At 38.6% G+C, this 69,216-nt stretch overlaps 9 protein-coding genes across 12 annotated transcripts in view; 4 read left to right on the forward strand and 5 right to left on the reverse strand.

The window, feature by feature from the left end:
* Positions 1–2,755, reverse strand: part of trim35-13 (tripartite motif containing 35-13) — a 9,867-nt gene extending 7,112 nt beyond the window's left edge. Inside the window, exon 1 of one of the 2 annotated variants that reach the window (XM_056252398.1) lies at positions 2,467–2,755. In XM_056252398.1, the coding sequence (XP_056108373.1) occupies positions 2,467–2,676 (210 nt within the window). In that variant the 5' untranslated portion in view covers positions 2,677–2,755. Of the gene's footprint in view, positions 1–317; positions 1,132–2,466 lie in introns of those variants that run through there. The other variant, XM_056252391.1, reaches the window with a different exon arrangement.
* Positions 2,756–9,133: 6,378 nt separating this feature from the next.
* LOC130086227 (zinc finger protein 235) lies at positions 9,134–11,709 on the forward strand. Its single transcript, XM_056252442.1, has 4 exons — positions 9,134–9,452; positions 9,530–9,657; positions 10,290–10,368; positions 10,836–11,709. Exons 1-4 carry the CDS (start codon positions 9,185–9,187, stop codon positions 11,705–11,707), a joined length of 1,347 nt encoding a protein of 448 aa, XP_056108417.1. The 5' UTR covers positions 9,134–9,184; the 3' UTR covers positions 11,708–11,709.
* Positions 11,710–13,065: 1,356 nt separating this feature from the next.
* On the reverse strand, positions 13,066–16,093 carry si:dkey-210j14.3 (zinc finger protein 235). The gene is made up of 4 exons (XM_056252530.1): positions 15,638–16,093; positions 14,044–14,177; positions 13,847–13,958; positions 13,066–13,761 (listed from the first exon to the last, which is right to left on the reverse strand). The coding sequence occupies exons 1-4, from the start codon at positions 15,897–15,899 to the stop codon at positions 13,220–13,222; spliced, it is 1,050 nt and encodes a 349-aa protein (XP_056108505.1). The 5' UTR covers positions 15,900–16,093; the 3' UTR covers positions 13,066–13,219.
* Positions 16,094–16,571: 478 nt separating this feature from the next.
* Positions 16,572–27,946, reverse strand: zgc:113210 (uncharacterized protein LOC541387 homolog). 2 transcript variants are annotated; one of them, XM_056252233.1, is made up of 9 exons: positions 27,522–27,946; positions 27,223–27,356; positions 27,015–27,129; positions 25,517–25,711; positions 18,883–19,901; positions 18,713–18,782; positions 18,462–18,636; positions 17,210–17,372; positions 16,572–17,066 (listed from the first exon to the last, which is right to left on the reverse strand). In XM_056252233.1, the coding sequence occupies exons 1-8, from the start codon at positions 27,769–27,771 to the stop codon at positions 17,210–17,212; spliced, it is 2,121 nt and encodes a 706-aa protein (XP_056108208.1). In that variant the 5' UTR covers positions 27,772–27,946; the 3' UTR covers positions 16,572–17,066. The 2 variants fall into 2 exon arrangements, with proteins under 2 accessions (XP_056108208.1, XP_056108216.1); XM_056252241.1 differs by having other exon boundaries at positions 17,204–17,372.
* A 798-nt stretch (positions 27,947–28,744) lies between these two features.
* LOC130086259 (histone-lysine N-methyltransferase PRDM9-like) lies at positions 28,745–32,009 on the reverse strand. 2 transcript variants are annotated; one of them, XM_056252518.1, is made up of 4 exons: positions 31,697–32,009; positions 29,817–29,950; positions 29,618–29,726; positions 28,745–29,523 (listed from the first exon to the last, which is right to left on the reverse strand). In XM_056252518.1, exons 1-4 carry the CDS (start codon positions 31,956–31,958, stop codon positions 28,958–28,960), a joined length of 1,071 nt encoding a protein of 356 aa, XP_056108493.1. In that variant the 5' UTR covers positions 31,959–32,009; the 3' UTR covers positions 28,745–28,957. The 2 variants fall into 2 exon arrangements, with proteins under 2 accessions (XP_056108493.1, XP_056108483.1); XM_056252508.1 differs by having other exon boundaries at positions 29,609–29,726.
* Positions 32,010–32,527: 518 nt separating this feature from the next.
* LOC130085025 (zinc finger and SCAN domain-containing protein 2) lies at positions 32,528–36,027 on the reverse strand. Its single transcript, XM_056250584.1, has 4 exons — positions 35,737–36,027; positions 33,859–33,952; positions 33,655–33,745; positions 32,528–33,153 (listed from the first exon to the last, which is right to left on the reverse strand). Exons 1-4 carry the CDS (start codon positions 35,958–35,960, stop codon positions 32,528–32,530), a joined length of 1,035 nt encoding a protein of 344 aa, XP_056106559.1. The 5' UTR covers positions 35,961–36,027.
* A 712-nt stretch (positions 36,028–36,739) lies between these two features.
* Positions 36,740–39,876, forward strand: pgls (6-phosphogluconolactonase). The gene is made up of 6 exons (XM_056252568.1): positions 36,740–36,847; positions 37,072–37,338; positions 38,606–38,713; positions 38,812–38,913; positions 39,152–39,292; positions 39,383–39,876. Exons 2-6 carry the CDS (start codon positions 37,072–37,074, stop codon positions 39,527–39,529), a joined length of 765 nt encoding a protein of 254 aa, XP_056108543.1. The 5' UTR covers positions 36,740–36,847; the 3' UTR covers positions 39,530–39,876.
* Positions 39,877–41,699: 1,823 nt separating this feature from the next.
* colgalt1a (collagen beta(1-O)galactosyltransferase 1a) lies at positions 41,700–54,289 on the forward strand. Its single transcript, XM_056252294.1, has 12 exons — positions 41,700–42,071; positions 44,886–44,996; positions 45,076–45,193; positions 46,133–46,267; positions 47,575–47,779; positions 48,423–48,542; positions 50,845–50,921; positions 51,024–51,130; positions 51,217–51,349; positions 51,790–51,917; positions 52,002–52,208; positions 53,844–54,289. The coding sequence occupies exons 1-12, from the start codon at positions 41,851–41,853 to the stop codon at positions 54,109–54,111; spliced, it is 1,830 nt and encodes a 609-aa protein (XP_056108269.1). The 5' UTR covers positions 41,700–41,850; the 3' UTR covers positions 54,112–54,289.
* A 3,650-nt stretch (positions 54,290–57,939) lies between these two features.
* gmip (GEM interacting protein) overlaps positions 57,940–69,216 on the forward strand; it is a 24,227-nt gene continuing 12,950 nt past the window's right edge. The window contains exons 1-9 of the mRNA XM_056252207.1: positions 57,940–58,220; positions 60,893–60,986; positions 61,298–61,391; positions 61,516–61,579; positions 64,990–65,115; positions 66,362–66,426; positions 68,209–68,316; positions 68,421–68,501; positions 68,587–68,748. Of these exons, the coding sequence (XP_056108182.1) occupies positions 58,172–58,220; positions 60,893–60,986; positions 61,298–61,391; positions 61,516–61,579; positions 64,990–65,115; positions 66,362–66,426; positions 68,209–68,316; positions 68,421–68,501; positions 68,587–68,748 (843 nt within the window). The 5' untranslated portion in view covers positions 57,940–58,171. The remainder of the gene's footprint in view (positions 58,221–60,892; positions 60,987–61,297; positions 61,392–61,515; positions 61,580–64,989; positions 65,116–66,361; positions 66,427–68,208; positions 68,317–68,420; positions 68,502–68,586; positions 68,749–69,216) is intronic.

The following is a 69,216-nucleotide window of genomic DNA, read 5'->3' on the forward strand; positions in this document are numbered from 1 at the left end:
TTTCATCAACTCTAAACTGAGCACATGGGCATCTGGTTTCAGCCCTACCAGAAGGCCTCATCCCTAGCATGAACTTACCACTATTAATAGTCTGTTAATGAACCCAGCCAAGAATCCATAAATAACTATTTCTGAGGTCCTAAAGAGAAAGGACGGTTGTCCAAATGGTTATAATATTCTCATAAAATATTTTTGGTTTCCCCTCTTGTCCTTGAACTGACAGTGCAATCATTGAAGATCTACATTGGAATCAACATTGCCTGTAAACAAATGTCAAACATAGATGCAGACGACCATGAATCTGTATTTAGACATACCTTACAGTCGTGTGAAGCTTCATTTAAGGGATATAACCTGTGACCATGGTGGTTGGCTGACGACTTGCATTTGCAACAAGTGGGTTCCAGATCCTCCAAACAAAAAAGCGTCAAGGTCTCTCCATGCTCCTTGCATGCAAGAGGGTTGTTTTTGCAGCGCTCCAGAAAGCCCTCACAGGTCTTCTCAAGCATGGTGTTGACTATGAGCTCCCCCATAGAGGATGGCTGACAGCAAAGCGGGCATTCGCAAGATCCTCCTCCATTCCACAGGTTCTCAAGGCAAAGTTTGCAAAAGCGATGTCTGCAAAACAGCACTACGGGCTTTTGCAGGATATTTCCACAGATGGGGCACGACAGGTCATCTGCAAGATAGGATTGCATGGTGGCCATTGCTCCTTTGAGCCCTTCATTGCCCAGTTGGGTCACAAGAGGGTACTATACCTCCCCTCCCACATAAGATTGCCCTTGGGAGATATGTCTTCTGATTGGCTCCAGTATTCACTCAGAGTTTACATCACCGAGTGAGATCTTGGCTGGTACATGATATCTTCTGATGAATGCCTGAACATCACATTATGTAACATCAAGCTCCTGGAGAGCGATTTGACCCTGGCACTGACGCAAGAGGAAATATGTTAAGATTTTCTCATTCCATTCGAGAAGATGTGTGCCTCCTCTTAAAAATACAATTAAAAGGCAGGACAAATAAACAGAAAACTGTCCAGAAGCTTGGACTATGGAAGCGACCTTAGAAAAACATTAATTCAGTCCTGTGAAAAAGTTTATGCCCCCATCTGATTGTCAGTATTTTTGCATATTTCACACGTAATGTCTTCAGATCTTTAACCAAGACCTTTCCACGAGCCTTGGACAATAACACATGGACAACAACACAATGAGATGAATCTTTCATGCATTCATTAAAGAAAGCACTATTCGTTCAACACTATTCTAAGTTAATGCTGCTAATGGAGGTAACCAATATCTGGTTGCATCCACATTAGCAGCAATATCTGCAACCAAATGTTTCCTGTAGTTATTTATATGGAGGAATTTTGGCCCACTCCTCCTTGCAGAATTGCTTCAGCTCAGTGTTCAAGCATGAACTGTGTGTTTCAGATCCTGCCACGGCATTTCATTAGGGTTTAGGTCTAGACTGTGACTAGACCATCTCAAAAATTTTAGGGATCATTTTCTTAAGGGGGTTATTATTTTGGAGCATGACCCCGCTGGGCTTTAGCGTTAGTTTACAGACAGATTATTCTCCTGGAAAATTCTCATAAGTCATAGTTTTTTTCAGTTCTTTCTGGGCACGATGTTTAGGTCCTGATGCCTCAAAAACTATCACACAACTACCGCCGTTTTTGACTGGCAATTTTTATAAAAAGCAGAGGCTTGAAGATCTTTAGAAAGTTTTTTGTGACTAAGAGATGAACTATTCCAAGCCGTATTCATTTGGATATGACTCTGATTGTGCTTTAGTGGAGCCTTCAAAGACTTATGGTGTGTTTACTGTACTGAAAACGGAAACTTCTTTTTTTTTTTGCTTTTTACACGTACAGACGACAAAATTATCCCTGTCCATGAGGATCCGCGAAAACGGCTAAAAATGCTATATTATTCATGCCAGGCCAGTATTTGGAAAAAAAACACTACATGCCTATAGACTGAACATGTAAAGCGCATGCGCATGACGTCACTGTTTTTAAAAAAAAATCACGTTTTTGTAATTTACACGGAGGCGATAACAATATCGTTTTCAAAAATGTCAGTGTTGTGTAAAAACAGCCCCTTAGAAATGGCTTTGTAACTTTTTCACCATCTATATACTCCTACAATCCATAATGAAATCTGACCATATACAATGTTAATGTGCACAAACTTCTTTTTCATAGAACTGTATTTACCACTAAAATATGTATAAAGACAGTCCCTTCAGACAATGTAATACGATTGCTGATGGTTGTTGACATACTGAGAGGGGTGGGCTGAAGGCGTCCTAAATTTGTTTAGCTAATTAAAAGATCAGGTTACACAAGATAATTCATTTTCATTACTGGTTATTTTCATGCATTGCTCTGCAGGGTATGCTTGAATATGATGCCGTTTTTATTACATCTCTATCATTGAGCTGTGCTGGATTTAATACCTTTATTCTTTGCTCCCTGCACTTTCTGAGACGTGATCCAGTGGCCTCTTGTCTGCAGAAGGGACACTGCGTCTCCCAAAACTGCTGACAGCAAATTTCACAGAAGCTGCGCCCGCATGAAATACAGCAGAGGACCACTGGAATGCTGAACACCTCCCCACACGCTGAACAACAAGGGTCTTCCTCTAAGAGCAGTGAATTAACCTCCATTTTCTCTCTAGATATGAGCTGAACTGGTTGTGTCTTGAGTCCTAACCGAGATAAAAATACCGCTGCTCAGTACGTGTCCCTCATTCTCCAGACACTTGACCTTTAGACTTGACATCTGTATGTGAACGATCGCGGTAACGCTTCCTTTTACAGTCCTGTTACCCATGTACTTACTATGTACTTATTATAGTAATTATAATTACTGGGTAATAACTAGGTACTAACCCTGAACCTACCCCTAAACCTACCCCTAACCCATGTACTTACCTTATATTAGCCAGTACTTTCTAGGTAAGTACACTGTAAGTACACGTAAGTACTGTACAGTAAAAGGAAGAGTTACCACGATCGCTATATTGAAAACACGTGACATGCAGAAGCTGTTTGTATATTGATATCTGATGTAAAGACAGCATTTGTTGTTGTTATTAATAATTTTGATTATGATGTGCTTTGGGAGCACATTTGTTGTAGTCCTCAGAGCAACATTTTGATGGACAATATATTAAACATCATCATGCTGAGTCATGAGCTCAATTTGTGTACCCGTTGTAGAGAAGATGAGCATATCTGTATGAATTCTGATAATGCAGAAGACAATCAATCTTGCCATGCTACTCGTATATTCATTGAAGAGCTGCAGATAAATAGAGGACAGCCAATTTGGCTTTTCACAGTTCTGGGAGACACACAAAACTCTCAAGAGTTTTGTGTGTCTCCCAGAACTGTGAAAAGCCAGATTTGTAAAAAACGCACCAACATGAGAGGCACTGGGACATTGAAAACCTCTTCCCATTTCCTTGCCATCTTTCTAGGTACTTGTGGAAAAAAAAAATGCTGTAGTACAATAGACCTTTTTTTGCCCTTTAAATTTTGTTGAAATTCTAATGTGAACACACCTTTAGGGCCAGGTTCACTAAGTAGTCCTTGGACCAAGACCCAAAATTTCACGTATTGGTACAATCTGGGTGGCCAAATTCTAGTTGCGATTTTTTACATCCTATGCACCCCTAGATAATGTTTTGACATGATAACCCTTGCCAACTGGCAGCTTAGTAGTGGTTATGACGACTTGAAGTGACTGACCCCTGTCAGCGGAAAAAATGGCAAAAGTACCTTCCATGGAAATAATCTGGTTCATCCAGTTGATAATTCATCAAGTGGTTCATTCGTCAAGAAATAAAGTAGGTTCCAAATTAGTGAAATAATGAGATTAAGGCAATAATTCCAAAATATATGGTTAAAAATGGCTAAATTTGGGAGTATTAGCATGTAAAACCGCAATACCACAATATCATGAAAGAGCATTGAGACGATGATTGATGAGCCTGTCAAAGATTAGAACAACCACAATGTTTAATGTATGGTGAAAACAACAGTCATTACAAAATCATCACAAAATTTCAATTAAAAGTACTAGTCATCATCGTCTTCGGTCTCCTCCTCACAAGGTTGATTAGTACAAGTTTGCAGCTTGCACGGGTTGGTGCACCTCAGGCTGTTGGCGAGGCACGTGCAATCATGTAGCTTGCAGGATAGTAGCTGCAGGACGGCATCAGGTGATGGGGCGCCTCGCATCCACTGGATTTTCAGCTGCCCGTCTTCATCTGTGTTCCACCCATGCTCCTCGGGACTTGGCACAGCCGGCATGGCTTGTAGAGACCGCCTCCAGTTAGCAGCCTGGTAGTTGGCTTGGATGGCATGCATGAGGAGCAAATCTTCGCATGGAGGAAGCTGTCTGGATTCACCCTCTCCACGCCTGACACAGAATAGTTGGTAGCGAAGAGCGTTGATCTCTGCAGTGCTGGTTGATGGCACATACATCTTACAGGTGGTTCCCTGCAGCTTCTCGAACAGCTCATCAGACACAGCCCATGACCGACCAAGCTCCAGGAAGGCTTCTCGGCAATCATCCTGTGATTTCATCTGTTTCAGGGCACCCACTTTGCCACGTCCCGCAAATGCACTAACAGTGTTGCAGCCAGTGAAGGCATGCAATGCCGAGCAGGGCATCTGCCGAACTGCTGCCGAGAGACTGGCACAGCTGGTCAATGTCAATGTACCTCATTCTGTTCTGGGTGCCGCTCTTCTGGAACAGTGGGCATGGGATGTCTCTGCTGAAGGCCACACCTAGAACCAGAACATCTGTGTCGTCAGCCATGATGATCACCGCTTTGTAGCCTGACTCTGCTGCTTGAAGAGCATACAAAAGCATGCTCGTATCCGCTTCCTCCTGTGATGATTTGAGCTCTGTTGCCTCTTCCCAGTGCTCTTTATCCAGCTTGAAGCAGTCTTCACCACATGTGAGGTACAGAGTCTTGTCTTGGAGCTTCTCTCTGTGTTTGGGCTCTTTCCATTCTTCAACCAAGTAGGCGATCAGGCTTGTCTTGTTGGTAGCACTGGAGAGTAGTCTCCTCCACTGCTTGATCTTGTGGCCTGACACAATGTTCTTGAAATTAATTTCTGTGTCTGTGCCTCTCAGCATCTTTGATTGACATGTCCTTGTACACATCAAAGACAACATCTATACGCTGGCTCTTCCCCCCTTCGTGCAGCACCTTGTCCAGAGCTGAGACAGCCAACTGCGCAAAGGTCTTGTCTTGGCCCTTCAGTTTCTGTAACAGGCTCATTCCGTCAATGACGGTTGTTGATGGCTCTGGGATTTCCTCAGCTGGGGAAACGCTCTTCTCCAACTCTCTGGCCAAAGCTGCCTTATTGGTCTTGCATAGAGACCCATCCCCATTAGCTAGGGCCCAAGGCAGATGTCCCAGAGGATGAGCCAAGACGTCACTCATGTGTAGTTGTCGGCTCTGTGCCACCAAGATCATGTGACCAAAGAGATTTCTGTCGGCCTTCAAGACTACCTGTTTGGCTTGCTCCTGGCTGTGTTGCTTCTTCTTGATCTCTGAGAATGTTTTCATCTTTTTCTTGGTCATCGTGTCGTAGAAAAGTTTCACTCTTGTTTTTTTTTTGGTAAGCCTCTTTTCCAATCTTCTTGGCCTCAAGTAGGTCATTTGCCACATCAGGTGGGGCTACAGTTGCAGTTGACAGACTTGACAAACTCTTCTTGTTCTGGACTGACTAGATTCAATTTCTGCCAGCAAGAGATCAACGATGGACTGGACATCTGCCTCATCTCTTCTGATCCTGGGCGGCTGTAGGTCTGGATGATTCAGCTGAGAATCACCCCGACCGACCATCTCCCTCAGCTTTCTTAGGAATGCGCTGCGGTACTCTGCTGTCAGGTAGTACTTCGAGACAGCTCCGGGCTTGAGCCTGAAGCCCTTTGTTCCTCCTACTGTCTGCGTGGACTTACGTGTTGCTGAACTGCATCCACTGGAAGAAACAACTGAACATAGCATCACAAAATATGTGAGTGTTGGTGAAGGCCTGTCGGTGTGCAAGTTTGTGCACAAAGCTAAAATACACACAATGTAACATGGATCCAATGTCCGCGACTGTTTGCCGAATGACTGTGAGCTGCCCGGTAGTTAATCTTTTAGATTGACATCGGAGCTGTGTGTTTATTTTGTGGTTGGAAAACGGCAATATAATAGCAATGAAGATTGTGACCAAGATAAACACAGATTTTGGAAATAAAATGGGGTTTCTGGGCATATGTGTTAATCTCTACCTTAAATTCAACGTTTCTTATTCAAATATATTATACAAAAATTAAGAACAAATCGTCCGAACATTTTATGACTTTCCAATAGTAGACAGTGTAGAGTTGAGAATACATGTGTTATTTTTCTTTTCTTTTATATTTTTTACATCTCAAAACAAAAAAATATAAGTGTGAATTCAAAGATATCGACTTTATTATGCCTATTAATATTTACAAAATATTTTAGTTTGCTTGGGATTAATATTAGATCACTGTTATTACGGTATTGGACGTTTGTGTATTTTTCAAAAATAATTCTAATACATAAAAGTTGGAAAATTACTAATTATAAAAAAGTATAAAAAGCTGGGCCTGTGAAAAGGTTATCATATTATAATTAACTTCGATTAACCCCATAAACAATTTAGTATAGGTAAGGTTTTGCCCACCCAGATGGTACCAATATCTGGTCTGGCCCATGGACTAAAGAGACCACAAACCCCTTTTTTGGCATTAAAAAACTACCTTATTGCATATGCAGCAAAAGTTTCCCTTTCAGACACAAAAGGGTATTTAAATAAGGGTACGTTTACACGACAATGATATACTAAAAACAGGAACATTTTTCCTTCGCATTTTTCGCGTCCAGACGACACCATTGTCAAAACGTTCCCCCCGTTCACACGGATCTGCGAAAACGAATACAAACGCTGCATTCTGCTGCCAGGCCAGTAGTTGGCGATGCCACTCTAAAGAAACACTACGAGCCATAGACTGAACACGTAATACTCATGCGCATAACATCACCGTTTTCATAAATTCACGTTTTTGTAGTTTACACGGAGAAGATTACTGTATTGTTTTTAAAAACTTGCACTTTTTAACCTGTTTTCAAAAGTTTGAAAAGTTCATTTACATGCCGTTGTCGTGAAAATGAATGACCAAAACGGAGAAAAAAAAAGTTTTACAGTTTTTAGTTTTCAGGCAATGATTTTGTAGGCATCATTTGAGAACAATTTTCTGATTTCAGACAGACTACTGAGGCAGTGTAATAGTTTAATGATCTACATCAAAATAGAGTGAGCTTTAGTGATAACTAAGCAAATATTGAATTACTACAATAGTTAGTTCTTGCTGAAGCTCAAACGTGCTGCGTGACACAAGAATAAACCTCATTGGTCAACGGAGGAACAAAAAGCTCTCAGATTTCATTAAAATATCTTCATTTGTGTTCCGAAGATGAACAGAAGTCGAGATGGAACGACACGAGGGTGAGTAAATGATGACAGAATTTTTATTTTTGGGTGAACTATAACTATAACCTTTAACGGTAGTTCTGAAGTGCATATATCGCGCCAACTCACTAGTACACATAATGACACGCGATATGTTTTGATAAATAAAACGTTATTAAATTATATTTCAACATAAACACTTCGTTAGACTGGTACTTAACACAATCTAGCCTACATTCTAAGTAATTTCCTTTAAAAAAATGAATGTTGCAGGTATTAGTAAAAATCTAATTATTTATGATAATGTACTTTAAATAACATTAAAAATACAGTAGTGACGTTGTTGACAATAAGCCTGTTGTCATGTGTAGTGAGCTAGGGTCCTTGCTATCTTTACCAGTGCCCGAATTTGCATATGTGATATAACGATATAACGATTCGGGAGCCAGGGAGCTGATTGACATTGATTAGCTTGTTCAAGTGTTTTTGATTAGGGTTGGAGCTAAACTCTGTAGGAAAGTGGCCCTCCAGGACCGAAGTTGCCCATCCCTGCTGTGGGGGCCTGGAGACTCATCAGAACCATCAAAACAAGGGCTGTGTCCGAAATCTCTCTCTATACCCTCCTCATTCAGGGCTGCCGGTTTTGAATAGCCTAAAGACTAAAATGCATTATTGAGCTGTTTTAACTGAAATCAACCTTGCATTAAAACATGTCAGTGCCATTGTTTTGTCTCAAGATGCACACCAGTAGGCTAAGGACTTTTTTTTATAAAAGCTATTTAAATATTAAATTGAACTAAGGCCTAATCCTGGCTTAATCTAAGCCATGTCTGCAGAATGTGCAGGGTTTTAAAATCCTTACATTACTGCATTATATTGACACCCAGTGGTCATAATGCTGCATTATTAATATGTTGTATCTTTTGTGATGATAAACTAAAAATGTGTCTCCTGCCATGTTTGTAGTTCTCGAGCGAAATGCTACAAATTCCTCCGTATTGCCAGAATTGTGGGCAATGTTAGCAGAAAAAAAAGCATCTGCATTTCCAAAAAGTGGAAATAGTCCATCATCAGGGTGTATTTCGAAAGCTCATGTCAGCATTCTATGATTTGGGACACATTAAGCTTATGTCGGAAACTGTTTAGGGCAGATCAGAGCTATATAGAGATAATGGCTCCTAGGCAGTATAAGACACTGGCGGAGCTAGGGGGTGGCCGTGGACACCCTTGGTCTAAGCTTGGCCACCCCTCTCACAACTGCTGTTTCTGTCTCTTTTTTTTATTGACAATTTTTTAAAACGCAGAACCGTCTCTTTAAGACCACAAAAAACGTGAGACTTTTCAGACGCGCAGTCCAGACTGGTTGCTGGCCCTTGCCTGGCCACCCCTATGAAAAAAATCCTGGCTCCGCCACGAAATGCAGGGAAAGTCTGTTAGGTGATTCTGGTGATTCCCTCTTTCCAACACAGGGAACTCCTCCACATAAACCGGAAGCTAACGATACTTTGAGGCAAGATAAAAGCCGAGGTCTCCATGCTTACACTTTATATCCGGGGGGTTTTCACAGTTGCACACATAATGAAATTGTTTTTTTCGGTGACTAACCTTACGTTTATTTAGCCAGTTTTTTCCTCGCATTGCTAACAAAAAAATCGCGACTATTAAAATGTCAAAATCTCTATCGTTTCGTTTGCAACTAAGCTCCATAATGGAGATAACGACTAAAACGGCAATAGAAGAAATATGCAAAATTGTAGACAGCGATTTTGCGTTTTTACGACAAGAACTGTCTCGGGTCATGAGTGAAAACACAGTACTTAAAGACGAAATGTTCTGTCTTGGGAGCGAAAGGCAAAGCGAAAGCACGCGCATCACAAAGGGAGCGCGCTCTGGCTCCAAAACATATCGCTCCATTTGTGTTCAAACAGAAGATGGTAAATATAACCTCTGCTTAAAACAGTTGTTTTGATGTGCACTACTATGATTATAATGCATATTTTACTCCTGATAGGACCAGAGCCCTCCATCAAAGGGATATTTGGAAAGGAGTGGTGTTCCAGTTTGTGGGATCGGAGGAAGGAGTCCAGAGAAGATGAGCTGGCGATCGATGTTGACCTGTACCCCGTTTCGCCTTATAAGGTTCGTTTAATTTAGGTTCCCAAAAATGAAACTTGTTTCAAAAGCCAACAGTTACGAGGCTGACATGCTCTTAAAGTTTGGAAAGAAAGGGAAGTTGTAAAATAAAGTTGAAAATGCAAGAACAAGACTGTTTTAAAGCGGTTTCTGTCACTTTCAAAAGGGTGCATTACACATGACACTGCATAATACATAATGTAATCAAAATGTTACTTTAACCATTTCTATGGTCCCATGAACTTGACATGGTACAATAGAGAATGAGCTCAATCCTATTGCACCATCTGCCCAATTTGAGTTTTGTTTCATAGTTGATATGGTGCGATGAATATAGAAATTACAATTCAATTTGTAAATACTGTACTATTTAATTTTTTATGGACCCATGAACTTGATTTCAATAGCTTTGTTTTGCACATTTTCAAGGTTGTGCTAAATATGACACTGGCATCTTGTACGCATTGCAATCCTCTATCAAAATGCTAATTCTGAATGATTTGAACTGTAAATGACAGAAACACAGACTTGGGCGATTTCTTTTTTTTTTTTGGTGGGCAAATAAAACGCAAATTAATCCTGCGTAAATAAAATGGAAAAACAAAATGTTGGTTTACATGATCTGCTTATTTTAACAGCACGAAGAAAAAGACCCCTCCAAACTGGTCTTAATCAAAGAGGAGAGTTTTGAAGTGGACGCTTATCCCAGTTGTACAGGTAATGTTCTAGATTTTTACAGATCTTTAATTAGGGGCCATTTACATGACAATGTTTTCAACAAAAACCTGAACTTTTTATGCGTTTTGGCAGTTCATTTACACGACAATGGTGTTTTTGGAGCCTGAAAACAGGATTGAAAGTGCAAGTTTTTGAAAATTTATACCATTATCATCTCCGTGTAAACTACAAAACTTCGAATTTGTGAAAACATAATAATCGCATGAGTTAATTTTGACAGCCCTAGTTTCTTTACAAAGTGACATCGCCAACTACTGGCCTGGCAGCATAATACAATGTTTTTAGCCGTTTTTCGCGGATCCGTGACTGTGTGAAAAATGCGAAGGAAAAACGTTTCTGTATTTTGTACATTGTTGTCGTGTAAACATATCGTCAGTCAGGTGTAATTATTTTGTTTTATGTTGCACAGAATGATTTGATTTGAACTATTTTCAATACTCCAACAGGGAAAACGCCCCATATTTCAAGAGGACAGCTGCCATCTTCTGCATATGAGCCCTCAGCAGCCTCCAAAAATTTCAATGACCACTTTGTGTCTGGTGAATTTTCTGGGATATCGGAAAAACAAAACACGTCCTCCGATTCGACTGCCAAACACTCTACAAGAACTGCTATTGATGACACTGTCGACCAATTAATAGCACCAATAGACGATCCATTGGATGTTGATGGTCACTGTTTCCTCAACAGGTTTTCAGTAGAGCACAATGACCAGTTTCCCTCCCAATCCAGGGAGGACGGAGAAGCACAGGAAATATGCATGGATGCCGCAACCACTACAGAACACTGCGAAAAGAGATTTAAGGTACAGAAACCGCCAAACAACTTCAGTTGCTTTGACGGCGGTAGGGTGTTTGTTCGCCAAAATGCTGCCAGAAACCGTCTCAGAAAACATCGGTTCGCAAAGCTGAAACAAAATGAAAAGTTTCGTTGTGAGGTCTGCGGGAGATGTTTTCATTCGAACACCAATCTCATGGTTCACTATGTAGTTCACACAGGGGAAAGGCCCTATAAATGCAGTTTTTGTGGAAAAGGGTTCTCCCAGAAGGGAAATTTACAAACCCATGAACGCATCCACAGAGGAGAAAGACCTTTTAGCTGCGTCACCTGCGGGAGGAGTTTCACCCAGAAAGTCTGCCTAAGTAATCACGAACGCATCCACAGAGGAGAAAGACCTTTTACTTGTGTAACCTGCGGAAAGGGTTTCACACAGAAAGTCACCCTACAACAACACCTCTCTGTCCATGACCAAACAGCTAAACCGGTGAGGAAGAACCCAAGGAAAAGTTACCGTGGTATAAAATATAGCTTTATGTAGCACTCTTTTCCTCAATTTGAGATCGCAGTAGCAGTGTGAAATCTAAGTTTGGGAAGAATATGAACTCTGGAAGTGTGAGGTTGCAGCGCCACCTTAACAAGATTGTCTGTATTGCTGTAGGTTGTAGAAGAAATATATAGTCAGGTATGGCTGTGTGGTAACGTTGTTGTGTTACTTGCCGGACAAAAGTTTGGAATAAATAAAGACTTTTTTCATCTTTTAAAGGGATAGTTCACTTTGAAATTAAGTTTTGATATGTTTTAGCTTACCTCAAGGGCATCCAAGATGTAGGTGTCTTTGTTTCCGCAGTATTTTCAATTTTGATATTTTTAGGTCAAACCGTTCTTGTCTGTCAGTCATATAATGCAGGTCTATGGTCACCACCTCAAAGAGCATGCACAGAGAAGTCCAAATTAAACATGATTTAATGACTCGTAAATGTAAGTACACATTGATGGCCTAAGACACGAAACGAGCAGTTTGTGTGAGAAAACGAACAGTATTTATATCGTTTTTACCTCTTGTAACGCACAGACCGAAGCGCCCGCGCCCTCAGATCACTTGGACGTGGCTGTGGTTACAAGAGGTAAAAACTATATAAATACTGTTCGTTTTCTCACACAAACTGCTCGTTTCGTGTCTTAGGCCATCAATGTGTACTTACATTTACGAGTCATTAAATCATGTTTAATTTGTGCATGCTCTTTGAGGTGGTGACCATAGACCTGCATTATATGACTGACAGACAAGAACGGTTTGACCTAAAAATATCAAAATTGAAACTACTGTGGACACAGACACCTACATCTCGGATGCCCTTGAGGTAAGCTAAAACATATCAAAAATTAATTTCACAGTGAACTATCCCTTTAAGTCTCTCATGCTTACCAAGGCTGCATTTATTTTATATTAGTGATAATGATATTTTTTTGATCAAATTATTTTTGATCAAATAAATTGCAGCCTTGGTGAGAAAAGAGACTAAAAACATTTTAAAAATCTGTATTATTCCAAACTTTTGACCGGTAGTGTATAGCCCAGATTAAAGATGACCAGAGGTAAGCATCCCTGTTTAGGACTTTAGGCTTCTTTAAAATATGATCATAATGTATGTCAGTTTAGGGGCTTTAGTGTATAGAAACCAGTAACAATACTTTATCTTTACTGATTGGAAACTGTGTGATGTCAGTAGTATGTACTATGTGCAATGCTTGTACAAGTTTGAGTTGATTGTTCAAGGCTAGATTGCACGTCTAATCAAACAACCATTACTATGTGTATTTCCATCCATGCTGGAGTACGAATAAAAAAGTATTTTGCATGATTTCACTCGTTTTAAGTCAAGTTTATTTGTTCATTTCTTTTTTTTTTAACAATACACACATCTAGATGCTTCTGTATAACACGATTCCAAACAATGTTAAAGGACCTACATTTTCGTGGACAAACATTGGACATATTTCCAATTCGTTAATGTTTCATATGGCAGATACAGATATCATTCAGTTTAGTCTAACCAAAGCACTGGTGTGTATTGAAACCCTGTTTGTACGCATAGCTTTTCCCACACTCTGAGCAGCTATACGGCTTTTCTCCGGTGTGGCTTCGGAGGTGAACGTTTAGAGAACTCTTTTGAGCGAAACTCTTTCCACACTCCATGCACGCGTACGGCCTCTCGCCAGAATGAGTGCGCTGGTGTATTCTGAGGTACGTTTTTTGAGCGAATCTTTTACCACAAACTGTACAGACAAAAGGTTTTTCTCCGGAGTGTGTTCGCATGTGTGCTTTCAGGTAGGTTAACTTGTTGAAGTTTCTTCGACAGAATACACACTCGAACCTTTTCTCTTCTGAAATATTTGTGTGGTTGTGTGTACTGTGGAAATTTTGCTCTGCTGTACAGTCCCCATGTGTCGAAATCGTTCCTTCAAGAGCTTGTTCTTCGGCTTGCGGCTGTTGCACGTTCGATTGGACTTGCTCATCTGAAGGTACGGTGTATGTAATAAAATCCTCAGAGCTCTGGGCAACACAGCTCTCATCACTGGTCATTGCTGGACCTGCAATTCAATAAACGACACATGAACATCTGAATATAATAAGAGTTAATAATAGCAGCTGTTCTCAAGTTCTTTCTCCACAAACCTCTCAAACCGCTCCTTTGGTCTGCCTCACGTTTACTTTTCCTAGAGCAATCGTCAAATGTCTCCTCCTTGATCATGATCATATCTGGTTCATCATCCAGCAAACTTACTGGCTAAAAGATGGAAATTAACAAGAGAAGTAGTTAAGTGTATTCTGACATTGCATCATGTACATCTAAGGCAGTACGTGAGACCAACCTCTTCTGTCATGGTTGAAGAGTCCAGGTGTGTGTCGTCCTCCTGCTCACCAACATTTGACTCCTGGTGTCTCCAGAGGTTCATGCACCATTCCTTACCGAAGACATTGTCAACTCCGGCGCGACGTCCAGACTCTGTAGGAAATGCATTGTTTTTCTGGTCAAGTCACATGTGTAAGCAGCCTCTGATTACCAAAGCAAGAAATCCACTGGTGCAATAAAATGCAAAGTCAATATCAACTTTGCTGAATGACACTACTCAATGACTAGACACTACAAATAAATAATAAAGTTAAAGACTTGAGGGTTTTTAGGGTAATTGTAGGGTTAATATGGGCGATATTCAAATTAATAATGGACAATATAAAAACAACCTGGAATTGTTGTGTCTTTTAAGCTGAAACAAATAGTATGAATAAAAAGCTAAGGAATGAGTAAATGGATTCAGCCTTGTAATGAAAAAAAACATTTTCAGCGAAACCGTTGAGTGAATAATTCCCTGACTCTGTTCGAAGTAGGTCATTTGTCGCCATCTACTGCCGTAACGATGTACCCAGAAGAAAGAGTGAGAATTAATCATTTTGGTGAATGGAGTCAAAAGATTCTGCTCACTGAAATCGGAGAATTGACTAAAGGCCCCGATATACTCGTGCCGAAGTTCTTTTTCGTTCTTCACTTAGAGGTAAATCGAATTTCGAAATACATGAGCAGCGGTATACTGTTAGCGAACATCCAACGTCACCCACACTGCTGAGGGCGGCGATTAGAAGAATATTTAAATGTGTGCTGCACACTTTTCTCTCAATAACAAAATAAACGCACAACAAAATAGAGAAACCAGAAAGTGTTTTAATAAAGAATATCTGCACATTTACACAACAACGATGTACTAAGTGTTTTTTTTCCTTTGCGTTTTTCGCGTACAGACAACAACGTTTTCAAAATGAGCCTAAACGACTGAAAATGCTGTATTATTCATGCAAGTAGTGGCATGTCACTTTGTAAAGAAAAACATTACGTTTTTGTAGTTTTGAAGACGATAACGGGAACGTTTACACACACCGTTTTCAACTATTTAACTGAAAACTGTTTAAGCGTTTATAAGCCATTCATTTACACTACAACGGCGTTTTGGGGGCGTGAAAACGCAAACTTTTGAAAACGGATTTCAAAGGGCAAGTTCTTAAAATAATACTATTATGGTCTCTGGGTAAACTACAAAAATGTGACTTTGTGAAACGGTGACGCCATGCGCATGCGTATCACGTGTTCAGTCTATCGGCGCATATTGATTCTTTAAAAAGTGACACGAATAATACAGCGTTTTTAATCGGTCTCGTGGATCCGTGTGATCGGGGATCGTTTTGATAACGCTGTCCTCTGTACGCGAACAAAGCAAAGGAAAAACTTCCTGTTTTTAGTACATTGTTGTCATTTAAACGTACCCTAAGGCTCATCTATTGTTCAAGGGCACAATCGCGGTATAGGGAACGCCCACTGCAGGCTTTGAATCAGCCTAGAAATCAGATGTACGTTATATGTCCATGTTTGGGATGCAAAATCACAGAGTCATGTATCGTGCATAAGTAAATCACCTCGAAGTCCCGGATGGCTGAATGGAGCTTCTGTCCCCTTCATCTTTCCAGCGGGTTTCCGAGCAGACTGAAGTTCGCTCTCCAGAAAATGACATTTCTTTTTCAGAGATTCATTTTCGTTTGTACATCGTGAAATCTCTAATCGCAGCAACAAAGAATTTTCCTCGAAAAGTTTGCCTATTTCAACAACAGCTGTTTTCGCCAACATTTCCATTATGGATGTTATCTGCGTCTGCAAATCGGCAGTATTCATGATTTCCATCGTTTACTGGACCATTTATCAGTGATGTTTATTATAAACACCCGTCCTTCGATCTGACAGCCACCGCTATAGCCTTTATGTAGAGCTACTTTTATTTCTCAGCAAGCAATGGCCCTGTATGATTCAATATTTCTGAGGATAGAATTATAGCATATCTAGCATCTTGCAGAACAGGGTCACGTGATGAATTACCGTATACCACCGTGTAGAGCGCGCACAACTGTAACCTTCTGGTTGGCCGCCTCCAAAACGGGTTTGCCAGTACTAGTAACGTTACCTTGACAATTGTTGCTATTCAATCCCTGTGCGGTTAGATTGCTGTAGGTGGAATTTTACCAAAGATGGTAAAATGTTGTTGCAGGCGCACTCTGAAGAAGCATTCACCCTTGATCCCACTATGAATTGTGAATGGTAGCCAGGGCGTTGCTGGGGTGTTCTGATTGCTTCCTGGTTCACGTCAAACGAGCCCACCCGACTCTCTTGTATTCTGGTTCCTAGATTTGATCTCAGTCAGTCACTTCTTTCTATCTATCCCAATTTCTCGTCTGTGTAAAGCAAATAATAAGCCCATAGCTTTTACAACATTTTATGGAACACAAATGTTTTATGGTGGATGTTTCACATTACTAGGAATACAGATTTAAAATTAGGCACTGTTTTACTGGGTCCATGTGCAGAACATCTTCCATAGGTTTATTTTTTTTCTCATCATCTTCCATAGTTTTATTTACAAACCGTCTCTGTAAATTTAATTGCACTTGGTCATCCAAAGGTACACTGTTAAGACTTTTCAGTTTTTACCATCAAGTTACTGTAATTAATGACAGTAATTATTGTTATGGTTTCAATAACATATTTACAGTAAACAATACACAGTAGAGCCAATGCTGTAATCTACTATTAAATAAAGTGAGAAAAGTACTATAACATTATAGTATCACAGCAATTATATTATTCCCTAGAAAAACACATCAGTTGATACGTTTTTTTGTTGCATGAAAGACTTGAATGAACGTAATAAAATATTTATAATACAAACATTCCAGCAACATTGAAATGTAATTGTACAAGTAACGAAGTAAAAAAGAAGTTAGAGTTTAAATTATCATACAAGAAGTAACTAGTTGTGGTAGTTGTAGTCAGTGCAGGGCCAGGATGAAGACAATGCTGAAAAGGATTTAAAAAAAATGTCAGTGTTAAAAAAAAACCTCATATCTACCCTTAATCACACTTGTAATAACATCGGACAAATCTGAATTCCATAAATATATTTTTTTCTTGATCAACTTTTAAAAACTGCTCACACTTACTTAATTTGTCTTTTTCCACTCAAATTCTGAAAGCCTCTGCATAAATGTAGCCACACGGGTATTGAAGCTTTGGGGTTTCCTTTGGACAGCTGAACCTGTCCTTCGACTTGTACCTGATTTTGAGGTACATTTAGTCCCCTCCGGATTAATCCTTACAAAGAACCTGAAGAAAAGCAGATACATCAATTTCACAAGGGCTACAACTATGTCAGTAACTGAAACACTGTTTAAAGGGTTTTAAGAGGTTTGTTATTTTACAAAAGTTGCAGGATACCCAAAACAGGGACCTTGTTTATCGAAAGCCCTATTCGGACGGGACTAGTTTTCCAGAGGGGCGTTTCACAGATGTAGTTTGCGATTTTAATCCCGTCCGAATCTGCCAAGTCTGTGTTTTTCTCACACAACCTAAGTAAAAATTACCTGTTTTTCGGCAAACTCAACGGTCCTCTGGGAAATCTAATCCCGTGCGAATGTCTGTGATTTCCGCATCGATATTGTATCATACTAACGCTTCCCATTGTGTGTTTTTTGACCAACGAGAACTACCATTTGTGCACCAATCTTACTTATGCTTTCATGTAATTTCAACATGTATGGTGTCCCAAGAAAACAAATCAAATTATAAAATTAATAAATAGAGCCAAATCTCGGAAACTGCGAAGACATTTTAATATCAGTGTCGGGTAAGATACTTGTCTAGATTTCTCTGCTCACTTATGTGGGTTTATTATAAAGAGCCACTTGTATGAAATATATTTGAATAAAGTTAATAATAAATCAAAGTTATACCAATAAGTAATTCATTAAAAACATATATGTAATGCATGCAAGCACAGCAAATGACCTTTTGTAACACCCATGTCTAGAAAACACACTCCCACCTCTGTAATAAACACAGATGTAAGTGCCATCCGAATCGGTACATGAAATCACAGACGCAAAGAGAAATAATTATAAACTATGCTTGGAAAACTAGTCCCGTCCGAATAGGGCTTAATCCTATTAAATGATTATATTACCATGCACTGCAAGTCAGTTTCTCTTAGTGTTGCCAGTGTCACAGTATAATAGAGTGTCTGGTGAATGATGTATAATTTATTAACACAAAGCAATAAGCTTAGTAGTTAGCCATCATGAAACTGCATTCGCAACCCATTTTACTTCCATAATTGGAAGTATTTCTGATCTAAAAGAAACATAAGTAAAATACCAAAATAAAATAAAAACGTGTACAAATGTCCTCAAACCTCACCTCTGAATGAGCTCTAGGGTGGCACTGGCTGACTCCTGGTACTCGATATTAAAAACATAGAAGCACCCAAAGAACACCGACAATGCCGCTGCAAAGTCCAGCTGGTTGTCTATAGAATGTGTTACTCTGCCCTCAATACTGATGAACCACTTGGACGAAGTCAGCAATGTGTCACCTGAAAAATAAAGAATCCCTGTAAATATATTTATATCCAAGTACAAACTATCGAGTTTAGCGTAGCGATGTCTTACCAAGCATGATGAGCCGGGGCGTTGCCGGTAAGCTCATTTCATTTTCGATGGACATCTTGGTAGCAGTTTCCTTGAAAACAAAACAAAAACCGAGAACACCTTAACACTCAGCTTTAGTCAAACCCCCCTCAAAACTTTAGTTGAACTATTAACACTTCATAGTTACTGACATCTGCTAAGATGAACACAGAGTTGTCCTTTTCCTTAAAGTATTTCATCATTAACAGGATGGCTGATATGGCAGTCCTGTTACTGTTTCCTGCATTGGCGTCTTCGTCGATCTCACTTAGGATACTCTGGACTTCTTCATTCCACTTCAGTCTCTGACTAGTGAAGTAGTTCAATATTCTCTTGGCTTTAACGACAAGGGTTTCGCTAAAGCGGCTTCTGATGTCAATCCCAGTCAGGGTTTTGAAGTGCCTGCAGAGGCCTCTTTCGGTGAACAGGAACGGCCAATGCCCCTCTATCTCACTGATGGTAGGAGGGGGGCATGAGTTGATCATGTGGCGCTGGTAAACATAAGTCTGCTGCATTAAGTCGTCCACGTTGGGCAACTCGGAAGCCCTTGGGCCTGCAGACTGAAAAATCTCTGCCGCAACCTTCCTCTTCATTTCAAGCGAATCTGAAGTCTCTCCTTCTGGGACGGAGGTAGGCTGCCAATTAATGCATCCGTAACTGTCCACTTTACATCGGACTTTTTTCCCAGAGTAGCTGTCCTGTTGTCCAGCTCTCTTCGCCGATGGCCTTCTAGGTCGACGGATCCGGTGTTCCAAAACGTCTCTGTTCACATGTTCTACCCTAGTTTTTAGTTGTCTTTGTAGGCAACTGAAGCCATTTCCTAGTTGCTCTCCTTCCTCAGAAATGTCTCCAAATGTCAGGGGGTATGTAGTCACGATGCTTCGTGCCACTTCTCCACAGGCGGCCAAGTTAGGGTTTGGACAGTGGGCTTGCATGGCTGCCACGACAATCCGAACAAATTCCCTTCTTGGTCCTGGTCGAGCCCTCTCTCCAGTGGACGTTGCCTGAACGAGAGCTGCTGACATGCGGCCCCAAGGAACCTGGAAACTTCTGATCCAGTTGGACTTAATAGGATAGTGAGGAATGAAGGGCTGTTCAAGAAGGGACTCGTTTGATGACAATGGAGTGAGAGTCATCTCGTTTGGTGTTCCATCCACTTGTCCAATGGATTCTTGGTAAAAAAAAAAAAAAAAAAAATCATGGAAAGAGATACAGAGAAATTGAAATAGATTGAAGAGTTAACAAAGTACCTTCTTCAGAGGCCTCTCAACCATCATATTTATCAGTAAAACTTTGCTATACTGTACTGGGTCTCATTCACCCAACAGTTGTGTGGATTATTCGCATTTATACCACAGGAGAAACTAAATGAGCAAGCGTGTGCCCAAGGTTAATAATTAGCATAAAACACACCCAAACCATCTCCTCTTAAAGGCTCTCCACACAACCTTTCCTTTACAGCGAACATATAATGCTCTCTAAAGACATACTAACACCTGAGAGCACACGCATTAATACCCTTGAGCAATGCCAAGTGTGCCATCCTCAAAAACAGTTCAAACACAAACACTTCTTATACAGACCCAGATTACAGACCTATGCATATCTGTGTTTTTATGCCTTTTCTTAATCTGAATAAATTTGCGTAGTCTATAATACCATGAAATGCGAGTTATTTAGGATAATTCTATACAAGCTTTCAAGAGAATACAGATGTGGCCTTTTAAAAACATGTGAAATTGAAACAGATCCTGTCCAGATTCACTGCAATAAGAGACCATATCAACAGAGGGTAGTCACGTTAGAGGACAGAAGTGCTGTGTCCGAAATCGTATGCGGAAAACAGTACGCCAAAAGAGTAGCATGTAGTAGTATTTTAACGGTCGCGAAGAAGTACCTAATCAGCCAGTATACGATTTCGGATGCAGCGTATGTCTCAGTCAGTGTTGGGAAATATATTGTAAAATAAAAAAATATCCAATTATAGAATTTCTAATTCAAATCACAGTTTTTTCCTGGCACAAAAACAATTAGGGGTTTTGAATGAATAAACAATTTAAATAAGCATGACGGTTTAAGGTAAAATTATACCAAATACAACCAAAATACCAAATTTCCATTGACAGTATCATTCCTACATTTAGTTAGTTCTCCTCAACATTGACAAATCCGTTATTTAAACACATGGGATACCACATTTTTCACAAACGGCACTGTCAGTTAATACTTTAGTTAGAATTATTTCATTGGCTGTATTACAACCATAAATGTGGCAATAGCACAATCAGAAAATTGGGGAAAAGATGTATACATTTGCATTTGTTTTATTTTTTCATTGCTCCAACCCAAAAAAATATTTTTAATTTCCTTAATAGAAGTCATTTACTGAACTGAACATTAACAAAAGATTCAAATTCATCAGATTTGACAATGTTTTCCAAATTTGGTCATATGAATGGTAACAACCACTGATAAAACATGTTTACAGTGTTAACAGTGAATTTACAACCAAAAAAAAAAAAAAAAAGTAATAAGTATCATAACCTTTTGTTGATCACAGAGTTCGTTTTTTTGTGATAATCCAAAAGCCCATGGGAAAATCCAATTGGGTTTTTGTCAAGGGAACCAGTGTGATGCTAACTGCCGATTGGCCAACAAAGTGACGTCATACCTGCACCAATCTATTACACCAAAACTCTAGGACATAAGGCATACAGTAAGACCACAAATGTAATACTATTTATAAAATATATTTTTATTTACTTATAGCTTTGTAGGCATGACAGCGGGTTAACATATCATCAGTTTGCTAAGTATTAGCAAGTTTGCTAACCTAGTGAATTCTGCAGATATTTCTGTAGCCTACCAAGTTTGAGGTACAGAGCAAAGGCTTTAAAAAAGGGGGAAAGCGAGTCGTTTAGTACGGAGAAGTTCATTAAGCCGATCCCTTATCATCTTCCAGTCGCGGGGTGTAGGGTTGGGAAATTTCCGGCAAACTATTTCTGATATTGCTTTCCGCAGGTTGTTAGGTAGCGCATTTTTCCCCCTGGAGCCGTCATAGTTGACAGCACCTGACCAGCCCCTGTAAACTTCATGTGGTACCAGGGTTTTAAACAGAAGCACAGCAAAGCGTTCTGGCCTCGGTCTCCTGTCCTTTCCAGCTGATTCTAGGTACAGCTTTTCCTCCTTTTTCATGGAAACTGGATTTAAACACACATCAGGTAGAATCACCCCCTGATGAATAGACCGAAAAACATGATGCTCGGAGCTTGAAGTGTTTGGAGTTTCTGTCAGTTTCAAATCGAATGGAAACATCACTGAAGAACATTGGGGTGAAATGGTAGGCGGAGGTGAAACCGTTGATGTTGAAAACATGGATGTCTGATCAGATGTGGAAATCTTGGCTAGATAGCTGTGAGTTTGGTCTGTCTGTGCTGGTAAATCTGCTGAAGAAGCGTGATCAGGACTGGATTTAATTTTCTTGAACGATTGCCGACTGAAAGCGCAGGCCATTGAAGGTGAGGAGTCCGCAGACACGACACCTGAAAAAACATACAGCTTATATTGTTCTAAATACAGACAACCAAATGAATGGCCATAAAATGCACTTACATTCCCATGGCTATTACCAAGGTAGTTTAAAAAAACAAAACAATTTTTAATTAAAAAAGTATAAGTGATCCCATCAAATGAGTCTATTCTGACCACTTGTATCAGATTTCAAGGGGAGAGTATCTGACTTTGTGAGTGCGTACATCACACACTACATGTTGCTGCGTGTTGGTTGACCAATAAAATTGACATAAATCATGAAAAAATATTCAATCACACCAAAACGCACCACAAATACAGTATATATCAATGTCAATGTAGGTTTACAAATGTGACATCTCAAGCACAATTAAGCACATCCGGTGTGGCTTAATACAGATACTAAAATACACCCCAAATACAGTATCAATGTCAATTTAGGCACAAATGTGACATTTCAAGCAGAATTAAGTTAGCCTATTTGGTAAAACTTTATTTTGATGGTCCCTTTTACACATTCTGTTGACTCTAAGTAACGTTGCAACTACATGTCAACTTATTCTAACCATAAAGCTACCACTCTATTATTACTCTACTAACACTCTAATGAGCGTTAGTAGACCTGCAGCTGCAACGTCAACAGAATGAGTAAAAGGGACCATCAAAATAAAGTTATACCAAATAACTTAAAGGGTTAGTTCACCCAAAAATAAAAATTCTGTCAGTAATTACTCACCCTCATGTTGTTCCAACCCCGTAAGACTTTCGTTCATCTTCGGAACACAAATTAAGGTTGCTTTCACACCTGGATCGATTTGTTTTGTTCCGGAACAGATCCGAAACAGAATACTTTGTTCCGAATCAATTTAATAGTCACTCTGTTCACACCACACTGTTGTAAAGCGGTCCAAATCGCGCACCCTTCCAGGGCTTTCCTTACGCCATTACGTCACTACCTCATGCGTGCAGGTCGCGCATTCCATTGTGGGACATCGCCATGACAACAGTAGCCTAACACAAAATGAATCGCGGGTTGACTTGGTGCTACGAAGAGGTGAAATGCCTCATATTTGGTCGGAAGAACACATCTCCCGGATGTTGGACACTACACACAAGAACACAGAAGTGTACAAGAAGATCAGCTATAAAACGAAAGAGAGGGGTTATGAACGGTCCTTCGAGCAGTGCCACGCAAAGGCGAATAAACTCCGACAGCAGTAAATAAAGGTACGAGACCACCTTGCCAAAAGTTGATTTGTTCCGGTTCGTGGGTCGGTTGTGTTCTCACTACAAACGAACCGCTCCAGGGTTCGTATGGAATCGAGCCGAGACCACCTCTTCTAGGCGGTCTCGGCTTGGTTGTTTTGTTCCGATTCAGAGTACGATTGTTATGTTCACATATGACCAAACGGACCGGGCCAAAAGGGAAACACCCCATTGTTTCGGAACAACGTCTCCAATCGATCCAGGTGTGAAAGCACCCTAAGATATTTTTGATTAAATCTGAGAGCTGCTGATCACTCCTCCATAGGCTTCTTAAGGGATCGAAACTGGCCGGCCCAAAAGTTATGTTAAAATAGTCCGAGTGACTACAATGGCTCAATCTTAAGTTTATCAAGCGACGAGAAAACTTTTTGTGCGCAAAAAAACAAACAAAAATAACGACTTTATTCAACTATTCATTTCCTTCTCTGTGGGCCGTGATATTTCACATAGTGAAACTACGTAAACTTCTAGGTTGTACGTCACGCATCACACACATGACCAGCGTCGGCCAATAGTGAGCCTGCGTGTGACGTGCAACACAGAAGCTTTGCGCAATATCACTACGTGAAATCTCACCGCCCACAGAGAAGGAAATGAATAGTTGAATAAAGTCGTTATTTTTGTTTGTTTTTTTGCGCACAAAAAGTATTCTCGTCGCTTGATAAACTTAAGATTGAGCCACTGTAGTCACTCGGACTATTTTAACGATGTCTTTCATAACTTTTGGCCCGGTCAGTTTCGATCCCTTAAGAAGCTTATGGAGGAGTGATCCAGCTCTCAGATTTCATCAAAAATATCTAAATTTGTGTTCCGAAGATGAACAAAGGTCTTACGGGGTTGGAACAACATGAGGGTGAGTAATTACTGACAGAATTTTTATTTTTGGGTGAACTAACCCTTTAATTCTGCTTGAAATGTCACACTTGTGCCTACATTGACATTGATATACTGTATTTGGGGTGTATTTTAGTATCTGTATTAAGCCACACCGGATGTGCTTTACATTTCAAACCAGCAAAGTTTTTAAACACTTGTTTTAGCGCATTGGTTGATACGGTGGTCTTAACTTGCTACCAAGAACACATATAATATATAATGCATAACACCTGCTTCCACCTAGTATTAAATTCCCCAATTCTGTGACAAAGACATAAGAGATGCACCCCCAAGAAATACCTGCAACCCCACTTTAAACCCATTAGCTGAATTTGAAGGTAGGTTAGATGACCAAATGTAAGCTTTTCTCTAAAAAACAACAACATAAAAAACAGGATTTTGACAGTTCTTGTTGTGAAGAACCATGGGGTGGGAAAGTGTGTTTTTTTAAGGCCACATCTGTAGGTCAACAGTCCCTTTCTCAAATTAATACGGTTAAGCTGTGATGTCATGTCAGTCATCGGAAATTACCATTGAACACAGCGCCGTTTTCTTTATCCACCAGGATGAGAAGCATCCAATTTGACAACATTTTGTTTTTACTTCTGAGTGACAGGCGTAAGGGGATGATAGCGCAGAACGTGTTTTTGCTATTAAAGCGCGAGACGCAGCACAACTGTCACACGTCCATCTACCACATGTTTACATTTGTTCACACATAGCAGTGTTTAATTTACTGGTATCAAACTGATTTACTGGCAAAGTTACAACTTCTCATACTGGAAAATTGCCAGAACTGATTTACCAGTATTTTTGAAAAGATCCTGTCCACACATGATTTCTAAATGGTAATTTACCGCTATTTTACAAGTGTTGTCAGTCTCTCAATTCAGTGACCACACTGGTTAGTTCTGAGAGAGGTTGGCAGACTCTTTCATGCAAAAGTGGCAATAGTGAACGCTGTGCAAACACCCTAATCCAGGGTTCCTCAAATCCGGTCGAGGAGGGCCACTACCCTGCAGAGTTTAGCTCAAACCCTGATCAAACTAACTGTGATTGTCTAGTGATCCTGAAGACCTCGATTAGCTTGTTCAGGTGTGTTTTGTTTCTTACCTCTTTGTCTGAAAGTTTTGACTAGTTTTCGGCATTGTATTGGCTCCAGAAGGTCCTGAAGATCTGACACCTCTACTAAGGAAAGGTCCTCGGACTTCTCCACACCCACCACAAATGACAGATGATTGACCACATTATGAACTTTGTTACTGTCCAACTCTGGGAGAATTCTTTTGATTTCCTCTTGGATTGCGCCTGTAGGGGGTTAAAAAGAGCATTGCATCTGTGAGGACTAAGCTTAAACCAAAAAAGCTGCACTTGAACACACAGAGAGGACTACAGCCGACTGTCAACTAGCATGCGTGTTCTGCGCCTGCGTGTAAATGAGACAACTATTTGTCTATTTCTGCAGATCTATTCGTCATTTATAAAGGGAAACCGACGCTGCAGATGCACAAACAATAAACAAAGCAGCGCGTCCTATCGGTTTTGAATTTCAATCCTGCTGAATCTGATTCACTAAGCTGAACAGCCAATCAGAGTTCTCTCTCTCACTTAAACATCTCGAATCGGCCCAAAAAGAGCCAGTCGGGCTTTAGAAATCAGGAATGGTCAGAAAACATTGTGCTTGATACGTTTTTCGTCTTTAAACCAAACTTGTGTCTTCAGTCAACAAAGTTTAAATCCGTCTGGTTGGTGCGCTTCCCATAATGTTAACGCATTCGGTCAGTACTAGGCGGAGAGTAGACACTCTTTTGTGGCTGTTTGAACTCATTCGACCACATGAGCGTTTACACTGCAAAAGCAATCCGGTCAAATGCATTTTCGACTACTTCTGAAAGTGGTCAAAAGTGGACAAGCTCAAAAAGTATTAGACCCCGGCCCGTTTACACCTGTATTTAGCGTCGTCCACTTGTAATCAGCCAAAAAGCATCTTAATACCAGTTGTAAACAGGATTTCAGTATTATCTTTCCATATATGTAGCCACAACTTTTGCAGACTACAAAAGTAGGGTTTCATGATGGTACAGTCATTAACTATCTATTAACCCTTTACGTCAGGGGTGCCCAATCCTGCTCCTGCCGACCGACTGTCCTGCACAGTTCATCTCCAACCCTAAATCAAACACACCTGCCTTTAATTTTCAAGTGATCCTGAAGACCTTAATTGTTTCAGGTGTGTTTTATTAGGGTTGGAGATGAACTGTGCAGGAGGACAGTCGGTCGGCAGGAGCAGGGACCCCTGCTTTACATGGTAATAAATCATTTAAAACACATAGGACTGGTTTCACAAACAGGGCTTAGATTAAGCCAGGATTAGGATATTTAAGAAGCTTTTATAAACATGCCTTAGAAAAAAAAACATTACTGGTATGCATCATTAGATAAAACAATGGCACTGACATATTTTAATATAAATCAGTGCAAGTTTCTTTCAGTTTCTTTGAGGGACAGAGTTGTGTGTGTATGAGGTCAGCTGTGATGTAATAACTATTGTACATCAGAAGAGGTGATGACCAAATAAATACACAAGACTAAAAGTTCTCTCACGGCATACCTTTCACACTTTGATTATCTTCTTGGTCTTCCTCAATTCTTTCTGAAGAGCAATCTTCAAATGCCTCCTCCTTGATCATAATCATGTCAGGCTCTTCTTCCAGCAAATTTACTGGCTAAAGGGTTGAAAGTAAAAAAGGGAACTAGCTGACATTTGGTTTGATCTCCATATACTTCATCACACAGCAGCATGAGAGCATGAGACCAACCTCTCCTATGATGACTGCAGGCTCCAGGTGTGTGTCGTCCTCCTGCTCCCCAAGCTTTGACTCCTCGTGTCTCCAGAGGTTCATGCACCAATCCTTACCGAAGACATTGTCAATGGCAGGGCGATGTCCAGTGTCTGTTGAACATGTGGACATTCATTATTAGGCGGGTATAGAGACAGGGACACAACGTGGATATTTGAACCTCCAGTGTTTAGGTTATCAACACACCCTCTTGCATTTAACATCAATATATCTACAGATTTGTGCATCAGAAAAAAAGGAAACATCTTAAATATTACCTGTAAGTCCCGGAGCTTTTGTCCCTTTCATCTTTCCAGCGGTTTTCCGAGCAGATTGAAGTTCACTTTCCAGAAAATGACATTTTTTTTTCAGAGATTCATTTTCGCTTGTAAATCGCGTGATCTCTAGTCGCAGGAAAGTCGAATTTTCCTCGAAAAGTTTGCTTAATTCCACAACAGCTGTTTTCGCCAACGTTTCCATTATGGATGTTAACTGTTTTTGGTACTCAGTGGTATTCATGATGTCCATTGTTTACGGGGAACTTTAAAAAATAAATACCCGTCCTACGACCCGATAGCTCAATGAATGTTTTACTACAGATGTTGAGTTATACCTCAATCAAACAATGGCGGTATGTTACCTTTACTATTTATGAAGATAGAAACAAAGCATAGCGTTTGGCAGTAAAGGATCATGGGATGAATTACCGTAAACCACCGTGTAGAGGCGCCTGTCCTATAGTCCACAGGAATGCAGATGTCTCTTTTTACTTCAGGAGGTTTGGCAAACAAAACCCTTTTTAAAGGCATGAAATGGATAGATTTTGCAAGTGAAAAGGCTTGTCAAACTAAGGGCCATTAAATTCGGCCACACTTTAGATACATCTCACTATTAACTACGACTTTTGCCTTAATAAACTCCTACTTACAGCTTATTATTGGTTAGTAAGGTAGTTGTTAAATTTAGGTATTGGGTAGGATTAAGGATGTAGAATATGGTCATGCAGAATAAGGCATTAATATGTGCTTTATAAGTACTAATAAACAGCCAATATCCTAGTAATATGCATGCTAATAAGCAACTAAACTTAAGTGTTACCTTAAATTCTCATAAAGCTTAAAAAATCTAACATTTTTGTTATTGTTAGTGAAAAGTTTAATGTGAAATTCAAAAGTTTAATATGAAATTGATTGTGAAAGGCATTCTCTAGTTGAAACGCATGATTTGTGTGTGTATGTGATTTTGTACTTAATGCATCAATTGAAAAATACTCTTAAACAGTTGGTCATCTTATTTTCACTTGTTTGTGAAAATACTACCACATTTATTTAAAAAAAAAGACATTTTATTCAGGAGAAAAAATTGAAAATACTTCAGGTACTGCAACAATGTTATAGGTTAAGTTATCAAAGTTAGTTATCAAAAGGTTACAGCAATAAATCCATAGGTCTTGTTCTCCAAAAGTAGCAGAAAATTGGACACAAGAAAACATTTCACAATGTTCACAAACAAACAACCTTTACTATCAGCATTTTCAACCACTTTTAATACATATTTTGTTCAATAGTATCATGTTTATCCTTCTGTTCAACAAACATATAGTATAATGACCTAGGCTGCATTTCCCAAAAGCATCGTATGGTCTCTACGATCAACTTCGCTCACAAAACGCAGCCCTAGACAGTAGTTTACTCAGTAACAATTCATTTCTATTCTAACTAACACATCGGTGTGATTTAAGAGCACTTTTGTACGCGTATCTTTTCCCACATTCCAAACAGCTGAATGGCTTTTCTCCGGTGTGGCTTCGGAGGTGAACGTTCAGAGAAGATTTTTGAGAAAAACTCTTTCCACACTCCACGCACGTGAACGGCCTCTCGCCAGAATGAGTGCGCTCGTGAGTTGTGAGATATATTTTTTGAGCAAACCTTCGACCACAAACTGTACAGACATAAGGTTTTTCTCCGGAGTGTGTCCGCATGTGTTTTTTCATATGGCTTAAATATTCAAAGCTTCTCCCACAGAACACACAATTAAATTTCTTCTTTTGTGTAAAAATATGGTTGAAATTCCGGTGATTTGGAAAAAATCCAACATCAGCACTGAAATCTGACCCTGCTGTACAGTCTCCATGTGTCGAAATCGTTCCTTCAAGAGCTTGTTCTTCGGCTTGCGGCTGTTGCACGTTCGATTGGACTTGCTCATCTGAAGGTACGGTGTATGTGATAAAATCCTCAGAGCTCTGGGCAACACAGCTCTCATCACTGGTCATTGCTGGACCTGCAATTCAATAAACGACACATGAACATCTGAATATAATAAGAGTTAATAATAGCAGCTGTTCTCAAGTTCTTTCTCCACAAACCTCTCAAACTGCTCCTTTGGTCTGCCTCACGTTTACTTTTCCCAGAGCAATCGTCAATCTTCAGCGTCTCTTCTTTTATCATAATTACATCTGGTTCTTCATCCAGCAAATTTACTGGCTAAAGGGTTGGAAATAAAAGAGGGAACTAGTAAGCCGTGTTATGATTGTTTTTAAGAGAACTCCTTATTCAGCAGTACGTGAGACCAACCTCTTCTGTCATGGTTGAAGAGTCCAGGTGTGTGTCGTCCTCCTGCACACCAATATTTGACTCCTGGTGTCTCCAGAGGTTCATGCACCATTCCTTACCGAAGACATTGTCAATTGTGGGACGATGTCCAGTGTCTATTGAACGTGGGCATTTAAAAAAAGTACAATTACATTTAAAAAAGGTAGCCATTGAGAAATTTTATTTACCCAATACAGGCCAAAAGAACCTGATTATAGTCTTAAAATATAATAATATTTCAACCCAGTCACAATCATTTTGGAATAGATCAACCCAAAGAACTTTTGCACCATTTCTGGAGATCAGATCCTAAACAAATGGCCATCAACTGTAGAATGGGAGCGGTAGGGGACCATCTGAGATCTATTTTAGACAATTGGCTGTCTGAAGTTCATTAACATACAGATAGCAGCCGTTACAACAGGAGTGACTTCATTTACATTAGGGGTAGTACTGTATATTTTAACTGTTTTGAGTTTAGAAAGTTCTGAGTTAATTCCTACTCCTTTGAACCCAAGGTGTACTTTGTCGTCTTCGTCGAGATCTTCAACATCCTCGTAATTTTCTCTTATAATACTTTCTTTTACAACATGTATTGTGGCAAATCTATTCCAATTGTTTTGGGGTTGAATGTCAAGGGGGGGGAATTGACTAATAGATGCCTTATAAGCAAATATCACTTCAATCCAAATCCTCAGAAACAACTTAATGATTAAAAGAAAATAAAGTTGAGCTTCATGAAGCTAGATGCCATTTATTTTTTAAAGGGGAGAAATAAACGGCATTACAAGCCTAAACAAAAAGTGAGGGACAATTTCAGTATTTTCAACAAGAAAAAATTATTATAATAATCTACAAAAAAACACAAATTGAAGAAAGTATGTTATTTAAGAAACTTTGTTTTATTTTATCCAAATGTAATGACGATGAATAGGGATTGGCAGATATTTAGATGAAAAACAAATACAACAAAGCCTTAAAAGGATAGTGCACCCAAAAATGCAAATTATGTCATCATTTAATCACCCTCATGTCATTTATATGTGACTAAAAGCCTAAATTTAATCTGTCCTGTGTATGAAGCGATTGTGTCTCTTCAGAAAATTTGGATTAAACCCCTCAATTCATATGGATTAGTTTTACAAGCTCTTTATGAACTTCTTGAAGCGTCAAGTGGTAGTTGCGTAGCTGTTAATGGAAGGGACAGAAAGCTCTCAGATTTCATCAAAAAGATCTTCATTTGTGTTCCGAAGATAAACGAAATTCTTACGGGTCTGGGATGACATGAGGGTGAGTGAATGATGACAAAATGTTCAGGTCCCCATTGACTTCCATAGTATAAAAAAAACATACTATGGAAGTCAATGAGGACCAGAAACTGTTTGCTTACCCATATTCTTCAAAATATCTTCTTTTTTGTTAAACAGAAGAAAGAATGTTATGCAGGTTTAGAATAACTTGAGGGTGGGTAAATGACTTTCATTTTTGGGTGAACTATACCTTTAACTAAAACAAAGGCCTTATTTTCAAGTTTGTGCATTACAGAATTAACACAGAGCCAATCTATCAAACCATGTTCACTTAGCTGTAAGTTCTACTGTAAATGATACCAGTAGTTCATAGGAACCGAAACCTTTTCCAGGGAACAACCAGGACACACATTAAATGGACATGAAAGTCAGCAAACAACATTTCTCAAGGGCACAGGGATCATCTTTTGTAAAGCATGAACATTCAGCGTTCAGTTTACCAGCTCAGATATTCAATTCAGCTTCTCATCATCATGTAACTTCCCATTTCTCATTTAATTCAGACAAAATTCACAGTATCAGTCTGTTTTTATCACGAGATTTATAAATCACCTCGAAGTCCCGGATGGCTGAATGGATCTTCTGGTCCCTTCATCTTTCCAGCGGGTTTCCGAGCAGACTGAAGTTCACTCTCCAGAGAATGACATTTCTTTTTCAGAGATTCATTTTCGTTTGTACATCGTGAAATCTCTAAACGCAGCAGCAACGAATTCTCCTCGAAAAGTTTGCTTATTTCAACAACAGCGGTTCTCGCCATAATTTCCATTATCGATGTTAACTGCGTCTGAAAATCGGCGGTATTCATGATGTCCATTGTTTCCGGGAACCTTTAATGTTACAAGAAAATTCTTATTATAGCCGTTTCTTCATCTGTCGCTATGTTCTCCACTGTCTTTTTGTAGAAACACACCATAAATAGCGTATGACCGAAAAGGATTATGGGATGAATTACCGTAAACCAACGTGTAGAAAAGCTTGTTTTCAGAATAACATTGATTCATTGTATACATAATAGCACGAAACGAATAACCGATTCACGGAAACTGTGTAATTTGAAATGATGACAGAATATCAAAGTTGCTTTTCCAATTTACTTGCATTCTGAAAAAGAAAGAAAAAAAGTCAAAATATGCTCAAGGTGTTTGTTTAAAGTAAAAGAAAACAAATAAGAATAATGAATAAATAAAACAAGTTTAATTGTTTTTGAACATGTTTTGTATTTAATGCTGATGTGATAACATGAATTATAGAAAACTGTACATTGTTTTTTAATTATCAAGGCCTGTGGTCATAATAATGAAACAAATAAATAGCTCAAACCAATGCGGAGTTTAAAACCAATGTCAAACAAGACCACACTTTCCTCAAGCTCATTGTCATTCATTAACTGATGTTGTTGCAAGACTGACAAGACAGGTGTTTGTTAAGATTAAACTTCGTTGTGAACCTTTTCCCACATTTAATACAGGTGTAGGGTTTTTCTCCGGTGTGACTTCGCAGATGCATGTCAAGAGTGCATTTCTGAATAAAGCCTTTTCCACAGAGCGGGCATCGATACGGCTTCTCTCCGGTATGGGTGCGCTGATGGGTGTACAAGTGTCCTTTCTGAATGTACCTCTTTCCACAAAGTGTGCACCTGTAGGGCTTCTCACCTGTGTGGCTCCGCTGATGTATTGTAAGCTGACTAAAACACCTGAACCACTTTGAACAGTAGGTGCAAACAAACCGCTTGTCCCCTGACATAGTATTGGCACTGCATGTTCTTGTGGACTTTGATGCACTCAAACTCTGTGTGTGACTAAATGAAGTGTTTTCAGGTTCAGATGTGCGCTTCATAGACAACGGCTGGTTCACCATCATTTCTCCAGGTGAGGAGCTTTTGTTCAGTGATTCTGATTTAGACGGGACTCTCACAGATGCATTTTCTCGACTTTTTCTGTCAACACAAGGGACAATTTTGCGAACGTCCTTGGTGGGCGACAGGCTCACGGCTTCACCGCAGTGGGTTCCTGTGGTTAAGTGAAAGTCATGTAAGTGTACTGCAGATGGAAGGAATTATTCACAAGCATTTGCTATTAAAGGGTTAGTTCACCCAAAAATGAAAATTATGTCATTAATGACTCACCCTCATGTCGTTCCAAGCCCGGAAGACCTCCGGAACACAATACAATGCTGAATAAAGTCGTAGTTTTTGTTATTTTTGGACCAAAATGTATTTTCGATGCTTCAAAACATTCTAACTAACCCACTGATGTCACATGGACTACTTTGATGATGTCTTTATTTCCTTTCTGGACAAGGACAGTATACCGTACATACATTTCCAATGGAGGGACAGAAAGCTCTCGGACTAAATCGAAAATATCTTAAACTGTGTTCCGAAGATGAACGGAGGTCTTACGGGCTTGGGACGACATGAGGAAGAGCCATTAATGACATAATTTTCATTTTTGGGTGAACTAACCCTTTAATATTATCCACCATTATACAACAGTTAGTTCTGGTCTTACCCACTTCACTGTTGTCTTGACCAATCCAAACATCTACTTCATGCAGCTCCTGCTTTATCATACCTATTGGCTGGTTGACCTCACACTTCTGCTGTGGACTGTCCTTTGACATTTTGACATCACATTAAATCTTCTATTTGTATAATATATATAGAAACATTACATTTTTATCAGCTATTGTACTCCATGATGAAGAGAACTTACTTGGTCTTGCTGAATTACTGTTGGGCTGTCTCTAAAAAGAACCTTATTGCTACACCGGTTCAAATGATTCTGCATCTCTTCTTGGGCATATTCACTGAATGAATAAATAAATAAAAAAAGGGTTACACTTTATTTTAAGGTGTCCTTGTTTCAGTGTAATTCTACATTTAAGTACTGAGTAATAATAATTAACTACATGTACTTACTATAGGGTTAGGTTTAAGGTTTGGTTGAGTTACTTACATGTAATATGCATAATTTTTAGTTATTACAATAGTAACTACATTTCACTTTTTTTTTGTATTGTTTGTTGAGCCTTTGTCCAAAGACAATTTTCTACCCCTGTGGCGATAGACAATAAAGTTTTTGAATTGAACGTGTAACAAGGACACTGTAAAATAAAGTGTTACCAATAAATTTGATTAGTATGATCCATGGACATGAGATCATATATATGTTATATACACTGCTGGGTAGTAACTGATTACATGTAATCTGGATTACGTAATCAGATTCCTAAATAAGTAAGTACTTGTAATTAGATTGTTTTAAAAGTCTCATAATCAGATTACAGTTACTTTTTTATGATTACACAATGGCAATACATTGTTCATAATTTATCGATTTTCCGTAATTCATCGTTTCTATCTCAAAAAAAATTGTATAGGTTCGGAAAAAAAAAATTCGAAGGGGGAAATTGCACACACAGAGCAACCACTAGTCCGTTGGCTATAATCTGTTAATGGTCACATCTTTTTGTGTTGAACTGTTTTCTTTTGATCAATGTGATAAACGAGTTAGGGCAAAAGTAATCTAAAACGTAGTCTGATTATATTACCGGTACCTAAAATCTGTAATGTAATTACAATGACTAATTACTAATTAATTACTAATTTCATCATGTAATTTGACTACAGTTTGTAGGTAATCTACCCAACACTGGTTATATAGATAAATCGAGCTAAAGTTTTTGGACACATTACTATTTTTAGTGTTTTTGTAAGAAGTTTCTTATACTCATCAAGCCTGTATTTATTTGACCAAAAAAAAAAAACAGAATAAAAACTGTAATATTGTGAAATATTATTGCAATTTAAAATAAAGGTTTTCTATTTTAATATACTTTAAAATATAATTTATTCCTGTGACGCAAAGCTGAATTTTCAGCATCATTACTCCAGTCTTCAGTGTCACATGATCCTTCAGAAATCACTCTAATAATATATGATGATTTATTATCAATGTTGGAAACAGTTGTGCTGCTTTTAACCTGTGATACTTTTTCAGGATTCATTGATGAATAGGAAAAAAAAGAACAGCATTTATTTAAAATAGAAATCTTTTCTAACAAAATGAATCTTTAATAGCACTTTTTATCAATTGAACACCTTGCTGAATAAAAGTATTAATTATTTTTTTTTAAAGAAAGAAAAAAAGTGTATATTGTTACAAAAGATTTCTATTTCAAATAAATGCTGTTCTTTTTTCTTTTTATTTATCAAAGAATCCTGAAAGAAGTATCACAGGTTATTAAACAAATATTAAGCAGCACAACTGTTTCCAACATTGATAATAAATCATCATCATATTAGAATGATTTCTGAAGGATCATGTGACACTGAAGACTGAATGCTGAAAATCCAGATTTGCATCACAGAAATAAATTACATTTTATTTTATTCACATAATAATATTTCACAATGACTGTTTCTTTACTGTACTTTTGATCAAATAAATACAAGCTTGATGAGCATCAGAGACTTCTTTCAAAAACATAGTAATGTGTCCAAACTTTTGACCGGTATGATTGCATACATGTGCCTTATGAAGAATATGCAATTTCCCGCATCATAATTACCGAAACAAAAGCGCAAGTACCTCTTGACCGGTGTGGAGCTCTGTGTGAGTGTTTGTCCAGTGTCCTCGGTCGAGCTCAGTGTGTGTCTCAGAGAGCAGATTTCACTGCGGCTGCGGGTGAGCTCCGACAGCAACACTTCACACTCCACATCCACCAGTCTGCTGATCTCCAGCACTGCTGTTTGCACCAGTGTTTCCATGATGGAAGATAACTGTCTCTGGAAGGAGGACAAAGTGGACAACATCTTCCAATATTTCCCCAAACTCTTGAATGGAAGACACTAACTTTTTTTTCCCTCAGATATACAGAATTTGCATCTAAAATAATAATAATATTTGTTTATATACTTTAACTTAATAATAATAATTAAAATGGTTCAACAGTGTGGTTCCCTTTCCTACTATTTCTTGTGCGTGTGTAGATCAGTGTGATTGATTTATCTAAATATGGCTCACTAGCGCCGTCTACTGAAGTGGAGCGTTTCGAGTGAGAGCCACAGACTGTTATTTATTTGGAGAAATTTCACTTACATATTGTGATAATATAATAAATATGGTCACTGCATATTTTAACATCTGTACTTCATTATTTTATTATTATTATATTATTTGTTATATTACATATCCTTCAACTGCACTGTGATTGTGCTTATACAAGTCACATAGCCATGCACAGAAGTAGATTATATTAGAATATATGGAAAATACAAATTATACTATATTATTATATTATATTATATTATATTATATATCTTTCAACTGCACTGTGCTTGTGCTTATATAAATCCCACATAGCTGCCATGCACAGAAGTAGATATTAGAAAATAATTGAATAAAATGATAATACAAATCATATATAAAATTATCAACAACAATAACAAAAAAGCATCAGACATGCAAACTAATCGAAAGGATCATTTTCAGACCTGTGATTCAGTTGCTACGTGACAGCTAGACTGAATATATGGAAACTTCTATGATGGAAACCTCTATGAGGGGATTGATTCAAATCAAATGAGCACTACATTACCCAGAATGCAACAGCAAGCAACATTCGCTGTGATTGGATGTTCGTCAGATCGCATGAGCAGGACCAGAGACGAGAACCTCACTACTACGAAAACATTCCACGGTGAGTTCAAAGTCATTTTATCATTTATTTCAGCTTCCATAATTTAGCGTGGAAGACACAGAGCATCATTTTGTGCTTTTATTGCCAGCGGTTGACTCTTATTAGTGTGCACTCATACCCTGGTCAAGCTACTGTTTGACGCATGTATTGAGTCCTGATGTGTCAGTTGGCTTCATATCTGAATTGACTAGCATTAATCATTAAGCTCCTTTCCTTAATTTCAGATGTCTGGACGTAGAGTGGTGGTTTTCCCCTCTGTGTCCGAGCTTGGACCCACTCTTGCTCAGCTGGTGTCCTCTCGTGCAGAGAAAGCCCTAAGCTCAGGAAGAAACTCCTTCTCTCTGGGTCTTTCAGGTGGGAGTTTGGTTTCCATGCTGAGTAAGGATCTTCCTGCTGTGGAGAACCTGGACTGCAGCCGATGGCTTATCGGCTTCTGTGATGAGAGACTCGTTCCTTTCAGTGATCCTGAGAGCACTTATGGCTTATATAAGGTGAGACTGCGCAATCTGTTACCCTTAACCTGTAGAGCTCTTTTAGTAATGGAGAAGTCCATTCATTCAGACATGTGACTGGCAAAACAGCCATAGAGTTGCAGCACAGGCCTGTCAATTTTCCATCTGTTTCAAGCCACAAATATTTAGCTACCCTCATAAAATTAAAAACAAGGAAAGAAAAGAAACAGATATTTGAACGAACTGCCAGTTTTTTTTGACATGCTGTTGCTGGGAACTTTAATCAAAATCACTTCCCCTCCCTCTTGCAGCAACTTCTCTTCTCTGATGATGCGTTTACTGGCGCGAGGGCGGGATCAACCTGTCACTCACATGAGATCGACCAATGTAGTTTAAAGGGATAGTTCACCCAAAAATGAAAATTCTGTCAGTAATTACTCACCCTCATGTTGTTCCAACCCCGTAAGACTTTTGTTCATCTTCAAAACACAAATTAAGATTTTTTTATTAAATTTAAAGGCTGGATCACTCCTCCATAGGCTTCTAAGGGATTGAAACTTGCCGACCCAGAAAAGTTATGAAAGACATCGTTAAAATAGTCCGAGTGACTACAGTGGCTCAACCTTAAGTTTATCAACCGACGAGAATACTTTTTGTGCGCAAAAAAAACAAACAGAAATAATGACTTTATTCAACTATTTATTTATTTCCTTCTCTGTGGGCCTCGAGTGAGTTCACATGGTGTAACTGCGCAGCGCTTCTGTGTTGTACGTCACACGCATCATCACACACATGACCAGCGTCGGCCAATAGTGAGCCTACGTGTGACGTACAACACAGAAGTGCATCAGATTTCATGGATCCAGGACACTATTTCAGGATGCTTCAGGGAACTTTATCAGGATGCATAGTGTCCTGGATCCATCAAATAACTGGCCGTTAAAAATAAAAATCTTGGAGGATTTTTCCTCATTTTTTTAAATTAAGGCATTAAGATTAATTTCCAAAAGATGAATTTTGTATTTCTCTTTTTAGTCAACTTTAGCATGGGTGTGTTCACTTATGCTAAGCACTGTATAAAATACATTATGTATAAATATATAAATGCAAATATTTCTTAAATATATACATGCATATGTGTGTATTTATATATATCCAAAATAATTCTACACAGTACACACAGATATATTATGTAAACACAAACTTTTATTTTGGATGCGATTAATCGTTGCCCAGCACTAAAATAAATAATTAACTGGTGATGTCACTTGACCTATGAATACTGATTGCTTTTTATATCTTACAGAATCAATTGTTTGGGAAAATCAACATTCCAGAAGACAGGATTTTGGCTATAGATCCGTCTTTACCTGTGCAAGAATGTGCTGATGATTATGCCGACAAACTGAGCAAGGTGCGATTTCAGTTCATAGACAAAATAAATTGAACTCATTTGATGTTTTTGTTTTGTTTTTGTAATTCATAGCTCTTAATATAATTTTGTCATTTTAGGCCTTTAGCCCAGAGCAAATCCCAGTTTTTGACATGCTCTTGCTGGGTATGGGACCAGACGGACACACCTGCTCTCTCTTTCCAGATCATCCTTTATTACAGGTCTCAGATAAATTCATAATAAAGCAGCATCAGAGTTAATTTTCAGTAGATTAATGTAATAACGTATGATGATGATAACATGCTAATAGGAATATAACTAAAATAAGATTTCCGATACAACATATACTTTTAGTTTAGCATTGTTAAATCCCACTCATTATAGAATCCTGTTTATAATTTAGTTTTGAATTGTATTTTATTGGCTTTCTTTTTTTAAAGTGTCGATTTATCATTGTAGGAAAGCCAGAGGACAGTGGCCCCAATCTCTGATTCCCCCAAACCACCCCCTCGGCGTGTCACTATGACATTACCCACAGTTAACGCTGCTCGATGTGTGGTGTTTGTGTCAACAGGGGGCAGCAAAGCTCCTGTACTCAAGGTAAGAGCCTCAGAACCTGCTGTGTATCTACAACGATGAATGTTGCATTGATATTCATTTTTTATCCTGTGACTGTCTGTAATTCTGTAGCATGTATTGGAGGGTGGAGAAGGGCCCGCACTTCCGTCAGCTCTGGTGGCTCCTAGACAGGGAGAGCTCTTCTGGCTTGTGGACGAGCCGGCGGCTGCCTCGCTCACGTCTCCGGTGGAGAGGCCAGGTCCTGGGGCAAAGCTCTGACACAACTTCTAGAAGCACTTTCTAGTATTCTTATGGAGTCCTTAAAAAGCACTGTGTTTGCAAAATGTTTTTCTTCATAGCACTTATCATAACTGTAATTACTGCAGTTATCGTTATTACTGCAAACTGTAAAAAAAAAAAAAAAAAAAGAGAGAGAGATCTTTGAAGCTTTCAGAATCTGTCATAAATTTTTTTTTTAAACACAGTTCTTACCATAGCTTTATTGTCATGACAATAACTGCTGTGGAAATGATGGTTACCATTGTAAATGTTTGTTAGATGCAATAAAAAAAGACCAACATTTCTGAATACAATTTTAGGAGGTTAATAACCATTTCTGAAATTTTCCACTTTTGTTGTATTTCATTGTGTTGGGAGTGCAAAGAAAGAAAGAAAAAAAGCCATTATATGGTGTTATATTCAGGGTTATTATAGTTAACGAAACTAAACCTAACTAAAAGCATAAACAAATTATTACTTAAAATAAAAAATGTAACTTTATGTATTAAAATAACTAAAACTAAAATAGACATAGAGAAATAAATACAAAAAATATACAAAAACCTAATAAAAATTATAAAAATGAACTATAAAATTACTCAAATTTCAACTAAAATAAAAATGAAGACTGAAAATATTCAAGCTAATTCATACAAATGATAATACTGTCTCAAACATACTAAACCAACACGGGTTATATAAAAATTAAATGTAAAAACTTGCTAATAGACGGTGCACTGGTATTACTATGAATGGGAGAAAGTGCAACGTGCAATATGGTGGAATAAGTCCCGCCTTCTAAATAAAAGAGCCAATCAGCTATTGGTAAAGTCATTGCGCCACTGCAGCTGCCATTAGAAACACTGCTTATGACTGCGCATGTGCATTGTCTGGTCCAGCATGAAAAGTTTGTAGTTTGCAGGTTTTTTTTTTTTTTTCATGATTTGAGCGTTTAAAAACTAAATTTATGAGACAGTTGTCAGATTTTATTGGTGATTTCCAAATATAAAATTGAATCGTGAGCTTAGTGAACAGCTTTGGGGAATTAAATGTTTGCCCATTCAAAGGAGCCATACCTTCATGACTGAAATAACTGCCCGAGAGGCGTTTCAAAGATGGCCGCTGAGTGAAATGGCTTGCCTTAAAGGGACTTTGCTAATATTTTCTTTCATTGTTGAATACTGTTACAACGTTAACTTTATTTTCAGTAATAATAGTTAACATTTTATAATTTGACAGATATTGCTGTAATATACAGAGCACATAATAGGACATGATATTTTTCAAAGCTTGTGTGTGCTCTCGCAATAATTTTGCGTTCTCCCGAGAATCTTTGGGTTTGGGGAGAATCTTGCAAAACTTTTGCGTTCTCTCTCAAAACCTTTTGTAAGTTCGGACAAACACTTCCTGTTTAATTTTCCTCTGTTAAAGGTTTAGTACAGTACAGAGCCCCTAAAAGGAAATAGGGAAGGAAAACAATATGAGATGGGAGGGGAAATTATTATGTGTCAATGCTTTTGTGTTCTCTTGCAAACGTTTGCATTTCCCAGAGAAACTTTGCGTTCCCTCGCAAAATGTTTGCGTTCCCCCGAGAAAGAACACAAAGGTTTTGTGAGTGAATGCAAGGTTTCTTGGGGGAACACAAAACATTTGTGAGAGAACACAAAAGCATTGACTTATTATTTTTCCTCCCATCTCATATTTTTTTCCACCACTTGTCCCTTTAGGGACTCTGTAGAAATAGGTACCATACTGCTAATGCCACAGAAATTGATGGACGGGTTAAATACGTGGAAATAAATTCATAATAGAATCCGCAAAGACTACTAATTTGTTAAAAAGATTGATAATGGCTTATAATTGAAAGATATTATGGTAACACTTCACAATAAGGTTTCATTTGTTAACATTAGCTAGCTAAAGTATTAACAAACATGAACTAACCATACATAGCCTACTGTATTTGTTAAAATGTGTTATTATATGTATTAGTAAATGCTGAAATTAACCTTAACTAAGGTTAATAAAAGCTGTAGAAGTGCAGTTCATTATTAGTTTATGTAACTAAACCTTATTGTAACGTGTGATACACCAGAATATGAAATGGGTCCCTCCCCTTTAAACGTCAGCGTAACATCCCCTTTAACTCGCTCGCCTCGTCTTACAACTGCAGTGTTGTCAATGCAGGCTGATTTTGGTCGGCGGAATTATTTAAACTAAAGTTACCCCTTTTTAACTTTCTACCTCCTCGTGAACTGGGTGTGACTCTGGTTTATCAGTAAGGGATTATATGCCTGTTTGTAAAGAGTCTGTGCTGCAGAATGCTCTGGTTCGTGTTGTTCGTGTCGGTGCTGTGGTGCAGTCTGATGAACACTGGACCAGCTCAAGGATACTTCCACGAGGAGCGCTGGAGCCCGGAGTCTCCTATATTAGCTCCCCGAGTAATGATCGCTCTCATCTGCAGGAACACACAGCACTCTCTGCCGTATTTCCTCGGAACTATTGAGCGCCTCAATTACCCCAAAGACCGAATAGCGCTCTGGTAAGTGTGTGTGTGTGTGTGTGTAACGGCGCGTTCTGTTTCTGATGTCATGATGTTAGAATCTCTGAACACGTCATAATGCCCGTCTCTGTGTTGTTAATATCACTTAATTTTGATGTCTGTGAGCATCTGTCTGCCAGCAGCTCAATATGGAGGCTTGAAGGGACAGACTGGAGAGATAGAGAAAAAAAAGATGGGAGGGGTTTCTCCAGACTCATTCATCCCTACCAAGATTGAATTTATCCCGTAAATGGTGTCAGTTACCAAGAACGCTTCGAACGTCTTGACCTTGATTGAATTGTCATATATAATGGCAAGGGAATATGTGTTCAACTCCCTATTTGACTCTGCAGAAACAGGCAGAGTGAACAATGTTGACATTAGCTTAGATTTAGAAATGTTATTGATCAGCTGTATTAAAACATAATTAAATTATTACACGTCTGGAATACTTAATTCTGATTGGTCAAACTCTAAATTTAGAGTTTAAATGTTTTAGAATAATAACTGGTATCATTCTAAAAACATTTTAACCAAACGTTTGACCAATCAGAATGAAGCATTCCAGACGTTATAATTTAATTATTTGGTAAGTAACCATGTTAGAGGAATAATAATGTACAGTCAGATGGACAATGATTAGCTCATTGTGTTGTGCATTATTACTTATACATGTGTGTGTGTGTGTGTGTGTGTGTGTGTGTGTGTGTGTGTGTGTGTGTGTGTGTGTGTGTGTGTGTGTGTGTGTGTGTGTGTGTGTTGTTTTAGCGTATGGGTCTATTAAAAGTCTCTAAAAGTGGATTAAGCTATTTTCTTAATAATAAAAAGCTGTGATCTAGAGGTTAGTGCATATGCTCCAACAAGCTGATAGATAACTTGTGTCATTTGGTGATCCTATTTCCCTCCTCTTACCTGCACTATTTACTCTGTTTTATGTATACCGTATCAACAACAGGCCAAAAAACTTTACTGTATATTTCTTTATGTTGTAATTAAGTCCATCCAAATTAATTGGTTTCATTCATATGAAAAACATAATTTATATGACTGAATTCACCTGACTACATTAAGTTACACAAGCAAAAATAATAGTTTAGATTAAGTAGAAATGGCTTTTAAGGGTAACAGCTGAACTGAAGGGGAAATGTATGTCCATAAACATTGTAGTAATGCATTACAATATTGCGTTACTCCCTAAAGGTAACTAATTGCATTACTTATGGAAAGTAATGTGTTAAGTTACTTTAACAATCCTTTCAGCTGTGCAACCATTCAGGAGAATAAAGTTCAACACTTACTTTAGCAATAAAAAAAAACACACAAATGTGATGTTTTGCTTATTAGAATGGTTGAATTGAATTATCGAAGGTCAGCAGTTAAGACATTCAACATATTTAATTAATTCAGGTTTGTGTAATATTCTGAGTTTGCATTTCACTGTTTTCATTCATTTTGAGTAATACTGAATCTGTTTTTATGAGTGATACGAGTAAATGCTCACATTAGTCTAGATCTACAATAAGCATCATGTTCACACACACAGCGCACACAACACTTCTGCACTTACTCCTGATTTCTCTCAACATGGGGACAGGAGAGCTGTCAGTCTATAAATGAGAAAACAAAGTAACTTGCACTAGCCTACTTATGTGAAAAAGTAACTCAAATATTTTGTTGTAAATTTAAAAGTAATGTGTTACTTTACTAGTTACTTGAAAAAGTAATCTGATTACGTAACTCACATTACTTGTAATGCGTTACCCTCAAAACTCTCCATAAACCTTAATCAGCATTTTTTTTTTTGTCACCCATATAATCCACCAGGGGGCCTCAAGATGACATTTGTATTTTAATTAATATTAGCCTAAAATATTAGCATAATCAAACTCTACATTAAAATGCAAAAAAATACGCATTAATTGCAAGTGTAATGCAAATTAAATGTATTTATTATGTAATATAATACAAATAAAATAAAAATATGTATTTTCTCCCCTCAATAACTGTTGTTTTAATTGAAGAACACACAGTTCTTGAAACTTCCAAAGTCACACATGAATGGTGGTTAATTAATTTAATATTAATACGCCTAGTTTCTGTTAATAAAAAAGTCAGTTTGAAAGCATGCAACTTGATCATAAAAAAAAACAGCAAAAAAATACCGGACAAGGCCTAATATTGGGAAGCCTTCGAATATTGTGTTGGACAACTGGGGACCTTTGAGTCAAAGCATTGAGAACCACTGTTTCAAAATAGACTTTGTAACAATCTGGCTTGAATTCCTGTCCTGAATCCTGTACTGTAGTAATTGCTGTTGGCCAGAGTTGTGTTCTCACAGGTTTGGATGTGTAGACTCTTAGGCATCGCAGCTGTGCGCTGCTGCAGGAGACGCATCTGGCCTGGTGAAGTCATGTTGTAATGAGGATCTCTAGTCTTGCTAAGACAGCCAGAGAAAAGAAGAAGAAGAGCTCATCTGTTTGCTTTATCTCTGCTCCTGTGTTTCTATGATAACCAGATATCTTTGCAGTTTCACTTCTCTTGTTCTGCAACCCATTTAGTCTAGTTATGCTGTAAGGAAGTAGTTTAATTTAGAGCTTTTGTATTTCTTGATTTATTTTCCCTATGTCTGGTCGAAATGTACCTTATGCACTGAAAGATCCTCTTAAAATATGGTGTGATACTAGTGGAGGTAATCATAAGCTTGGGCCAGGGTTAACTCATGTAATGTTTAGTTTTTACCCGATGTTGTTCTTTGTAGAAAGTAAAGTGCCCATAATGAGCACCATCTCTATGTTTCTATTTCACTAATGACAGGGTAGCAACCGACCACAATATTGACAACACTACATACCTACTGCGAGACTGGCTCGTCAATGTACAGAAACTCTACCATTATGTGGAGTGGAGGCCGAAGGAGGAACCAAGGTTTGCCATGTTTCTTCACTTGTGATTTCGTGGAATTAGTGTATTTGTGCATTTCCTGGCATTTCTCTTACTTATTCAGAGAATATCATAATGAGGAAGGGCCAAAGGAGTGGACGAACGAGCGCTACGCCTACGTCATGAAGCTGCGGCAGGCAGCGCTCGAGTCTGCACGAGAGATGTGGGCTGACTATCTCATGGTGAGACTGCTAGTCCATTCTCTTTGTTAGGACCATGAATCTCTAAGTTGGTAAATAGAGACTTGTGGCCATTGGTGTAATTCATAAAAATGTGTGTTTTCCTCCGAAGCAACTTCCAAGGGGACTCTGAATAATTCATGCTATTAATTGAAAAAAAAAAAACTTCTGGAATGGCAAAATAAATAAGGATTGGTTAGTTTAATTTAATACTCAACTCTCTGAAATGCTTGATTCTTATTGGTCAGTCGCGACATTACGAGGTCAGTTATTCCAGCAACGCTCATCCGAGTATTTGAGGCCAGCGTTTCTTTCATATCTCTCGTATCACATTAGCCTGGCTCTGGTTAAGACCATTCTCAGTTGTAACTGAGTTATGGTCTTGCAAAGCGTCATAGACAAATCATTTCCAGAGGGGCGTCACCAACGGACGTCGCGGATAGACCTAAACCCAATCAGAGCGATGAAGGAGATGACGAATGCAGAGCGGCGGAGAAACATCTCCGAGTGTTGTTCTTTGCTCGGTTTTTAACAAAAAGGAAACGTTCAAATCGCTTAAAACAGACGCGATAGCTGATTCGAACGAGTGATGTTCGACGGCGGCATCCATCTTTGTAATGTAGGCTACAAAATCTGCTTCAAAATCCCAGCGCTGTCGTCATCGTGTAAAGCCCGCCCCAACGTTTCTGATTGGTGCCGCGATTTCGGCGGATTGGAAATGGGCTTGAATGAGCTCTTTGCCAGACTAACTTTCAGAGCAAATCTAAATTTGCCGGAAGTTGTCTGGGTTTTCCCTGGCTAGTATCACATACAAACGCAGCTGAATGTGCCATCTTGTGCCTTAGTTCTCGACTGTACTGTTAAAAATTCTCAGTATGAATAGTAAGCCTGTGGTAAAAGTGTTCATCTTGTTGCAAGAGCAATTGTTTTCTTGTTTTTCAGATGATTGATTGTGATAATCTTCTGATCAACCGAGACGTCTTATGGAAACTAATAAATGAGAACAAGACAATCGTGGCACCAATGATGGAGTCTCGCGCTGCCTACTCAAACTTCTGGTGTGGAATGTCATCCCAGGTACAGGTCTTGTGTATATACACTCACCGGCCACTTTATTAGGTACCCCATGCTAGTAACGGGTTGGACCCCCTTTTGCCTTCAGAACTGCCTCAATTCTTCGTGGCATAGATTCAACAAGGTGCTGGAAGCATTCCTCAGGGAGTTTGGTCCATATTGACATGATGGCATCACACAGTTGCCGCAGATTTGTCGGCTGCACATCCATGATGCGAATCTCCCGTTCCACCTCATCCCAAAGATGCTCTATTGGGTTGAGATCTGGTGACTGTGGAGGCCATTTTAGTACAGTGAACTCATTGTCATGTTCAAGAAACCAATTTGAAATGATTAGAGCTTTGTGACATGGTGGAAGTAGCCATCAGAGGATGGGTACATGGTGGCCATAAAGGGATGGACATGGTCAGAAACAATGCTCAGGTAGGCCGTGGCATTTAAACGATGCCCAATTGGCACTAAGGGGCCTAAAGTGTGCCAGGAAAACATCCCCCACACCATTACACCACCACCACCAGCCTGCACAGTGGTAACAAGGCATGATGGTTCCATGTTCTCATTCTGTTTACGCCAAATTCTGACTCTAACATCTGAATGTCTCAACAGAAATCGAGACTCATCAGACCAGGCAACATTTTTCCAGTCTTCAACTGTTAAATTTTGGTGAGCTCTTGCAAATTGTAGCCTCTTTTTCCTATTTGTAGTGGAGATGAGTGGTACCCGGTGGAGTCTTCTGCTGTTGTAGCCCATCCGCCTCAAGGTTGTGCGTGTTGTGGCTTCACAAATGCTTTGCTGCATACCTCGGTTGTAACGAGTGGTTATTTCAGTCACTGTTGCCCTTCTATCAGCTCGAACCAGTCTGGCCATTCTCCTCTGACCTCTGGCATCAACAAGGCATTTCCGCCCACAGAACTGCCGCTCACTGGATGTTTTTTCTTTTTCGGACCATTCTCTGTAAACCCTAGAGATGGTGGTGCGTGAAAATCCCAGTAGATTAGCAGTTTCTGAAATACTCAGACCAGCCCTTCTGGCACCAACAATCATGCCACGTTCAAAGTCACTCAAATCAACTTTCTTCCCCATACTGATGCTCGGTTTGAACTGCAGGAGATTGTCTTGACCATGTCTACATGCCTAAATGCACTGAGTTGCCGCCATGTGATTGGCTGCTTAGAAATTAAGTGTTAACGAGCAGTTGGACAGGTGTACCTAATAAAGTGGCCGGTGAGTGTATGTATGCAATGCTTCATGACACTTTCTTCAGAAAAATGGAAAAAAATGTCTGTATTTTTCATCAATCTATACACTAGGGCTACTATAAGCGAACTCCTGCCTACATCCCCATGCGTAAGCACGTGCGTAGGGGTTGCTTTGCTGTTCCCATGGTGCACTCGACTTTCCTGGTGGACCTGCGGAAAGAAGCTTCCAGAACGCTGGCTTTTCACCCGCCACATTCAGACTACACCTGGGCCTTTGATGACATCATAGTCTTCTCTTTCTCAGCCCGCATGGGAGGTGTGTGCCCTCAAAATTAGAGGCGTTCTAAACCTTCATGACTTTCTTTCTTTTTCACACATGAATTGGCACCTCTGAGTCCAGACCTTAAATTCACCAAAAAATGATGCACCTCTTGATGGAAATACATTTATGAGGTTTGGACTCAGAGGTGCCAATTCATGTGTGAAAATGATTCTTCATGTTCCCTCTCAACTGTTCTGTCACAGTTTGATCCTGATGAATCATTGTCATCCTGGAATATGGCTATGATGCGTCTTCCTACATGGTTGTTTAAGAAATGAAAAGCTACACACTCCATCAATTAGGGTTAGAAGAACTGATGCCAAACATATAACATGCTAGAAACACAATAGCACACTAATGATCCAGTCATAGACTCTTAAGCATTTGTCTATTTAAATCCAAACAGCTATTTTATTTTATTTTTGGCCGGGCAGTGTATTTTAAAGAATATTGACAATGAAAGTCAATGGGGTCCAAAAAACGTTGTTCCGCAGAAGAAAGAATGCCATACGGGTTTAGAAAGACATGAGGCCGAGTAAATGATGACAGACTTTTCATTTTTGTGTAAACTACCCCTTTAAGAGGATATTGTGCATATTATCCCACAATTTAATTTGCATTCTCTGTGGTTTTGCAGAGGTTCAAATGTTTGTTTGTAACAAGGAAACTTACGGATATCTCCCAGTGCCTCTTCGTGCCCACAGCACTCTGCAAGACGAGGCCGACAGCTTTATTCATACAGTGCTGGAGGTCAATGGTACGTTTTAGATGTACGAAGTAGAAAAGGGTCTGCCTATGTTTTTATCGAATGGAACGACCCCTGGTTACACTTTATTTCAATATAATAACTGTAAGTAACTTTGCAACTACATGTCAACTAACTCTCATTAGAGTATTAGTAGACTGTTAGGTTAGGGTTGGTAGAATAATTAGACATGCAGTGCTAGGTAGATTACTTACAAATTGTAATAACATGTAATCAATAGAAAAGTAACTAGTCTGAGTATTTTAAAATGTAATCTAATCTAATTACAAGTACTTATTTTTTTATTCTGATTACGTAATCCAGATTACATGTAATCAGTTACTACCCAGCACTGTTGACACGTACTTGCAAAGTTACTTACAGTCAGTTGAATGTCTGTTGGGGAGCATCAAAATAAAGTGTTAAAGGGGACATATCATGCTAAATCCATTTTTTTAGCCCTTAAATGCATTTTGTTGTATATTTGGAGTGTTTAGAAGTACAGAAAAGTTTAAATTATTCTCTTCAGGTGCTTCGTTTATATCTTTATATTCTGTTTTGGTCATATTTTTCAACCTGTTCCGATTTTTCTGTTCTCTATGACGTTTTTTTTAACTATTACGTCACAGTATTTGCAGCGGAACTGCCAAATAAGGACATTGACTTCCGGCCCACCACTTCGAGCAATCCGCCATTTTTATTTCTCGCTGCAATTTTGTAGTCCAAGCTAAATGATGCAGAACTTACCCATGGAACTTACCAAGGGGGTAATCCATCGACCGGAAGTTGAAGCCGGCCGGGTGCCGCCATGTTGTAGCAGAACTTCACTTGCGTTAGCATTTCCATTGACTCCCATTCATTTTGGCGTCACTTTGACAGCGAATAACTTTACATCTGAGGCGTTTAAAGACTCCATTTGTCCATTATTTATTTCTAAAGAAACACGACAATGTATAAAGGGCTCCATTACCTTCTATGTCACATTATGGCCCCGTAGAAACAGTTTTAGTAAAAATAGGCTAACGATTGCGTCATAACCACTCGACTCTCTATCGCGCTGTACAGAAATTACCGTACAGACAGGAGGAGAAGCTCGCAGGCAATCGGGGGGACGTCCCGTCAAGGGAGAAGCCCATAGATAATGAGTCCATAAAAGCAACGGAATACTTACTCCTGCTCACTCACGCCAAAGAACTCTTTGCTCAAGTTCCCCGTCTCTGCAAGATTAACGTTGGCAATTTTCACGCACAGCTACTAGAAGATTAACGTCTGTCAGACAGGTTGCTCACGTCATCAAGCTTAGTTTGAGTCGGTTTGAGTCTGCGCGTCAGGAACGGAAGTGCTCAAAAATCGCTAAAAATGGGCTTCAACTGTCTCAACTGAGTTCCAATGAGATGGCTCTGTCCACTTCTTATACTGTCTATGGAACTTACGAGAGGGTAAGTTAAAATGTTCGGTTGTTGGATGTAGTAACCCACACGCTTCATTACACCGTCTAATGTAGATGAACTGCCGTGCTTGTGTTGTGACAGGGCGCATGTTTAACTGAAAATGGGACCCGGTCGCGCGCGCGCACTCTCTCTCTTCGGAGCCAGGCGAAAGTGTAAACAAGACTTCACCGTCTCCAAACTAGGCGCTGTCTTGCTCTCTCTCCCTCGCACATATTAATCTAAATAAATCGACACGGTGGTAAAAGGTCGGAAGACCAAAGTTTCATGTGTAGCGCTAAATACAGTAACATACCATTGCGATACATCCATATGAAGACGTTGTTCTGCAGGTTCGTCGTCTTCATTTCCATCTCGCTCCGACTCTGGCTAGAACATGTAAGGCTGGCTGGACAAGTCTTCCGTTGTTGACATTTTGTTAATAACATGTGCATAAAACGTTTATGTGCCGCTAGATAATCGTATCTCTGCTATCAAACTACAAAAATGGCCGAACGGGGTGGAGTTGAACCGAGTGTCACCGCTACAACCTGGTATGAAGTGTCTCAATTGTATTTAAAGAGACCGCACCAAAACGAGTTGCTCTCAGACGCACATCAGAAAAGGGGTAGAAAAGGGGCCTGTGGAGCTATAATAATGAGGAATTCAGACCCAAGCATTGCAGTTCCGCTTTATATAGACTACAAATGTATGATTTATATGTAAAAAGGAACGATTTAAAAGCATGATATGTACCCTTTAACATATATAAAGCAGACAGTCTACTAATACTCTAATGAGAGTTAGCTGACATGTCATTGCAAAGTTACTTGTAGTTAGACGAATGTCTATAGTGGACCAATGAAATAAACTGTTTTCGTTTACAGTGAGAAATCCTCCAGTTGAGCCCTCCAGATACTTGGCCAAACCTGTCAAAAACCCTGACAAAATGGGCTTTGATGAGGTAACTGGGCTTTTCTTTCATCAAAATGGGTCAATTTTAACGATTAAATGGTTCTTCTTTGGTGACGTTGTATTCATTGAATGCTTTTCTGTGTTTTAATAGGTGTTTATAATCAACCTGAAGCGACGGGACGACCGCCGTGAGCGCATGCTGAGGGCTTTGAGAGAGCAAGAGATCGACTGCAAGATTATCGCTGCTGTTGACGGCAAGTAAGTTCACTTCTGTTACCGTCAAACAAATGCAGCGTTCATATCCGCGACAAAACATTAGCTCACAGCCTCTCCTTCTACACCAGAGCTATGAACGAGAGTGAGATCAATGCTATGGGAATCCACATGCTTCCCGGCTACAGTGACCCGTACCACGGCAGACCTCTCACAAGAGGAGAGCTGGGCTGCTTCCTGTCCCACTACAACATCTGGAAAGAGGTCTGGCACACATACCAGTTCATAGTGATCTAGTGAGTCGCCTAGCTGACTCTTATGCTCAACCAAGGCTGCATTTATTTGATCAAAAATACAATTTTCTACTCTCTTAATTTAAAATGTATTCCTGTGATCAAAGCTGAACTTTCAGCATCATTACTCCAGTCTTCAGTGTCACATGATCCTTCAGAAATCACTCTAATATGATGATTTGATGCTCGAGAAACATTTATGATTACCATCAATGTTGACAACTATGTTGTTTGGCTATGAACAAGGTTGCTTGTTCTTGTTTCAGGGCAGCGTAACGTTGCTACCTACATCTTGGAAGAGCCTTGTGTTAATAATCTCGAATAGGTAGACCGCTCACTGGGTTTTTGGAGAGAGTGTGAAAGTAGAGTAAGGGTTTTTGTGAGCATCTGTTTATGTGCTGTGCTACGCAGATTGTAGACAGAGGCCTGAAGACCTCGCTGGTGCTTGAAGATGATTTGCGGTTTGAGATTTTCTTCAAGCGACGCCTGCAGAATTTAATGAGTGAGGTCGAGAGTAAGGGTCTGGACTGGGACCTCATGTGAGTGGGTCTACTTTCATTGACTCACTTTTTGGTTCATGTATTGATGGGAGATTGTTCATATTGCATGTTGAACCATTGCAGTTATATTGGGAGGAAGAGGATGCAAGTGGACCGGCCTGAAAAAGCAGTACCGAAAATTCGCAACCTGGTGGAGGCGGACTATTCCTACTGGACCTTGGGTTACATGATGTCATTGCAAGGAGCCAAAAAGCTCCTCAAAGCAGAACCACTCCGTAAAATGTTGCCTGTGGATGAATTCCTTCCTGTAATGTTTAATAAGCATCCTGTGTAAGTACTACAAATGGAGAAAACCCTCTATACATCCCATACATGCCAATAACATTGCTTATAATTCTAGCTAAATTATTCCTAGATCATCTTCTAGCAGAATACAATTTTTTCATGGTGCTGTGATTTATAGTCTAAAGCGAGTTTTATAGTGTAATTGATGTCAGTCAATCAAAAACGCAGAACGCTAAAACCAGTGCTTAAAGGATTAGTTCACTTCAGAATTAAAATTTCCCGATAATTTACTCACCCTCATCCAAGATATTCATGTCTTTCTTTCTTTGGTCGAAATTAAGGTTTTTGAGGAAAACGTTCCAGGATTTTTCTCCATATAGTGGACTTCAATTACCCTGGGAAAACCCAGACAACTTCCGGCAAATTTAGATTTGCTCTGAAAGTTAGTCTGGCAAAGAGCTCATTCAAGCCCATTTCCAATCCGTCGAAATCGAGGCACCAATCAGAAACGTTGGGGCGGGCTTTACACGATGACGACAGCGCTGGGATTTTAAAGCAGATTTTGTAGCCTACATTACAAAGATGGATGCCGCCGTCGAACATCACTCGTTCGAATCAGCTATCGCGTCTGTTTTAAGCGATTTGAACGTTTCCTTTTTGTTAAAAACCGTGCAAAGAACAACACTCGGAGATGTTTCTCCGCCCGCTCTGCATACGTCATCTCCTTCATCGCTCTGATTGGGTTTAGGTCTATCCGCGACATCCGTTGGTGACGCCCCTCTGATAATGATTTGTCTATGACGCTTTGCCAGACCATAACTCAGTTACAACTGAGAATGGTCTGGTTTTAACCAGGCTAGACTTAATGGGTTGAAGGTCCAAATTGCAGTTTCAATGCAGCTTCAAATGGCTCTACACAATCCCAGCCGAGGAATAAGGGTCTTATCTAGCCAAACCATCGTTTTTAACATTTATATACTTTTTAACCACAAATGTTCTTCTTGCACTATAGCTGTGATGCGCCACACATCACATAATCGTGCGTTGAAAGGTCACACGTGACGTAGGCAGAAGTACCGACCTAGTGTTTACAATGCGAACATGCAAAGACTAAGTCAAACACCCTTTACAAAAAAAAATAAAAGGTAAAACAATGATGTTGGACGAGTTTTTTTTTTGAGTTTTTCGCCTACCCTACCTTTTTGAACCGGAACACGCATGACCAGCCGTGTGGCGCATCACAGCCAGTGCAGGACTAGCATTTGTGGTTAAAGTATATATATATTTATTTTTGTAAAATGACGAATGGTTTGGCTATAAGACCCTTATTCCTCGGCTGGGATCGTGTAGAGCCATTTGAAGCTGCATTGAAACTGCAGTTTGGACCTTCAATCCGTTGAAGTCCACTATATGGAGAAAAAATCCTGGAATGTTTTCCTCAAAAAAACCTTAATTTCTTTTCGACTGAAGAAAGAAAGACATGAACATCTTGGATGACGTGGGGGTGAGTAAATTATCAGGACATTTTAATTCTGAAGTGAACTAATCCTTTCATTTGTAAATGAATAAATGGCGGATTTAAATAAATGAATAATTTTCATATATCATGATACGTTTTGCTTTTGTCTAATATAAGATCTCGGTCTTCATCATCTTCACATCTAATATCATCACCTTCAGATCAGATTACATGGAGCAGTTTGAGACGAGGGACCTGAAAGCGTTCTCAGCTGAGCCCTTGCTTGTGTTCCCTACGCACTACACGGGCGAACCTGGGTACATCAGTGACACTGAAACCTCCACGGTGTGGGACAATGAGAGAGTGCGCACAGACTGGGACAGGAAGCGCTCGGGTAAGACCCGGGAACAGGCTGAGATCAGCACAGAGGCCCAAAACTCAGATGTGCTCCAGTCTCCTCTGGACAGGACGGCCCGAGATGAACTATGAGAGACATTGTTTTGGACTTGCTTCTGGGGGACGTTACACCTTAAAAGCACAATATGAGTGAGCAGCAGATGAGGCCCTTTTAGAGATTTCTTTTTTATTATTGTTGTTTGCCAGAAAAGAAGTTGAGCTTAAACCTTTGTCCCTTAATTTGTAGATTATCAAATTGGTAACTAACCATGAGCACAGCACCTGTTCATGCTGCGATTAAAGATGCCAGGTGTTTGAAAAACAGTTTATGATTCTCTTCAGTAACACATTATAGTTAGGTTCAATACAAGGTTCAATTTGTTTACATTAGTTAACTGGATTAGCTTAACAATAAAAAAACAAAAAAATCTTTTAAAGCATTTATTATCTTTGGTTAATCAAAAAGTTGTATCAGTGCTTATTATTTAAAGAGGACATATTATGTTTTTTTTTTTTACATGTTTAGCTTTCTTTAGTGTGTAATGTTGCTGTTTGCGCATGAAAAGGTCTGCAAAGTTACAAAGCACAGTCACTCCAGAGGGAACGCACACGTCACAATATTCCTCATTTAAATAATTCCCACCCAAGGCATACTCAAAGTAAAGGTAGCCTGGCGAGGCCTGGTTGAGTTGAGTTAGTAGTGTGTTGTGTGATGTTTACCAAACACGCTAAAGCGGTTGACCAATCACAACACACTTAGTCCAGCTGACCAATCAGACCACAATGTGCTTTTCATAAGGAGGGGCTTCATAGAGACAGGAACTAAACTGAGCGTTACTGACAGACTGGGTAGAGAGGTGCTGCAACAATGTAAAATTTGTAATAAAAAATATATTATGTGTTTGTTTTTTTTACATTCAAGCATGAAAACATTCTAGTAGAGCATAATAACTAAATCATGATAGGTCCTCTTTAATAGACTTGAGCTGACATGTACTTACAATGAACTAATGTTAACAAAGATTCATAAACACTGTAACAAATGTATTGCTCATTGTTTGTTAATGTTTTAACTAATGTTAACTAATGGACCTTATTGTAAAGTATTACCTTTTAATCAGTCTGGGTGGAAAAAGCTGAAATATGCACATTAAGCTTCTTTTTTTTTTTTTTTTTTTTTTTTGCAGTGTTCACATTCCAGACATGAACATAGTCATTTTATTAATAATAATAATAATACTAATAAAAGACACCGCATGTTGCTATTTTAAGGCATGAAGCATGTTATATTAACATGAAGGATGTTGTTATTTTTAGGCCTTGATACCATTACCACCTTTGTTGGCGTTTCAGGCTGTCACTTCCCCTCATCAAAGCCAACATCCGTACACACGCCTCACTCTGTGGTTTTGCTGTCGTATCATCAGGACAGAAATGAAAGGTCTGCACACATTCCACACGGCAACATCGGTCTTCGCTTCTTTGCTTTTTTTTTGCCTAGCAGGCTTCCAATGTGAATCCTTGCGAATGCGCTGTTTAGTCACTGTCATACTTATCAGTATGTATGTAACTGTAACTGTGACTGTCTCTGTATTTCACCAACTGTGCCTTAAATATAAAGAATGGTTAAAAACGTGTCACTGAAAGGAATATTATGTCTCTCTTTATTTTTTGGTGGAATTGTTAGATGGAGGCTGCATGTCATTTCTGTAGAGATACTGATTGTCGTGACCATTTAATTCGACATCATATCAACATCTATATCTATCTTCCAGGGTTAATTATATCACAGCTGCGTAGCCACAACACAAAAATGATGATGCTGGCATAGGCTTACAAACCACTATCCTGCATGCTGAATGAAGAGAGATGATCTTGGGTAAATTTAGCTTGAACACTTGATTCTGAACCATTTGTAGCATATTTAACAGGGGTTTCCCATGCGTATTATACCAGTGCCGTGAAGCACAACAGAAGCCACTATGATGTTGCTTGACTTTGTCAGACTGAGTCCAAAACAAAAAGTGTTTATCCGTTAATTTGTTAATTCAGTTTTTCAAAGCATGCTTGTGTATGTTGTATTGAGACTATGTTGTACTGAAATACGTACCTGTGTCACTAAACACTTTAACTTTGAATCAAATAAAGTAAGTGCTGTACAGAGCAAACTCCAGAAAACATAAGAGTTACACTACCGTTCAAAAGTTTGCCGTCTGTAAGATAATATAAGAAGTCTCTTATGCTCAGCAAGGCTACATCTATTTGATCAAAAGTACAGTAAAAACCGTAATGTTCTGAAATATTATTATTACAATTTAAAATAACTCTATTTGAGTATATATTAAAGTGTAATTTATTCCTGTACTGCAGAGCTGAATGTTCAGCATTACTCCTGTCTTCAGTGTCACATGATCCTTCAGAAATCATTGTAATATGATGATTTGGTGCTCAAGACACATTTCTTATTATCATCAATGTTGAAAACAGTTGTGCTTCTTAATATTTTTGTGGAAACCAAGATAAAAAAAAATGTCAAAGACTCTTTGATGAATAAAATAGCAACATTTATTTTAAATAGAAATATTTTGTATGTTTACTGTCACATTTGATCAGTTAAATGTGTCCTTGCTGATTAAAACTATTGATTTCTTTCAACAACAACAAAAATCTTATTGACCCCGAACCTTAGAACAGTAGTCTATGAGTAATTATGATTCATATGTGTTTCAGAGTTCAGTTATCTGTAGTTTTGGAGCCCACCTGGAGCTGTGAGTGTTTTCTGCACAAACCCACCAGATCACCAGGTCAGGAAAAATATATATACAAAAAATGTTTTTAAAAATAATGAATGTGTTATGTATTCAAAGTGTAAGAAATAATGTTTTTTTGCCCTACTTTGTACTTAATGGTCACAGCACATTACATTTTTAGAGTCATTTTAAATATTTATTGACAATATATGAAACCATTTTCCTAGGTGTATATGTGAGTGAAAGTGAGTCAGCTCTTCTTCCTGTGCCTCAACCACCATCAGCCAATAGGGGGCAATGATGTGAGGTTGAATTTCATTGGCTGAATACTAAAGCCAGATTCTAGCTCATTTACTACTGCCTCAAGGGTGTAACTGCATAATCAGTGTTGGGGGAAACGCATTAAAAGTACAGGTTATGTAATCAGATTACTTTTTCAAGTATCAAGTATCTCTTTTAAATGGACAGTTTTCAAATAAGTAACTTTTATGTACCATTTATTGACTGACAGCTCTCTTGTCCCCATGTTGAGATAAATCAGGAGAAAGTACGGGGTTGTGTGTTCTGTGTGAACATGATGCTTATTGACTTTAGATAAACATTACATTTGTGTCTCATTTTTACTGCTTAAGTAAGTGTTGAACAGGAGTGACTTTGCATTTCCTTCAGCCTGAGGCTTATTCAAGTCACTTTTGGTGTGAAACGGCCTTTACATTAGCCAAAAATAAAACATTTGTTTTTTTGAAAAAAATAAAACATTTGTTTTTTTGTTATTAAAATACAAAAAAGCAAGCCTAGCCCAGGTGAGAAAAAGTAATGTAATGCATTACTTCCCATAAAAACTAACTAAGTAACACAATTAGTTACTTTTTTAGGGAGTAATGCTCTATTGTAATGCATTGCATGTAACTTTCCCCAACACTGGGTTACAAAAGTTCATAATATTTCCCATTTGGTATGCCAAATACAGAAAAACGTGATAGCAGTGATGTTTAAAGTTGCTGCACAAACACAGTATTTCCAAATTCAAGAGCCTTCGATAGGCCACAAACACAAAAATCACACGAAAAGAAAAAAATGACAAATGCAGCCACAAAATACCGGCAATATCTCAGGCCTTAGCAGAAGTTGGGGGTGTTAGGTGTGTCTGAGAGTGATAGTGAGACAAACTTCCTCCTCATACGATGGTGAAAGAACATTGGCCAACCTCCACTTTAGAGGAAGAGAAGTGGCGCTGTGAGAGAAGAGAGGGCAGTTATCAAACCCCACACCGCCCGTCTTCGCGTCCTGCGTCAGTGTTGGCCTGTGAAAGGTGATGATTCTGGCAGGGCTGGGTGGACTAACTGCTGGATGACAACACGAACACGTCTCTTGTGAGCTGCTGGTTTTTCAGTAGAGACTAGATGGAGGAGGCAGCAGAGACGGCACAGCTGAGGCAACCAAAAGTCCAGGGTGAGTTACAAACAGACGTCGAGGGGAAATGTGGTGTTGTTGTTGTACCCCACCACAGCTTTAGGCTGTGCATATGTGTGATTTATTAGTTATCTTGCTCTCTTTCTTTGGATATGCGTGCTTGTGTGTTTGTGTTGCATGCAATGTTCAGTGCACTTCCTGTCTTGTTCAATTTGCCTTTGTGCAAAAGTTGCATCTCAAGGAAGGTTTCATGTGCACCGCATTTTAAAAAAAACAAAAATTTTGGGACAATTGTACAAAATGATTGCACCTTGGGGTCGTATTGTTTCTTTCCACATGTAAAATAAAGAAGGTAAATGATAAAAAAAAAAGACAAGATTTTATTTTTGGCATGGTGTTTCGGGAAGTTTTTTGTTAATTTACTTTTATTTATTTTTAATCTCATAAATACATAAAATGTATAACTTTAATGAGCCCGGGATGTGGAAATAAACAACCTAAATCAGACCTCAGTGGGAGGAAGTCACATGCACTGGTTTCAAGCAATTTGTAATAGCTGCAGTTCTTCTCGTTTCTACCACACTGAGTATCACATGACATTTAACAATATCATTTTTGCTATTAGTATCAGATTTAGAATGTAACGTTCTATATAACAACTAACAGCATAACGTGACAACTGGCAGGGCCATCTTTGAGATGATTTGGACTTCCGGTGGGTGATTTTTCTCAAGCAAAATGGAGATTAAAAAAAAAAATCTTAATCCATACAGTTGAACTAATCTCTTCATGAAAAACAAGTCCTTATTGTCCCTGTAGCAGAGCATGTTAAAAACCCCTTTACAGGATGTGGTTGACCTACATGGTGCATGTCACAGAGAGAAAGAGAGATGACGGTGATGCTTTCTTTGTTAGTGCAGTGCAAGAGTGGCACATTGCAAGTTTAGACCCATAGCATTATGAGCATTCAAGCCTTCAGAGAGTCCATGAGTAAAAAGCACGTCGAAACTTTAAACGATCTGAATCGATGCCGTAATTTACCTGTGCTTTAAAATACCAGATGAAATGATCTGTGCGAGGTGATTCATAAATACTTTATTTTAATGTTATTGTCCAAATGAGCATGAGTCTCGTTGCTTTCTCTTTACTGCCTCTGTCACGAAACGCTTGTGTCAACTTCAGTAGTGCGACTTCCTGTCTTAATGTCAAATGCACGTTTCCCGGTGCCATTAATTGTCATTACTTTAGCTTTAGGTTCCAGTTCCTGCAAATGTTCATGTACTTTAACCACAATCAAAAACCTTTTTCACAAAGAAGTGTATTGTCATGCTTTATCTTGTTTTATTTGACACTCTCCACGTTACACACATTATATATTTACATGATTACATTATAAGTATTGCAGAAGTAATAATACAATTAAATAATACCAAAACCAACGAACAAAGGTTTGTATTAAAAACCTTTTTGGTTACACTTTATTTTAAGGTTTATTTTTTATGTTAAGGTAATAGAGTAATATTAATTAACTACACGTACTTACTATAGGGTTAGAGGTTACACTTTATTTTAAGGTATCCTTGTTTCAGTGTAATTATATATTTAAGTACTGAGTAATATTAATTAACTACATGTACTTGCTATAGGGTTAGGGTAAGATTAGGACTTGGTTGAGGGTTAGTTGCATGTAATTATGCGTAATTTACTGTTATTACGATGGTAAATGCATTTGACATATGTAACAAGCCAAGGACACTGTAAAATAAAGTGTAGCCCTTTATTTTAAAGTGATGTAGTTACATTGTACTTACTCAAATAAGTACTTAGTAATGTGCTTTAGAGTTACGGTTAGGGTTTGGTTACACTGTAAAAAATGATCGTGATTTTAACGGTAAAACACTGTAAAAATGCTACAGTGAAAAACTGTTAATTGGTTAACAGAAAGTTTCCTTACTATATACGGTAAATAAATGTGATATATATAATGGTACATTTAATTTAATTTTACTGTAAAATACCGTTAAATTTACAGTTTTTGGAAGTGAAAAAGAACAAGTCATTGTATAATTTACAGTGAAAAAATGTAAATTGACATTCCCATAATTCCCTGCGTGACACTTCACATTTGATGTATTTTGTTTTTAAATAACTGTTTCTTCATAATTTTACCATGATGGTGTTTTAATGTTTGTGTGAATGACACTGTGCAGCTTCTGTATATTAGTATTAACTTTCTTGTGGAAGATTGCTTATGAAGAGCATTGATTTATCATGTGACTCTCATCACTGCTGTGATTGTTGGCTGTCAGTGTATTACAATGGAAAAAAAAACAGATATTAATACTTCAAAAGGTCAGTATATTAACATTATGTCAGATAATGAAATACGGTTTATTGCTGTAAAATTATATACGGTTAAAAGTTGTAAAACCTAAAACGTTGCTACCGTATTTTTAACAGGAAAACTCTGGTAGCCACAGCTGCCAGGGTTTTCCTGGAAATTTAACGTTTTTTTTTTTTTTTTTACAGTGTAAGGTTACTTGTAATTATGCATAGTTTACTGTTATTGCTATAGTACGCACATGTTGTAACGTGTAAGTAGGTCACCTTAAAAAAAAGTGTTACCGTGAACTTTTTTTTTTTTAAGAATCAGATTTTCATTGAAAGAAATCCCACGTGGCTCCGCTCCATCACATGTTCTTCTGTTTCAGATGGTGGTACCCCAGTCCGTCACTCAGAAATCAAGCGTTACAGTGAGATATTCCGCGATTTTGATGCCAATTTGGATCTGTCATTAACATGCTCGTACGTAGACCTCCTCATTCTGTTGTGGGAGTCCAGTCTTGAAAATAAAGGTTCCAAAGCGGTGATTTCACAGCGTTTGTTTCTTAGTGTGAAGAACTTTTAATAGTCTAAAGATTAATAATCCATCTTCCACTATAAAGAACCTTTAGTCCAATTGAAAGATCCCATGGAAAAGTTAAAAGTTACTGATGGAACCATCGATGCCAAAGAACCTTTATTTTTAAGAAGCTGTCAGTCAAACTGTTTTAGCTCTGTGAGAACCGCCATGTTTCATTTTTAATATCGTTGTGTCTGCTGATTTGATTTCTCAGGACTGTGGATGAGCTTCTCCAAGAAGCAGACTCGCTGTCTTTAACAGACACCTCGGCAGACACCACACTGAACGCCGATCTGGACGATATTACGGTGAGACATGATTGATGAATTACTCTTCCCACTCTTTTTCCCCTCACACACTCATATGTCATACGTCTTCATACTTCTGGGTTCAACAATCTCTCTCGAATATTAAAAGCCGCATGTTTTCCAGGGTGAAGATGTGGAGTCGTTGAAGATCTGCCGTGAAGAGGAGGAAAAGGACGGATGCGTAACTGGTAATTCTTTTTAACATCTTTGTGCATGAGTGTTTGTTTGTTGGGACATTTGGAGGAAGACTAACAGGGTGGAGGACTAATGAGATTTGTGAGAGACACATTGTTTGTGCTCACATAGTTATTAGAATGAATATCGCTGCATATTCGTATTGAACCCTAGAGAAGACATATGGCCTTCTGTCCATCATTCGAGATATCTGAGAGGAGCAAAGCAAAGCAAGAGTGACTGATCAGACTCGGAAGCATCATGTCACGCCACTAAATCTCTCTTCTTCGACCTGCAACTGTTTACGTGTAATTAGCCACATGGACTAATGGCCCCTTGCTAACAAGATTAGCACCGGACGGGGGTTAGAGAGCAGATTAAATCGGCCGACAGCTGCTCTCTGTTTTTCCCGCTGATCCATCTCTCCAAGAACTATATAGGTTTGAAAGAATGTTAGCATTAGAACTGTGATCTTCATATAAAGTTGGAGTAGAAAAAAAATAGGTATAACATATAAATTATGTGTATAGATGAGATTAGATATATTTTGACTAGGTAATAGCTATGCTGCATTAAATATATATATATAAATATTGATGTTATCTTTCCATGGGTGCTAACTTGGTGAAACGTGTCTGCTCTGTGAGTATTTAGCTGTTTGCTAGCTGAGATTAGGGATTACGCTAACACTCAAAAGTTTAAATAAAACATCCGCATGGTGACCTTTCGAGGCAATCTCTTGGCTTGTACTCACAAAACACATCATCGTCATTACGTACACCTGAGACAGACCTTCAGTATCAACAATTTATTCCTATGCCGTCTTAGCCTAGTTCTCTAACCCCCACTGTGAGCAATCTGATCAGCCAAATGGACTGACTAAGCAGAGGCATTTCGTGAATTACCTGGAGAAAACTGTGTTTAATGATTGGTATCCGATTAAAATATCCTATTAATCATATATATATTCATTTTAGATTCACCAGTTTGGGTGGGATAATTTAACAAAAATGTTCCATATTTCACTCCAATTTCGAAACACAGTAGTATGAAAAGTAAAAGAAATGATATTTTGAAATAGGCTATTCATGACCACAATGCAACGTTTCTTTTTTTTAATCAAAATAACTGAAATTTATGCCAAATACTACAATGTTAAATACCAGTAGTAATAATTTACTCTACAAATTCAATAATGTGTCATGGTAATGAGAATGATATTTTTTGCATCATAATAAGAATGATATTTTTTCTCTAAATCACAATAATGAGAATTCGATATGTTTTAGCATCATGAGATTGCGATATGTTTTAGCATCACGGTAATGAGATTGCGATATGTTTTAGCATCACGGTAATGAGATTGTGATATGTTTTAGCATCACGTTAATGAGAATGAGATATGTTTTAGCATCACGGTAATGAGAATGAGATATTTTTTAGCATCACGGTAATGAGAATGAGATATGTTTTAGCATTACGGTAATGAGATTGCGATATGTTTTAGCATCACGGTAATGAGATTGCGATATGTTTTAGCATCACGGTAATGAGAATAAAATATGTTTTAGCATCACGGTAATAAGATTGCGATATGTTTTAGCCTCACGGTAATGAGAATGCGATATGTTTTAGCATCACGGTAATGAGATTGCGATATGTTTTAGCATCACGGTAATGAGATTGCGATATGTTTTAGCATCACGGTAATGAGATTGCGATATGTTTTAGCATCACGGTAATGAGATTGTGATATGTTTTAGCATCACGGTAATGAGATTGCGATATGTTTTAGCATCACACAGTAATGAGATTGCGATATGTTTTAGCATCACGGTAATGAGATTGCGATATGTTTTAGCATCACGGTAATGAGATTGCGATATGTTTTAGCATCACGGTAATGAGAATGAGATTTTACATCACGGTGATAATATGATTTTCATAGTATCACAGTAATGAGTTTTACTTTTTTCCCTCTACATCGTTGTAATGAGAATGACATTTTTTCCAGATCACTGTAATGTTATTACATTGTCACAATACAGTTTTGTTTTTTTACAATATATCTTTTCATATATATTTCTTAATTTTGGGGTGAAATATGACCAGGGTTAGCCTGGGAAAACCCAGACAACTTCCGGCAAATTTAGATTTGCTCTGAAAGTTAGTCTGGCAAAGAGCTCATTCAAGCCCATTATCAATCCGTCGAAATCGAGGCACCAAAGATGGATGCCGCCGTCAAACATCACTCGTTCGAATCAGCTATCGCGTCTGTTTTAAGCGATTTGAACGTTTCCTTTTTGTTAAAAACCGAGCAAAGAACAACACTCGGAGATGTTTCTCCGCCGCTCTGCATTCGTCATCTCCTTCATCGCTCTGATTGGGTTTAGGTCTATCCGCGACATCCGTTGGTGACGCCCCTCTGGAAATGATTTGTCTATGACGCTTTGCCAGACCATAACTCAGTTACAACTGAGAATGGTCTGGTTTTAACCAGGCTAGACCAGGGTATGTTCTTGCCATGAGATTCCCCTGTGTGTACAATTGAGCTGAGAAAATTGTTAACAATATGTGTGACGGTAACGTCAAGCTGAATTTAATGAGAGAGAGTGTGTTTATTAGACTGTAAAGTAATGATGAGATATCTATATCCTTATATCAGGAAGTCAACCCCACCCTAATCTAAAGACCATCACTATACAGTCTGCTACTGTCCTGGATTATTTCCCCTCCCCTCTGTGCCAAAAGTGAACACACACACACACACACATATTCATTAACATGACAAGTCAAGAAGTACGGCAGGATGGAAGTGGGATAGTGGCACTCCGACAGAAATTGATGAAATGATGGAGAAAATTGCGGTTTTTAGTTGTGATGTTTTGATCAGCATTTAATGCCCAGGGAGGAGACAGCAGACAGAGGGAGGGTGAACAGTCTCGGTCTCTGTGAAATCCTCACACACACACACACTCACTGCTGAGTCCCAAAGCCTTTTGGACACTAACAGCGAGCCCAGTTGCTCCCTATACACGCATTTTGCATGGATATTGAATTACCAATCCGGAAATATTGTGCTGGAGAGTCACAGGGATTCGACTTTTCGACATAGATGTTATGATTCTGTGCTCGTTTTCCGACACCTTTAATAGACTTTTGGAGAATGGTGTCTTTCCACATTGTGTTTAACAATTTTTTTGTGTGCGTTACGATGGGCATGTACTGCAACTCAGCATTTTCCAAAGCTTTGCCTTTACATCCTTTGAAGATACGGGAGATTTATCCTCTGAGTAAATGAGTGACAGCCAACAGAATCGTTAAAGCTGGTTGAGGACAAGCCTCTGTTAGTCCCGAGCGGGGTTTAGTTTACATAGAGTAAGGCATGCACACGAACCGTTGATGCTGATGTCTTCCACCTCAGCCCAGGATGCCGACCTGACCCTGTGTCGCTGCGAGGGTGGCGTGGAGCTCGCCCTTCAGTACGCCAAAATGTGGTGCCGTTATGCCAAAGACCTGCTGACCTGGATGGACAAAAGAATCAGCCTGGGTGAGTGCTTTAAATTTAGTCTTTGACTACACTAACTTAACAGTCACAGGGGTCACATAGAAGAACACACATCCAACTGTCAGAAAAATATTAGAAAACTAGCATTTAGACTCATGTTTTTAATGTGCTGACACATTATGTTTAGGCTGGATTTGTTTGCCAGTGATTATAGATCGTTTCTGCCTGGAAGAAAAGCCGAGGGATCTCTTCCTGGAAATAGCATGAGAATCTAAAATTGGATCTCTGATAGAAAATGACTTGTGTTGAACAACACCTGTAAGAGGATGAAGTAACCTTTAACACGTCATCATCTCACACAGCGCCCTCCAGTGGAAGGTCACTGAGAGGTGTACTAAAAGAAGTACACTTCAGCATATATAATTCTAAAAAGACTACTTATTACAGAAATAATATGCTTTAAAACAATATACTTAAGTGCGGACTTGATGTAATGTTTTGGGAAAATCGTTTTCATATGTAATTTTATATTTACTTTTACTGTCTTTAAAAAAATAAAAAATGTATGTGGTTAAATTATCCTGCCGAATGGACTGACAAGCATTTATGCATTTATGGTAAACTAAGATAAACTTTAATGTTATTTCTATTTAAATGTGTATGTCACGTATTTAAATATATTTGTAATTACTCATTTGCAATGAAGTAGAAATTTACCACATCAAAATATACAAAATATTATTAGCATTTAAAACTTTGATTAGCAAGTAAAGCTTTTAATTTGACAAAGTATACTCTTTAAAACTAAAAGTGTACTTAAGTGTGTTAAGAAACACAGTCATGAAGAGGTATGTATGATAAATGGCCAGAGCAAAAAGAGACAGAATATATAACAGAGGCAATGCCAGACATCAATAGCCTAATACTGAATTAACAGAAAAGGGTAGCATACAGTACATTACTCGGTGTGGTATTCCTGGTATTGGTGATGATGAATATCCTATTTTCCATTGAGCTCTAATGCTAATGGGTTATGGCCCGATAAAGTTATGTCACCTAATGTCCGCTCACTGTTGTATTGATATTTTGAAGCACTTTGTTGTGTGTCCATCAATACAGATGCAAACTATTTCTATCAGTCAATCGCATTTTCCATCTGGTGTTTTTTCTTATTAACCTCTTTCTTCTACATGTATGTCAATTTCAGCAAATATTCACAATTTGGCGTAATAGACACCATTATGATTCTGAGCATTATATGATTATGAAAATGATTGTTTGTTTACAGAGCAAGAGTTTGCAAAGAGTATTATTAGAGCGGCAGATGCAGCAAAGTCATGTGTTGCTCAACAGGTAAAGTGTGTGTGTGTGTGTGTGTGTGTGTGTGTGTGTAAAACATGTAATGAGAGGCAGCTATTGGCACTTTTGGTCATGTGGACTTCTATAAAAACTCTTTTAAAACACTTTTCACAATCTAATTAGTTTATTAACTTCTCTATTGGCAATATTCAGCCGTATACATTCTTTGCATGGGAATTCAGTAGCATTTTTGTAAAAAAAAAATCATGAACATTGAATAACATCCATCCATTCTGTGATGGAAATAATCCTGGTAGAAATTACATTTTAAAACGTTTGGGAATAAAATGGCTGACTCCATTGTCTTGCTACGGTTAATTTCATAGGTAGCGTTTTATATCCACACGATTAAATAATATGACAGTTTTGCATAATTTGATCAAAAAACAGCTGGATTGATTTTATGCTATTATTTAGGAAGTCTAATATAAGATAAGCTAAGCTTAAAACAAAATCTATACATAAAAGTAGCAAAATAATTAATTAATATAGGGGCTATAGAATTCAGAAACTCTCGTTATTAGTGACACCTGTGGCCGTTAAGTGAACTGCAGCCAGCAACTTAAACTTTTTGCTCGTGCTCGAACCATGGCTCGAACTCGTGCACATAATTGCACACGTGAACGACGAACGTGATTCAAGGCCCCGATAAACTCGCGGTATTTTTCATTCCTCTTCGTTTAGAAGTAAAAAAAAAAAAGTTGTAAATACCTTTGCAGAGATATACTGAACAAGCATGATTCCGACGCCGTCCACGCTGCTGAGAGCGACGTTTAGATTAATATGCAAATATGTGCTTTCCTCTTAATAACAAAATAAACAAAGCTGTAAGAAAGCAGCCGTCAAGAAAGCATCTAATCACAGCGATGTGGATATGTTTGCACAAGCTTTATAATTCACAGGCAACATGTCGACAGATGAGGTAATTAAAATGACACTGACTGTTATGATGTTGAGACCATAGTCTATAACTGACTATAGTTGAATAAATCTCTTTTCTTTGCATGGCATATTGACGTTACAGAACAAAATGGCTCTCTTACTACATTCTCCTGAACATTGTATGCTCGCGCGCGTAAACGTCACATCCGTATTATTTTCCCGGCAAAAACTTCCCGATTCCTCCTTCACATAAAAGTCAGTCTACGGGCTTACACAGACCTAGGACCTAGGAAGTCTGGGACAGTCTTGTTTTATCATTTTTGTTGATAAAGCTGGCAATAAAATGCGATTAATACATGAAAACGACGTATAAAAACACATTATTTCCATCACAGAATGGATGGATGTTATTCAATGTTCATGATTTTCATGAAAAAAAAAATGCTACTAAATTCCCATGCAAAGAATGTATACGGCTGAATATTGTCAATAGAGAAGTTAATAAACTAATTAGATTGTGAAAAGTGTTTTAAAATACATGAAAATTCTTACATATACCCCCTAACTTGCATAACTTATATGAAGCAGTTACTATATAGTTTTATACATCTAATAATGAATGTTGCATGATGAAATCTAAGCTGGTTTTACAAAAATCTATATATAAAAGTTTCAAAAATAAATAATGAAGTCAAGGTAAGATGCTTAATGTGGCTTTCATATATAAAAAAAAAAAAAGTAAAAAAACTGAATAAAATGTATTAAAGAGCAGTCCCTGTGACTAATCGAGAATTTACCAAACACCCTAATGCAACTATTCTGTTGCATAAGGAACATGTTGTTTACTGTCAGCCCACTTTAATGCTCTTAAATCAGTTTGGACACTCTCCACAGGACATGATGCCTCTGCAGTATATCTACACCCAGGCCCTGGAACATGATCTCAAAAGCAGCACCTCAGCCAAACACACTGCTGAACTCATACAACAGCGCTGCTACCAGGTGCACAAACATCCACCTGATCAATGTTTATGACATACGCAAGAAATATGAAACATTTAACATGTGACGTGTGGGGTTTAACTATCTATCTATCCATCCCAAAGGCTCTCTCGGCCAAGAAGAACGAAATCGACAAGTGGCGACGGGAATTCAAAGAGCAGTGGTCAAAAGAACAGAAGAGGATGGTCAGTTCTTAGTGCTGAGGTTGATACTGTATGTGTATCCATTCATTTATCAGTCCAGTAATGTGACATATGTTTTGATGATCAGAATGATGCTGTGTCTGCGCTGAAGAGGGCTCGACAGCAATACCAGCAGCGCTGTGAGGATCTGGAGAAGGCCAAAGCCATGACAGCCAAAGCTGAAGAGGAGACCGGGGGTTACAAGACCCTGGACAAGAGGAGGAAGTCCAGAGATGACGCCCAATCTAAGGTCATCCCGAGTACATGGCTCATTCTATAGTTTAACATTAACAAAAAAGGACAAAAACAATATGTTTTCGCAATAACATTACTCTAGTTTATATCCAAGTTTAATCATTAAACACCGTCTTGACATTACAAGGGAAAGTATGTTTTCCCTGGTGTATTTGTCAAAAGGTTGTTTTGTCTATTCTGCCATACGAACAGTGATTGTTATAAATAATTTTAAGAATCACATTTTTTTTGCAGATATCCATGTGATATTTAAGTTGCAGGGGGTTGTTCGGATAGTAACATAGTTGAAAGAACTTTTGAAGACATGAAAAAAAAAACATAATTTAATTACTAAATAATGTACACGTTTTTAAGAAAAAGAATTTTAACTTTATTTAAAGGAAATTCAACGTTAAACTACATTTTCTACAGCATTTAGATTTAGGAAATACATTTTATAAGGATAATGTTGACTTTACACATT

The sequence above is a fragment of the Rhinichthys klamathensis genome, unplaced genomic scaffold (assembly GCF_029890125.1).
Source record: "Rhinichthys klamathensis goyatoka isolate OS25496 unplaced genomic scaffold, OSU_Roscu_1.1 h1tg000004l_1, whole genome shotgun sequence".
In the NCBI taxonomy this organism is placed as follows: domain Eukaryota; kingdom Metazoa; phylum Chordata; class Actinopteri; order Cypriniformes; family Leuciscidae; genus Rhinichthys; species Rhinichthys klamathensis.

Coding starts and splice junctions, on each gene's coding strand:
- zgc:113210 (XM_056252233.1), bottom strand. CDS start 27,771: ATGGACATCATGAATACCACTGAGTACCAAAAACAGTTAACATCCATA. Junction 25,712..27,014: donor AGATAATCAAAGTGTGAAAG/GTATGCCGTGAG, acceptor AACCCCCTACAG/GCGCAATCCAAGAGGAAATC. Junction 18,637..18,712: donor GCCCCGGCTCATCATGCTTG/GTAAGACATCGC, acceptor TTTATTTTTCAG/GTGACACATTGCTGACTTCG.
- LOC130085025 (XM_056250584.1), bottom strand. CDS start 35,960: ATGTTGTCCACTTTGTCCTCCTTCCAGAGACAGTTATCTTCCATCATG. Junction 33,953..35,736: donor AGCTCCACACCGGTCAAGAG/GTACTTGCGCTT, acceptor TTATTCATTCAG/TGAATATGCCCAAGAAGAGA. Junction 33,746..33,858: donor CAGTAATTCAGCAAGACCAA/GTAAGTTCTCTT, acceptor GACAGTCCACAG/CAGAAGTGTGAGGTCAACCA.
- LOC130086259 (XM_056252508.1), bottom strand. CDS start 31,958: ATGGACATCATGAATACCGCCGATTTTCAGACGCAGTTAACATCGATA. Junction 29,951..31,696: donor CAGCCATCCGGGACTTCGAG/GTGATTTATAAA, acceptor CACGTTCAATAG/ACACTGGACATCGTCCCACA. Junction 29,524..29,608: donor CCAAAGGAGCAGTTTGAGAG/GTTTGTGGAGAA, acceptor ATTGAATTGCAG/GTCCAGCAATGACCAGTGAT.
- pgls (XM_056252568.1), top strand. CDS start 37,072: ATGTCTGGACGTAGAGTGGTGGTTTTCCCCTCTGTGTCCGAGCTTGGA. Junction 38,714..38,811: donor ATGCCGACAAACTGAGCAAG/GTGCGATTTCAG, acceptor TTGTCATTTTAG/GCCTTTAGCCCAGAGCAAAT. Junction 39,293..39,382: donor GCAAAGCTCCTGTACTCAAG/GTAAGAGCCTCA, acceptor GTAATTCTGTAG/CATGTATTGGAGGGTGGAGA.
- colgalt1a (XM_056252294.1), top strand. CDS start 41,851: ATGCTCTGGTTCGTGTTGTTCGTGTCGGTGCTGTGGTGCAGTCTGATG. Junction 48,543..50,844: donor TACAGTGCTGGAGGTCAATG/GTACGTTTTAGA, acceptor TTTCGTTTACAG/TGAGAAATCCTCCAGTTGAG. Junction 51,131..51,216: donor ATCGCTGCTGTTGACGGCAA/GTAAGTTCACTT, acceptor CTTCTACACCAG/AGCTATGAACGAGAGTGAGA.
- LOC130086227 (XM_056252442.1), top strand. CDS start 9,185: ATGTCAAAATCTCTATCGTTTCGTTTGCAACTAAGCTCCATAATGGAG. Junction 9,453..9,529: donor TTGTGTTCAAACAGAAGATG/GTAAATATAACC, acceptor TACTCCTGATAG/GACCAGAGCCCTCCATCAAA. Junction 10,369..10,835: donor CGCTTATCCCAGTTGTACAG/GTAATGTTCTAG, acceptor ATACTCCAACAG/GGAAAACGCCCCATATTTCA.
- si:dkey-210j14.3 (XM_056252530.1), bottom strand. CDS start 15,899: ATGGAAATCATGAATACTGCCGATTTGCAGACGCAGATAACATCCATA. Junction 14,178..15,637: donor CAGCCATCCGGGACTTCGAG/GTGATTTACTTA, acceptor CATTTCCTACAG/AGTCTGGACGTCGCGCCGGA. Junction 13,959..14,043: donor CTTCAACCATGACAGAAGAG/GTTGGTCTCACG, acceptor TCCATCTTTTAG/CCAGTAAGTTTGCTGGATGA.